Source organism: Elaeis guineensis, chromosome 1 (assembly GCF_000442705.2).
Source record: "Elaeis guineensis isolate ETL-2024a chromosome 1, EG11, whole genome shotgun sequence".
Classification (NCBI taxonomy): Eukaryota; Viridiplantae; Streptophyta; class Magnoliopsida; order Arecales; family Arecaceae; genus Elaeis; species Elaeis guineensis.
Genome location: NC_025993.2, coordinates 157,957,051 through 158,029,139, shown reverse-complemented (window position 1 = coordinate 158,029,139; position 72,089 = coordinate 157,957,051). Strand labels below are relative to the sequence as shown.

At 39.6% G+C, this 72,089-nt stretch overlaps 5 protein-coding genes and 1 pseudogene across 14 annotated transcripts; 3 read left to right on the top strand and 3 right to left on the bottom strand.

Annotated features, from left to right (window-relative positions):
* Positions 1 to 16,172: 16,172 nt before the first annotated feature.
* On the bottom strand, positions 16,173 to 20,541 carry LOC105039271 (AP2-like ethylene-responsive transcription factor AIL5). The gene is given in 9 exon segments (XM_073250873.1): positions 16,173 to 16,947; positions 16,949 to 17,483; positions 17,722 to 17,798; positions 17,909 to 17,959; positions 18,066 to 18,139; positions 18,476 to 18,564; positions 19,864 to 19,946; positions 20,022 to 20,325; positions 20,451 to 20,541. Coding segments are annotated over 9 exon segments (1,368 nt in total). The 5' UTR covers positions 20,536 to 20,541; the 3' UTR covers positions 16,173 to 16,877.
* A 1,808-nt stretch (positions 20,542 to 22,349) lies between these two features.
* LOC105039405 (uncharacterized) lies at positions 22,350 to 27,118 on the top strand (annotated as a pseudogene).
* Positions 27,119 to 27,659: 541 nt separating this feature from the next.
* LOC105039269 (uncharacterized) lies at positions 27,660 to 51,839 on the bottom strand. Its single transcript, XM_029262769.2, is given in 18 exon segments — positions 27,660 to 27,951; positions 29,569 to 29,626; positions 29,718 to 29,761; positions 32,919 to 33,038; positions 33,146 to 33,223; positions 33,376 to 33,486; positions 48,564 to 48,641; positions 48,718 to 48,783; positions 49,028 to 49,102; positions 49,234 to 49,262; positions 49,265 to 49,295; positions 49,420 to 49,509; positions 49,593 to 49,689; positions 50,845 to 50,942; positions 51,060 to 51,171; positions 51,267 to 51,295; positions 51,400 to 51,616; positions 51,696 to 51,839. Coding segments are annotated over 17 exon segments (1,158 nt in total). The 5' UTR covers positions 51,433 to 51,616; positions 51,696 to 51,839; the 3' UTR covers positions 27,660 to 27,942.
* On the bottom strand, positions 36,242 to 48,176 carry LOC140854814 (acid phosphatase 1-like). The gene is made up of 3 exons (XM_073250857.1): positions 44,345 to 48,176; positions 36,451 to 44,039; positions 36,242 to 36,375 (listed from the first exon to the last, which is right to left on the bottom strand). The coding sequence occupies exons 1-2, from the start codon at positions 44,560 to 44,562 to the stop codon at positions 43,862 to 43,864; spliced, it is 396 nt and encodes a 131-aa protein (XP_073106958.1). The 5' UTR covers positions 44,563 to 48,176; the 3' UTR covers positions 36,242 to 36,375; positions 36,451 to 43,861.
* Positions 51,840 to 51,948: 109 nt separating the features above from the next.
* LOC105039270 (uncharacterized) lies at positions 51,949 to 56,966 on the top strand. Of its 10 annotated transcripts, none has more exons than XM_073245343.1 (10): positions 51,952 to 52,207; positions 52,400 to 52,439; positions 52,590 to 52,679; positions 52,842 to 53,017; positions 55,226 to 55,290; positions 55,425 to 55,526; positions 55,627 to 55,782; positions 56,047 to 56,160; positions 56,347 to 56,476; positions 56,556 to 56,966. In XM_073245343.1, the coding sequence occupies exons 3-10, from the start codon at positions 52,594 to 52,596 to the stop codon at positions 56,660 to 56,662; spliced, it is 936 nt and encodes a 311-aa protein (XP_073101444.1). In that variant the 5' UTR covers positions 51,952 to 52,207; positions 52,400 to 52,439; positions 52,590 to 52,593; the 3' UTR covers positions 56,663 to 56,966. The 10 variants fall into 10 exon arrangements, with proteins under 10 accessions (XP_073101456.1, XP_073101453.1, XP_019704166.1 ...); XM_010915367.4 differs by having other exon boundaries at positions 52,400 to 52,507; XM_073245355.1 differs by lacking the exon at positions 52,842 to 53,017 and having other exon boundaries at positions 51,949 to 52,207; positions 55,221 to 55,290.
* Positions 56,967 to 57,100: 134 nt separating this feature from the next.
* On the top strand, positions 57,101 to 59,478 carry LOC105039268 (uncharacterized). The gene is given in 3 exon segments (XM_010915361.4): positions 57,101 to 58,120; positions 58,123 to 58,176; positions 58,178 to 59,478. Coding segments are annotated over 3 exon segments (1,248 nt in total). The 5' UTR covers positions 57,101 to 57,985; the 3' UTR covers positions 59,237 to 59,478.
* Positions 59,479 to 72,089: the final 12,611 nt, after the last annotated feature.

The window sequence follows — 72,089 nt, the reverse complement described above, 5'->3', positions numbered from 1 at the left end:
TTCCTAGGAGTGGTAGGCATGATTTACTTTCCGGCAGAGATGTTTGTATCATGTTTCATGTCATCACTCAGACCCCCCTGAACCTCCCTGCACTTATGATAGAGGCCATGAGAGAAACTTTGAACAGATCCAAGGCACACTTGCCTTATGGTATGGCCCTTACAAGAGTATTTAGGAGGTTTGGAGTTAACTGTGAGGGGGAGGCATCTACTAAGCTCTCTCATGTGGACACTTTCAACCAACACACCCTGCACCGAATGGGATTTACAAAGACTGATGGTGGTTGGATTAAGGGCTCTGAAGAAAGAGCTGAAGAGAGAGCTGAAGACAGAACTGAAGGCAGAGTAGAAGAAGAAGATCCATCATCTCCTGTTCATGACTTCAGGGCAGCATCACCAAATATCCAGTTCATTCCTGATACAGAGGCTGGCCCTTCAGAGTTTACTAGGATGCCCACACCAGTGTTTCAGTCAGAGAGTAGAGCACCTCATTCAGAGTTCAGACTGGCTGATGATCAGATCGAGCATATATCACAGCGTGTGGCTTCTCTGCTATCTAGTCAGTGGAGTAGTACTTCTTTTGCACCTGGAGCCACTTCTTCTGATCAGACTATGACTCCCCACATCTTCACTGTGTTTCAGATGATATCAGATCAGTCCATCCGGATTCAGCAGCTTGAGGACACAGTCTGGAGACTGACTGGCAGAGTTCTTGACTTGCAGGGGCAAGTCCTTGCTTTGGCCCATCCTAAGCCACAGGAGTCAACTATTGAGGTCACAGACCTCACTGCAGAGGCTGGCAGGCTCAGAGGAGCACTAGAGGGTGGATATGAGTTACTGAGGAAAGAGATCCGAGGATCGAGTGAGCATGCAACCACTCAGTTCACTGCTCTACTACAGTCTGTTTCCAGAGCACTGAACGTACTTGATTCCATTAGACTCACCCTATCTGTTCAGTCCTTAGCCTCTCAGCGTTCTCAACCACCCAGTTCATCTCGCTCTCCTGCTCGTGCCAGAGGCAGACGGGGTAGAGGACGCACTTCTGATCCATCAGCTTCTCATCCCATATCTGATGACTCCGATCCATGACTTCTCATGATCATTACTAGATCCTAGGTGTTAGTGTCTTATTCTAGGATCTGTATTTTGGGGCCATGTATTGAAAAATTAGCTGATTGACTTTTATATTATGAACTATGTATTGAAACAATTATGGTTTTATGGTATCATCTTTTACTTCTACCTTTTGTAATGATGACGATCATATTTTGGTTATATATATATATTCTCCTTGTTGAAATATTGTCTTCTCTTTGTTGTTGTTTGCTGTTAATAATTGCTGTATTAAGGGGGAGCAAACATCTGTGATAAACCCTAAAGGGGAAGAAATTAAAGAATGTTTCAGAAAAAAGAGGAGATAACCATGTTTGATGATGTCAAAAAGGGGGAGAAATTAAACAAATTTAAGAAAAATCAATCCATCAAAAGCAAAACCATAAATTATGAGCAATTAAAGAAAAAGCAACCCATCAAAAACAAAACTACAAATTATGAGAAATTAATGAATGAATTGGAAAATTTAAAGAACAATATCAAAAATACAATGCTAAGTACAATGCAAATAAGTAACTTTTAAATTACTTCTTTACATATGCTCTGATTTGCTTTAAAAAATTTAAATATGCTCTGATATACTTCAAAATTCCAACTTGCTCTGATACATCTTTTGAAATTTTATTTACCTTGATACATCTTAAGAAATTTAACTTACTCTGATACATCTTAAAATTTTTTTTTAACTTGCTCTGATACATTATAAAATTTGCTCTGATACATTGTAAAATTTTCTCTGATACATTGTAAAATTTTTTCTGATAACATTGTAAAATTATTTTTCTTGCTCTGATAAATTGCAAAATTTATTTTTCTCTTGCTCTGATACATCTTTAACTCAAAATGATCTAATACACTTTCCAAATCAACTCTTAAACATGCTTTGGCACACATAATTATTTTTTGCTCTGATGCTAAAACTAAAATCAAATGAGAATGAGCAAATTTTCAAAATACAGCTTGCTCTGATAACAAAAACAAGTTTTCTGCTCTAACACCAAAATCACATAATCCAATGAGCATATCTTCAAATCTTTAAGAAAATGGACAAACTATTTTTGTATATGACCATTTATATCACATGTCAAAAGAATCATACTCTTTTCAAGCATATAAATCTATAATGCATTCACATAAATGCTTTTGTTCAAGTGTTTTGTCATCATCAAAAAGGAGAAGATTGTTGCTCCTAAATTGATTTTGATGATTACAAAGCAGATTGAAGGGATACAAATATTTTTAAATTGAAAAAGTTTTTATGCTCTTCAGGGACAAAATCATAATTTTACTAAAATCCTGATTTGATAGTATCATTTGGTAGAACAAATGATTTGTAATCTATTGGTGAAAATTTCATTATTTTTGGGCTTATATTTTTGAAGTTATGAAGGTTTGAAGTGCATGAGTCGACTCATGAGTCAACTCATGGCACAATGAGCTGATTGGCACGCAAAAATTTCCCTTGGCACGCTGGATTTTTGGCTTGGCACAACCTGTGAGTCGACTCATGAGTCGACCCACAAGGCATGAGTCGACTCATGAGTCGACCCCTGCTGATTTGAGCCAAAAAAATTCCAGAAACCAAATCTCTGGTCTTTGCAACAGAGGTCGACTCATGAGTCGACCCCTGAAGCATGAGTCGACTCATGAGTCGACCCCTGCGACGGAAATCGTCCGCAACAGCTAGTTTTTTGCCCGTTTTAATTACTTTTTATGCTTCCTAAAAATGCTCTAACGGCTCTTTTTCTGCCTAATATGTTTACTCTTGTTTCTTAATGCTATAAAAGGTTTCAAAAGGTGAAAATACAGAAAAAAAGATAGAAGATCAAACATTTATACAAGAGGATCCAAAATCTACACGAGAAAGCCTGAGATCAACGAAATACCCAAAAGAAAAGGAGAGAGGATCCACAATATACACGAGAGATTGTGAAAAAGAAAAGCAAGATCATTCAAAGAGAAGGTTTTTCAAGCCATCTGTTCAACCTTGATCAAGAGATCTTTCAAAGCCTTCAAGAAGTCTTCAATCAAAGTTCACCTTCTCCTCAAGCGTTCTTTCAACTTTTCATCCACCTTGAGGAAATCCAAAAAGGAGATTCTTCATTTGAGTAAAGTATTTTTATTGTTATATTCGCTCATTTAAGGAGCTATTATTGTACTTATTTGTGCTCTAAACTGTATTACTCTTTGTGAGTAATTGTTCTTATTTTTGGAGGGTTTTCAAAACAAGGGAAGGTTGATCCGAACCTGAAATTGGAGTGTTTTGGGTTAGCTTGTACCCGGAAAACAAGTGGACTAGCTTGGGATAGCTAGTGTCGGAGTTTCCGACGATTTGTATTCGGGTTGAATACAAGTATAGTGGATTGAAATTCTCAAGTAGGAGCTTGGGGAGTGGATGTAGGTGCAAGGTTGACACCGAACCACTATAAATCCTTGTGTTTGTGGTGTGCTTTATTGTTTCTCTTTATTTCTTTATTATATCCTTGCATTCTTGCTTTAGGTAATTAATCTTGAATTAAAGTCTTTCTTCTCATTCATCAAGCTTTTAACAAATACTTTTCATAAGTAATTAGTTAAGCTTAAAATTTTTAGAAACCCAATTCACCCCCCTCTTGGGTTGCATAGCTGGGCAACACTAAAGGAGTTCGGCGCTACTGAGACTAGAGAAATATTCAGAAAATGAAAGAGAGCGACGACAAAAGGCGGAAGTGAAAGCCGAAGTCCGACGCGGAAGGCCTCCTGGTACAGACAGAAGCGGCCGAAAAGAGGGGTGCTAGTCCGGTCAGTTGGTCCGGGAAGCTCCAGCTCGTACTCCGAAGGAACACCATACTGAATCCTTATCAGTGAGAGTTCATCCGGAGTCAAAGAGCTGGGGATGGTGTCCGGTGCAAAGACCAGACGAGGTTCGGTCCCGACTACGGATCCATCTACGGTACGAGGACTTTGGGAAACTAGGACCGACGAACTCCTAGAACTGCTAGAAGAGGAGATATCGGAAGATATTTTGGATCAAATAGAAGCCACAAAAATTTCAAAAAAAAAATTGGGAAAAACAGCAAACAAGCTCTCGAGGAAGCTAAACGAACGAAATACGAAGAAGAAAGAACAGAAAAACGGCAAGAAGTTTCGAAACTAACCTAGGTTGGCCCGAGGAGTGCAGGAAGATGGCAAGGACGATGGAAGTCGACCCAGAGGATGCCTAAGGCCGAGAAAGATGCTAAAGGAGGCTGAAGCTCTCGGGGAAGAGGAGGAGACCGAGGGACTCTCTCAGGCAAAGTGAAACCCCTGAAGGAGGAGGACGTGTTTAAATAGGCAACAGGGCCCGGAGCAATTATGATTGCGGATCTCCTCTGGCTGACTCGCACTTGCCGCGTGTCCCACTCACAATGACGGGTTGCTGAAAATGGCTGACAGCTGACAAAGTCATTATTGCGCCGTACCTAGAGCCACGCCCTAGCAAAAATTTTGAAAAAATCTTTTCGGATCGCCTTGATTTGAAAAGATTCCGGTACCAGTGCGCCAAGCGTCAAAATATCTGGCAACCACCGAGTGCAGAAATCGAGGGGGGCAACTTCGATCGAGAGAATTTCTCTGTACTTCATTCGAAACCCAAACTCGAAAGTAGGAGGACTGGTGTTGGGTATAAAATATCCCCGGTCGAAGTTTGTAAAGGACCGACCCTTTCAGGAGTTTTCTGGCTTCCGACCTTGTGTGGCATCTCTCTGAACCCCCTCGACTGTCCGAGCTTCTATAATACCATCCAGACATCTCCAACAATGAGCTTCTCCATCCATTTATCGGGCCGCTCCAAAGGCTCTCTGGGCCTCACTATCAGCCAACCTTCTACAGTGATCAACTATTCTCCGAACTTCTTTCGGACTTCATCAATATCCGAGCTTCTCTGACAATGAGATTTCTACAGTAATCAGACTCCATCCAAGTTTCTATGACGGTCGACCGCCTTCAGGATTCCAACCGAGCTCCTGCGATAGCCGAACTTCTACTACGAGCGGTCTACTCCGAACTCCTATAGCAGATGGTCTACCTCGGATATCTACCATAAGCAAATTTTATTCGAGCCTCTACTGTAAATAAATTTCTTCCGAATTTCTATCACAGGTAGACTTCAGTCGAGCTTCTTCGTAGTCGGATCCCGGACAAGCTTCTACGATGGGACAGGATCCACCGATCAGGTCGCTACTCCGAGCTCCCACGATAACCGATCTTCGATCGAGCTTCTACAATAAGTGATCTCCTTTCAGCCTTCTACAAGAACCAGACTTCGTCCGAACTTTCATAGCGGATGGATATCAGACGAGCTTCTACGACGGACGGACTCCGACAGCTGGATTACTACAACGACCGATTGCCTCCGGTGTCTGCCGAACCTTCCTAACGCCATCCGAAGTCCACCGCCGGTCGACCCTCCACCAGATTCTTCATGAAATCAGACTTCTCCTACGGATAATCTTCAGACGAGCTTCTACATCAGGCAAATCCCAGCCGGACTTCTCTAGCAATCAGACTCCTATCGGGCTTCACCAATAGATAGTCTCCATCTGAGCTTCTACAGCAGATGACTCCCGCTTGTAGCATCAGCGCCTGAGGCATCCGACAACAGTAGACTCATTAGCAGCCTCGAAAATATCCGAGCTTCTCCTAGATCGACGGGATAGAGAGCCATTCTGCTCTATCAGATATCCCAGCCGAGCTCCAGCCGACAGATCCAAACTCTCTGGTAAGTCACGATAATAGCCACTACCCTACTCCACTCTCTGCAACGGATTCCGCGTGGCTCCACCACTCTCTGGCAAGTTGCGACAATGGACACCACTCCACTCTCCGGGCTCTACCACTCTCTGACAAGTCGCGACAATGGACACCACTCCACTCTCTGTAACAAACTCCACGTGGCCATGAATAACCCCTGACGCCACTACTCTCTGTAACAAACTCCGCGCGGCTCTGAACAGCCCACTACCAGGCGGTTACAGACATCGCTATCAATCAGTTACACTCTCCGTCTATAAAAAGGAACCCCCAGATACGTTCTTCTCTAAGCTCTAAACTCTATCTCGAAACTCTGCTAAAATTCTCACTCGAGCACTCTATTTCTGTTGAAGCAGAGTACTGACTTGAGCATCAGAGGGTCTTGCCGGAGCATCCCCAACTCCGGTTTAGACTTTCCTTGCAGGTCCCGACGGTGGCCGCGGTCATCTCAACTCCAGCAACTCCAACTTCGATGGAATTCTGCACCAACAATCTCTATAGATTACATCTCAGATTTCATGGCCTCAATTCACTTCTGAAAGTCGGACCTTTGCATAGCTTCCATATAGGTGATCGAATTTTCATCATTCTCATCTAGTTCGATAGGATCATCATTTCAAACCAAAAAATCATAGTATCTGTCCGATTGACACAGTACTCTACCGGATCTCCTTAATGGTATCTTTACAGGCTCCAGATTCTATTCTTCAATCAAATCTGATTCTATATGTATCGATTCTTCTACCTCATGAACTTCATCAAGTTTAATTTTGCTGGTATTAGTTCCTTCTCCAAGAAACTCTTTTTCCAAAAAGATTGTCTTGTTGCTGACGAACATCTTTTGTTCTTCAGCGAAGTAGCAGTACTCTTTAATTTTCTTTGGATATCCTACAAATAAATATTTATCGAACTTTGATCCAAGCTTATCTATTTTTAAATGCTTGACATAAGCTAGACACCCTCAAACTCGAAGATGTGAGAGCACCGATCTATGCCCTGTCCATATCTCATATAGAGTTTTATCGATAGACTTGCTAGGAACCTTGTTAAAAATATAGCAAGCAGTTTCAAGAGCGTATCAGCAAAAAGCATTGGCAGATTTGCAAACACTATCATGGACCAAACCATGTCTAACGGGGTTCAATTCCTCCTTTCAGACACCCCATTATATTGTGATGTTCCAAGAGAGGTCCACTATTAGAGAATCTCATTCTTCTCTAGATATGTCAGAAAATCACTGGTGAGGTATTCACCTCTTCAGTCTAACCGAAGAGTTTTAATACTCTTCCTAGTCTATTTTTCTACTTCACTATGAAATCGTTTGAACATTTCAAATGATTCAGATTTGTGCTTCATAAGGTAGACGTACCATACCTCGATAGGTCGTCTGTGAATGTAATGAAGTAATAGTATCTTCCTCTGGCAGCTATGATCATGAGTCCATATACATCACTATATATTAGACCTAGAACATCATTGACTCATTTACCTTTTTTCTTAAAAGACGACTTGGTCATCTTACCAAGTAGACAGGATTCACAGATCGATAATGATTCACAATCATTAATTTCAAGGGCACCCTCCTTAATTAATCTATCTATCCTGGTCTTGTTCACATGACCTAGCCTACATGCCAAAGGTAAAAATCACTAACATTATCTATCCTAGGGTGTTTGTTCGATGTATATATTATACCAGGCTATGATAATATATATATGTCATATTTTAATTATCCACGTATGATTGTAGTATCATTCACAATGATATCACAAAAATCATCCTTTATTAAAAATTTAAAATCAAGTTTGGCCAAAAGGCCTACAGAGATGACATTCATCAAAAAAGAAGGGCAATAATGACACTCATCTAATATGACACTATTAGACTCAAAAATAAACTGTATAGTTCTTAAAGCTAGAACTGAAACAAGACTTCCATCTCCAATGTTCAGGAATCGCTCACCTTCTCTAAATTTCCTACTGATCTGTAGCCCTTGCAATGAATTACAAATATTAATCAAACTTTCAGTATTCAATATCTAGATAGTAGTATCACAAATAGAAAAATTATAAGGAGTTATCATATAAGTATCTTGCGAATCAACTGATTGCTTATTTCTCTTATTCTTTGGTCTGTTTGGACTAACGAAAGTTATGTATGTCAGATAATTTCTTTTCCAATGATCCAGCTTCTTGCAAAAGAAGCATTCTGTCTGGCTCTTGTTGACTTTTGACTTTTTATTTTGCTTTGGCTGGAGATTTGCGGCATGATTTTTCTACATCTTCTTCTTCTTTCCTCTCTTAGAGAAACGATGACCTACAGACGAACCTCCCACTACATGCATCGGCTCCTTCTGGAGTGATGGTCCTTCTCGAATGTCTGCAACAATCCTAGCAAATCATGATCGTTCACTACAGGCTTGATCATTTTGTAATGACTCAAGAAAGGTAGGTAGGATTTCGATAACGAGTTTAGGATAGCATCTTTATCCAACTGTTCATGTAATAGAAAGCCAAGTTTGCTTAAGTGTTCAACTTGCTTCATCATATATAATACATGATCAGTGACTGATGTCTCCTCTCGTATTCGGGCATTGAACACAGCGTAGGAGGTTTTATGTCTCTCTGCATCTTTAGGGATGCTGAAGAACTCATTCAACATTTGAATCATATCTTCTAATTATGCATGTTCAAACTTACAGCTAAGTTCATCGTTCATGACTGCCCTTATAATGCAATGCATCGTCGTGTGGTCACTGAGCTACTTCAAACAAGTGTCTCTCGTAGCACGGGATGCATTGGCAGCAGATTCTTCAGGTGGTGGATCCATAAGCATGTACAAAATTCTCTCGTGCTTCAGGATGATCTTCAACTTTCAATACCAACTATCGAAGTTGGATCCGGTAAGCTGGTAATTATCCAATAGTGAACGGAGCGATAGTGTGTTGGCCATAGCTGAAAAAAATATATCAACCCATTAGTATATGAATTATTTTAATTCTAAAGGCATGGATTTTAGTCTAAAGATTCTTCCATTATTTTATACAAATTAGTAGCCTCTATCTCAAATTCGAAGAATTACATTAATTTTTTAGCAGGTACTAAAATCCATACAAACTGCATTCAGATTTGAGTGTGACTCGACCAATCCTAGTACATCGATGGATAGGTTCCTAATCAATTATTTCTCCAAATAATTTTTAGCAATTAGGTTTAACTCCAGGCATCTCTTCAGCAGGCATGTGGTGCCTCCATTGAAAATTATGGTTAGGTCCAACCATTAACATGGATATACGAAATGCATCCAACAAACGAATGTTCAGGTCCGAGTGTGGCTCGGCCAACCTGAGCATTGATCTGAAGGGCACAATAAGATGGTCATATGATGAATGATAATTTCAATACCCAATAGACATCAAGCGTGTGGCACATTCAATGCCTATTTAGAATATTGGACTCATTATGATGCATCTTAATGGGAGGCTATGAACTTGTTATCTCCATAATTATGTCATTTTAAGGACCTAATAATTTAGAGAATTTGAGAATAAGAGAAGAAATTAATCTGCAATTAGTAAATCCTCCCACTGACTTCACCAAGTCATGAAGAGGACTTTATACAAGCTGATCTAAAGATACCTAAATCAGTTATACTGATTTATCTTAATGGCATGGGTCAGCTCGAATCGATTAGTAACCTAATCAAAATACAATCTACCATGTTGGCCAGATAAGTGAGATCGATGGAAAGGATATACCATTAACTCGCCATAGAAGTCATTTAGGTAAGTAGCTCCGAATTAAGACCATCGATCAAAACTGCCAAACTTATCTTAGACACAAACTGATTGATTAGTTTCGATTTGGTCCATCAGAAGATTTGAGCTCAACCACTGAGCCATGAACATGATTCATTTAGTAAGATCAAAAATATAGACTTGATCAAGCTTCAACTATTGAGGTTGATCTGAAGAAATTCTAACCTAATCTAATTCAACTCTTGATTAGATGTAACCAATTTCTCTATTTAATCTATATATATTTCTAACCTTAGGTCTAACCCAGTAGAAGAACATGATTCATGCTAACCCATTGCTCATTGATTTATGTGGTGTCTTAAAATTCTTTAATTCTCAAATCTAGATCGTTTTGAAATTTAATTCCAAATTAAGTGTGTAAAACGTATGTTTCAATATATATAACTATTCTACTAGGATTTCAAGTGAAGCATACCATATATTTCATATTTTGAAAACTAATTTTTATATCAATGTTTAACAATTAAATATACATAAATATGATCTAAACTTCGTATATACATCATATGTATCATGATAATTTTAAAATCATTACTAATTACATCTAATATAACATGTTATTCAGATTTTAAAATATTTTTTATATCTAAATTTATTTTATTACAATGAATCATAAATTATTTTAGACCTAATCTAAACTTATTTATAATTAAAATAATTTATAAAAATATATTTATCATTTTTTTTTATGAAACAGAATCATAATGATACCCCTACACGTCATAAGAGAATTTATCGAATAGACAAAAGAGAGACTTGAATCCCTTCTTCCTTTTATGATCGGATGGTCTGATGATCTCATCAATCCAAGTACTAGGCTACTAAGATCTAAAATCTAATTTCAAATAAAATCACATCTATATGTAATTTATCAAAATAAAGTAAGCATGAATATGACTTTGATCATATCAATCATGTTCTTCATTTAATCTAATCAGATTTAATGCATCATATACGTCATATCAGATCTGAAATTTAATTTATACAGGATATAAAATATTAAATTTAGATCTAAAATTATATAAAAAAATATTTAAATACATATATGAACATATAAAGATTAAATTTTTTATTGGATCTATTTCGACGTTGTATAGATTTTTGATAGAAATTAGATCTGAAATTTGTCAAAACAGATTCAATTCAGATCTGAAATAAGTCTAACTTCCAACCTGAAATAATAACAAAAAAAATTTGTAAAAATTAATTTAAAATAGATTTTAAAAGAGATTGTTATTCTAATAAAAATCTGTAATAATAAAATTCTATTATAACAGATTTATAACAAATCTTAACCAACCATTGATTAGTTTCTTGAAATCTAATCAAAATCAGATCATAAATTTTATTTAAATAGATCTAAAATTGATTTAATGTCTAACATAAAATCTCAATCACATACCATATGTAAATCAATCAAAAAAAATAGTTATATATCCATATATCAAAGTCTGGCTTTGATACCAATTGAAGGATAAAGGAGACACATGCTAAAGGATTGTCAGGGAACATTAATCTAATAAAGACCTTATCTTTTACCTGGTTCATAGTGGAATAGGGATCAAATTCTCAAAAGATTCTGAATCCAAAATCTTGCAAAAATTTGAACGTACAAACCCTCTACTTTGTACGCATGTCAGGCTTCGCAGGAAAGCGGGATGAAATATCGGATTATTATACCTTCACAAGGCAGCAAAGAGGAGAAAGAGAGGATCCTTGGTGTGACATCTCACATCCAAATTTGGGATGCCTAGGCCTCTTCACACCATGGAGAAGATGGATGCCCAAACACCGTGCCCAGAAAAAGGACCGGTCCTCCTCTTGCATGCCTCTTTTCTCTCTCTCTTTCTTATTTTTGCACATAATCTAATTGTTATGCTTTGATAGTTAAAAGTCCTCCCTATTTATAGATGATTTTTCATGGCCCAATAGACTAGGAGTCCTAATTCAAATCAGCTTTGAATTAATCCTTTCTTATCTAATTAGGAATCCTATTTGAGATAGGATAGGTGCCTAACTAGGCACCCTCATGCACCCACATCTACACCCAAGTGTGGGGTGGCAACAACCAGCACCCCAGCCTCTTTGGTCGGCTATGAGGAGAGAGAGTTTCAGTAAAACTAGACTCTAAGGATATAATCCAAAAATGGGTCAATTCGAATCCAATTCGAATCGGATTCAAATCAATTTCGAATAGACTGTCAATCCCAAACTGTTTAGGATTTAGTACCAAGTCTAACTTGAATTTTTAACTCAATTAAGTCTAATTAAATCAGATCTAATCTAAAATTAATTAATACTTAAATTCAATCTCTCATAAACTCTTTAGATCATAGATCAAATCTTGTTCATCCTCGAAATTGAATATGAATATAATATCTAGTGCTAGCTAGACATAGTCAATTATTTGATCCCGTATGACTCATAACTTAATTCTCAATCAAGTTAATCTATTTGTTCAATCAAGTCATGTACTTTCAAATTGAATATATACATTTAGATCAATTCTTTCCTACATCGCTTGACTTTATGTGTGACTCCATAGGTTCGAACACTAAGTCGGTAGTACAGGAATCATTTTCTATACTAATCGAAGTTACCATCTGACCATGATTTTCGACATCCGGATAGATCAAATATTTATAAGACAATATTCAAGAATCTATGTATATGGTTACCGCATAATTCATTTCTTTGACCTTAAGTGCTCTAAGACGGTCTAGGATTAAACTGTCAACCTTGAAGGATTATCTTTATTGTATTCCAATCTTTCAAATCCATCACATAGATTATTCTGATCAAGATTTTACTAAATTGAAATACAGTGATACATCAATTTTTATAATTCGGAGAGATCAATTCCATCTTGATCCACACACAGACTTCGTAAGTACTTGATTGTACCCAATATTCTTCTGTCACTACATTAGAAATGCAGATAGTTCGGTACCAAAGCACAGTGAGTTACTTGCAAATCACTATAGTGATCTCAGATCTGAAAGACACTTATATCCATATACTTCGCGAGCTACTCTTGACAGTAGAGCACTCAGCAGGTGAATCACTTGTTCAATGATGATATGCTCCTAATCTCATCTGTGGGCCCCTCTCTGATAAAGAAGGAAAGTTCATTCAAATTTTAATGACAAATCCGATCTGATAGCCAAAACTGACCTACTAGGGGTTTAGTCAGGTCTACTTCAATGCAAACCCTAGCAAAACGGCCCCACGTAGCCCGAGACTCGAATCCGAAACTAGTCGGATGGAGAAGAATAATTTTTTTTATTGAAATAGAGGAAAAAAAAATTTTTCAAACTGTGCTATCATACCAGTGTCTCCACACTCTTTGGTTAAGAAGATAACCAACTTATATGGCACATAACGATCTTCACTCGATAAACATCATCATCTTTTAATAACGTATCATTTGGTCGCGAACATATTTAAGAACTATACGATAAATTCTTCTTTATCGATTACTTTGTAGTTCTAAAGATTTCATCACAATATAAGAGTTCTAGCAAGGAAGATGTAACTTTGTGATGAATGATGTCAAAATAAATTTTATTTATTAATAAATAATTTATATATATATTACAAAATGAGCACAATCATCCAAACTATTGACTTTAGGATATATGTCCCAACACAAGCTGCACTAAAGAGTGCTGTATGACTCTAGATAGCCGCTATCAAACGATTAACTAACAGCTATCAAATTACATGCATCATGTATGACACAGTATGTGTTTGTGCATTGTTTGTTTGATGATCGTCCATCTCTTGTCATCAAGGATTGTACGGTATTTGATGCGGTCGGTGCCATGCAGATGATTTATGCCCTTCTTTTTCTTATGCATGCATTGAAAAAAAATATAGGTTTCTCAATGGATTTGACTAGGTATCATACCCTACCACCTTTCAAGCCCTCCCATTCTCTTTTCGGCTGCTTCCTCATCGAATGCCATGAAGGGTGGCCACATCCAACCCTTCTCAGATGCTTCCTCTTATCCTCCACCTATCGTTCTCCCCTCCTTCAAATGCTTCTTTAGGGCCAAACCTACCCAAACATGGTCCTCCAACACCCCTCCTCTCCCATCTCCACCTCTCCAACCCATTCTGGCCTGCCTCAGTCGGCATTTGATGCCTTTAACCTCTAGATTGTCAAATCTATTGCCACTACCTTCCTCCTCTTCTCCCTCTACCATCGCCTCCTATCTTATCCCTTCTTACCATTTTCTCCCCTTTGTTGCCTTTCCCATGGTCTGCCGCCTTACCACTGCTGAGTCCATGCTTCACCTCATCAAAATTAGACAATCAGCCATTTATGTGACCAACTTTGCCTCACTTATCAATCTTTTATCAATCAAGCTAATTATCTTCCTCTCAAGTACTCACAACATTAGATTCTTGAGATTTTTGTCATGATGGATACAAATCTATCCACTAAACTAGCCATTTGGAAGCATCTCAACGTTCGGCTAGAAAGTAGTAGTGTTGTATCCCCGATGCAGAGAGGTAAAGAAGAATTAAAAATCAAGTCAGCACATAATAATCAGGTGCATCATCTTAGTCATAGAGGTGCAAATTGGCTTATCCAAGCGCAGCTCAACTCGATTATAATTAAAATCAAGTAACTCGAATAATTTTCAAGCTCAAGAAGCAAATATTAGGCTCAAAAGCTCACAAGCCAAATCCATCTATCTATATATATATATATATATATATATATATATATATATATATAAAATTTAATAGTTAAAATATAATAATATATTATATTTTTTAATTATGACCATGGCTCTATAAATATTTAAATCTAGTTGAGTCAAGTTCAAGTATCATTTTTTTTTTAATCGAGTCAAGTTCAAACTTAGATATTAAGGCTCAATCAATCTCAAGTCGAGTCTCAAATCTAAATATTTTGAATCGAGTCAAGCTCAAACCTCTAGTTTCTCCATTCGACTTGGTTATTATGGCCTTTATTTTTAGAATAGCCTCTTACTACCCTTGTTAGTAGCAACTATAGTTTTAGCCTTTTAGAGGTGTAGAGTTAGTTGATTAATGGGCTTTTTATTTTTACTTGGGGAGTGGAGGGCGTTGTAGTTTTGTGAATATATGGATGCGTGGAGCAGCCAATTGGGGTTGTATCTATCGCACAAAAGAAGGATTCAACTTCCTTTGCATAAATCCATCATTGGATCACGCAATGATCACTCTGTGATCTATGAAGGCATGATGAAAGAGTTTCGAGAGCTTGGAGATCTATATAGAATGCAATCCAATGGTCGACAAATACAACCCGAGCCTGGATGGAGCTAATTAGACCATTTGGTCTTCATCCTTGGTGTTTATTTTGGTTCAGTTTGGAGAAAGGGCCGGGGCCGTTTGCTGGTAGAATGAGTGGGGTGTAAGCACGTTCTAGTAGAGTGATACATTTGTGTATCCTAGGTGAACTTCTTGCTATATTTGTCTTGGGGTAGTTCTATCACATCTTTTTTTTTTGTTCTTTTTTCCCATCTAATCCTTTTGACTAAACGAGTAGTGGATTATCTGCCATTTTGCTAAAGTAAAAAACACAACCATCCAAACCTAAGCCTTACATGGTGACTATGGTGGTGATAGTGGTGATCATAGGAGTGATGATAATTTGGTGCCTGCACTAGAGGATTTTTGCTCCAAATATATAGTTGATCAACCACAATAACTAAAATAACAATCCCAGTTAACGCTAAACTAACATAAAAATCGAGACTTTGCCGGTTAAACCCAGCCACATAGGCCAGTACTGCTAACTTGATCTTTACTTCGTCACCCCTGGGTAAGGATATCTTAGGGCCAAAAATATCACCTACTTCAGTTCATTTAAAATAACCTATATATGTTGGGAAGGATCTCTCACGAATGCGGAATACGGATCCTCCGTCTAAGATCGCTAACTCAGATGACAATATCGATATCGCAATAAGAAGAAAAAAAAATGAAAATGATACAATCAAATATGTGGATCAACTTAAAGTTTACCTCCATGGAGTATACAAGCTTCACTATGAAAGAAAGAATAAATACAAGAGAAGATCATGCCTTCTCAACTCTCATACATCAATCTCTCTCTCTCAACCTGAAGCAATCAATCCTTACAAAGCTCTCGCAAAAACCCTAAAGAAGATTCTCTGCTGCTCCCTCTACTCCACGAACCGCTCTTAGTTGCTATACCCTTCTCTTAGGTCATCAGACTCCATTTAAAGCCTTAAAATTGAGTACAGATCGAAATCTAGGTTCTGTTAGGACTCAAATACCTTTCTAACCGTCTGATCTCTTCCATACGTGTCCATGACCATCCAATCGCACAAAACGCTCCCATAAACTGTACATAGACGGCTCTCATGTGAACCGGGGCCTCTCCGTGTGCTCATCCGTGATCGCATGAGCCATGAGAAAACCTCCCTAGGCAGCGACAGTCCACGCGTGATGCATGGACCGCGATTCCTCAGCGGCGCATGGTGGACCTGGGCCTGGGCATCCGCAGACCAGGCCTGCGGGCCGTGCCTCCAAGTCGTGCGTACTGTTTTTTACTGCAAGCTTCTTCTTCTTGGACTGCTGTGGAGCGCCAAAACTCAACAACACGTCCGGGTGCCCTTACAAATAAATTTTGGCAAATTCTAAATGAATTCTTTTGGCATGAAACCTTCGTGTGCACCACGTACGTGCCCACATATGTTGCGATAACTCCAACCAGCAGTACTGTGCCTACTTTTTTAATGCATTCACTGGAGAATTTTTTGAAAAGAAATGCATTCACTAGAGAATTGAAAGAGTTTCTAATATCAGACATTCAAAAACATACAAGACATCTTAAATGGGTTTTTCATAAGTCGCTGAATACAAGCGAAGAAGAACTTGGCCAAGAGAAAAAGATATAAAGGTCTCTTGTTGATACGAGGCTGATGATGATGATATGGTATAGAATCATGTCAGGAAAAGATTGGCACAAAGTAAAGGAACCTGACCATGAGCAAACTTTAGACGTCATGTTAGTCCACCATCATCTTCCCATTCCTTCCGTCCTTCGTCGGTTCAAATCATCTCTCTCTCTGCGTTTCTTTTTCTTTCTGCATTCTAATGCAGTGTTCCCTGATTCTCCCACCCATTGGCATCATTTCATCCCATGAAGGGCATCATTCCATCCCATAAAGGGCTGTATGCAAGGCTGCGACCGTAGGCTTTGCACCCCATTTGTAATTAGTAAGGTGGCGTGACCCAGCTCCGCCCCACATAACCGGAACCCCCGTAGCCGACCACCATGGTAGTAGGAGTAGCATAAGGAACTGAAGAACAACTCCTTCTCTGGCTTTGCTGTTGCTGTTGAACCATCCCACCGTTCCACACAACGCTCCCCACTGTTCCTTGACCTATACGACCAGCAGAAGCAGCAGCAGATAAATCCATATTAACACCTGAGCCAAATACTTCAAAACCCAACGCCAGATTTCTCTGTTGCTGTTGCTGCTGCTGGTGGAGAGCTAGTAAAGACCAGTTGTCCTGGTCTGAGGCCAGGGTAATGAAATCGTCCCCACCAATTTGATGCCTGGCATTGGATTCCGAGGACGCCGATGATGAATCCGAGGCTTTGAAGGTCTTGCTAGATACCCCACCTATGGGGAGGTCACTGTTCATGATGCTCTCAACATCGTAGCGATTCATGTCAAAGTTTGTCACCGCATGGAGCCCCCGGAACTTGATTGCCGCAATGTCGTAAGCCTCTGCAGCTTCCTCCTGTGTACCTAATTATTATAATCAAACAATCCATCACCAACGTTTTTCTTTTCTTTTCTTTTCTTTTCTTTTTTTTTCTGCGAAACAGGTTCCACAAAGCCTATTCACTTTCATTTATGAGAAAAAGAAAGAGAGATGCAGCAAAATTGAAAGAGAAAAAAGGAAGAATATCCAATACAAATGAGTTGAGAAACCAAAATGCTGGTGTAAACTCATCACGAGAGACCTAAAAGTTCAGATACTTACTAAAAGTTCCTAAATATAGATCTTTATTGCCAGCTACTCTCCCAATTCTGGCCTGCCATCGGCCATGCTGGTGGTGTCTGGAGTGTTCTCGAAGAAAGAAAAAATAACTTAATCAACTTAGCACTTAAATTTAACTGGATTTATAAAATCCAATCCACTAACGAAAAAGATAATTCGACTAATTAACCTGGTGACTCCTCTATATATGGAGGCTCCTCTAGAGAACCCACTACTCTTCCTGTAAATTAACGTATGACAATAAAATGAGATAGAAACCCAACGTCAAAACTATATGCGTGCATGCATGCATTAGCGAATGCGTGACTGTCACATGAAGTAGACACCTTCTCAGGGACGCCACGAACTCCTGACGTGACGTATTCTTCATCTCTTCCAGCTCCTTCGCATAGTTCGACACCTACGATACGAAAAGTACAATGAGGTATTGGGAGCTAAAAATTCCCATTTTGCCTTTGAGGCGGAGGTTCTGCCATCATCTGACCACAAATTTTTTAATAGACTTGATCTACCGTATATGCTATAGATAAAATTAATAAAAAAATATCATCATATCAATATTTTGAGCTGAAAAATTCTGTAACCACACCACTACTTAACCATCTTAATGTATAGCTATGGAAATGGTTGCAGAATTTTTCGATTCGAATTAATGGTTATGGGGCATCTTTCTATTATCTTTGTCTATAGCATATATGGTAAATTTAATCTATCCAAAAATTCCTCAATCACCTACCGGAAAGTTGGTAGCAATGTTGGGACCCCAGTACTTGAGCGCCGCTAAATCATACACCCTTGCTGCCTTCTCCTCTTGATCATAGCCGCCTATTTTTTCCCATTTCAAATAGATAATAAATAATTAGGTTATGATTTATACATATTTTTTTTCTATTAAAAAAATGAATCATCAAGATACAAGGCTCACCTAAGTAGACTGATAGACAGCAATTAGCAGATGCATAGCAGCAAATCAAAAGGTGCCACATGATAAGAAGAGAACAAGAAAAGTGTATGTTAGAAATATTTGACGGAGAAAATCTAGATTGCACATGGAGGGTAGAAATAAGTCAAGAAGAATGCAGGCCACATATCTTAGAGGGGTGGCTCTAGTTCAAATTCTCTCGATGCTTCATTCGTAACATAAATTCAAACACATATTTGGATTCGTATGATTGAGTGAAGTTGAGTAGCTAGAATTCAAGCCCGACTCAATTCAAGACATTTAGATTCTCAAAAGTCGATTTAAGACCGATCAAATTTTGATATCCAAATTTGACTTTGATTTAGTAAAAAAGTTATTATTTGAGATCAGTTCGGCTCAATCTGACTTCAACATCAACCGAACTTTGTTGAAGTTTAGGTGCAAATCTTGATCGTAATTAAAAAAAATTAAAATAAATATAATATTATATTATATTATAAAATATTATATTAATTATGTATATTATAAATAAAATATAATATTATATATATGATCAAATATTTTGCGATTGGAGTGGGAGTTGACTAGAGCAATAGTCAAATCAAATCGAGCTCAGCAGCTCACAAGCTCTTCAGCTCTTTTTCACCGTGTAATCCACACCACGTGTCAAGTTTTGGATCCAGAAGGCCTCTCTCTATATCATCCAGCCGTGGCGTTACAACTCACCAACGGCAATAACGAAGGTGGTGCACTTCACCGTTCCGTTATCCTCGTCGCTCCCTTGCTCTGTTTCCCGGCCGGCCTCTCTTCTTTGGCTTTGAATTCGTGTCATTCATCCCTTTGTTCTTTCCGTTCATCAGATGCAAACACGTATCGGGATATAAAAATAAATAATGGGAGCCTAATCGAGTCTGGGCACAAAGAGTGGATGACGAGTAGAAGATGTCGGGAAAATGGCGGAGGAGTAGATGGGTCGACAGGAGAATGAAGGCGAGGAGGTAATGGAATGACAGATCATTGCACGCTTCATCAGTTAGTGACTTTGCCACGATTAGGCGATTTCCGAGAGCCCTTTGATCCAAAGCTTGAGACGTGGCATGCATCAAAAACTATGTAGTGGACTCTGCGCGAGGTGCCAACGAAAACACCGCAGAGGATCCGAGGCCCGGTGCGGCCAGCTGAAGTCAGCATGAGCGGCGTACCTTGGCGGCCTTTGCGGCTCTGCCCCTCCCGGCGGCAGCTGTTGTCCCATAGATGCGCCTCGTATCTCCCTGTCCACCGATGCCTGCTCAAAATACCCACCCCTCAAATTCCGAGAGAGAGAGAATTGCGTTCTACTCTCGCTCCGTGTGACACTTACCTGGTGACTCCACGGTAGATGGAAGTCCTCTGCCCGAAGGTCTCTGCCACCCTCCTTGGCTCCGCCTTCGTCACCGCTGCCGTTGCGGAGGCCGATGAATCAGAACGCTCCGCCAGGAAATTCTGCTGGAATCCAGCGGCGAAGCCCCCACTGGCAGTAGCCGTCTCTGCCGCAGCAGCATGACCTCCGGAAAACCCTCCACAACCGCCAAGAAAGTCCTCTAGTTTCGGCCCCTCCACCGGATGCACCGCCAGCTCCCCTCCAGCGCCACCGCCGCAGCCCTCCTCCATCCCCTCCTCTTCACCTACAGCCAAACCAAAAGTAAAGGAAATAATAAAGAAAGAAAACCGCCACTAAAGAGGCTGTTCGGGATTTCCTTTAACTAAAGAAAAAAAAAAAGAAGGAACGGAGGCGGGAAGAGAGACCGACCGTGATGAGGTGCGGCGGAGAAGGCTTCGAAGCGAGCGAGGTGGTGGGAGAGGGAAAAGGCGAGCCAATTGGGAGAAGCGTCCATTTCCGTAGTTTGTCTGTGGGGCTATTTGGAAAATAAAGAAACACTAGACAAGAACGAACGAAAGAGACCAATGGGTGATGAGCAAGCGGGTCGGGAAGTGGAAGACACTGATACAGTTAGGCTGAGCACGGATCGGATTTAGTGTGATTAAGAAAAAATTTTTATCCGATCAGATATAATTAGAATGAAAAAAATTTAATTTGCTGTCGATAGTTTATTATATATAAATTATTTAAAATCAAAATAAATAATTTATAATGGTACAGATAGATTATATTATGATTCTAATAATATAGGAGACACCAATAGTCCAACATCGATTGTGAGTCAAAGAAGACTCGCACTTATAAAAAGAAAAAAAAAAATTTCATGTGAGACACTTTTTAAAGGACAAAATCATGAGGCCTATGGATCAGAATAGACAATATCTCACATGACTGGCCGAGTCCTTGTCTGCAACAATGATATGCTAAATAAGAGTCGATGTCCGCCTCAGCTAACTATAGAGCTCTTCGGACTTTATACATCGGAGCCCCTTAGCCCCCCAATCACTGGAGAGCTCTGTTGAGGTTCTAATAATATAGAGGGTACCAATAATCTCATATTGGTTGTGAGTCAAAAAAAATTTGTGCGTCTTTTAAAAGACAAAACCGTGAAGTCCATGAGCCAGAACACATGATGGGCCGAGCCCTTGTCCGCAACATGTTGTGTCAATTTGGACTTCAATATTGATCCATTATTGATTTTAAGTCCAATATTGACCTATTTAATCTTATTATTTTTTTATCAATTTAATGTAAAAAATATCTAAATTTTATAAATTACAAATTTTTAATTTATTTTTTAATTTATAAAAAATAAAATAAAATAAGATTTATTCATCTGAAGCCACTACATCTGAAAGCTTCCACTTTAAAATTATCTCAAATTGATGTGCTTCCATCAACACTTCAATATTATTATTTTTATAAATTTAAATAGATGATCGAATATTTTTTAGAATAAAGTATTGAAGTCTAAACGATATCGTCTCAAAATGATAGTGACTTTGTGAAATACTATATCGATTGGATTCTGTTTCATATGGATTAAAAGTATAGGAATCGAATTCAATCATCAATAATTAATTTTTTATAAATTTTAATCTGATTTTATTTGATTTATATCCTTCAATCGATTAAATCGGTGTTTATTGGATTGAATTGGATGGATTTTTTTAGGTTTCGATTATTTGCTTAGCCCTGCTGGAGAGGGCCATCGTGGGGAAGAAGACTGAAGGAACGACCGCCGGAGTGCAGAGAGAGAGCGAGATCGAGGGTGCGTGAGCGCACGTGACATGAGGATTTCTTATTAAATCTGATATTAAAATAAGAAGCATGTGATTAAATATAAAGCTAGAAGAATTAGGAGGGGGTTAAGTGGGAGCTTTTTGCGGGCCCTGTGCGGCCTTCTTGACCGGATGGTAAGCAGTGTCTCCCCAACTTATTAAACTAAAGCAGTTCTACAATGTATAAGACAAACACAACAGAGTTACCACGCGAGGAACTCTAATTTCTAATTGGATCCACGCTGGTGGAGAGGACCGCAGAGGCGTAGAGAGGCGAGGAAGGGATAAGAGAGAAGAACGGACACGAGGACGCGTAGTGCGCGACGGAAGCGGGTACGGACGAAGCGACACGTGGCGGACATCAGGTCCCGCCGCTGCTCGTCCGTCCTCCCGTGTCCCGTTCCCTTTCGACGGCCTGGTTCCACTCCTCTCCTAGGTGGCCTTTGACGTTTCTTTATGAACCCTTATGTCCGTACCGTTCCTCGTGATGCAGAATGGACGGCCGTCCTATGTTGATGCCACGCTAGCCTATAAATCTTCTACTTCTGAGTTGAAAGTCGGATCAAAACATCTGGATCCATGCTCTACTTTCTCTCTTCCATTCAATTTAAATCTTATCGATTAGCTTGATGTCAATGATATGCTCAAATACGTATCCGGATATTGTCCAACCAAATTTGGCGGGACGTCCTCTGATCTCAATCAATCGAACTTTTCGGAGATTTTAAGTTCTCTAATTTGTCCGGACACAAAAAAAGCACCAAGAGGCCCTAACCGTTAATAGACGGTCGCCTTAAAGAAATCAGAAGACGGGAATGGAGGTGGATCCCACCACCGACCGCGTCTGATTCAGGTCACATGGCGATGGAGAGGAGCTGCTCGACCTAGTCTGGAAGTGTATGGTTGGGAATCTGGTCACCTCTCGTTGGCGGTGAAGGTGGTTGAAAGATGGGGTATTATCTGATCGGTGGACGGTGGCCTGGTGGATGATGACCAAGTCGTCCTTTTTTTCATCTTTATTCAAAAAAGGAAAAGATAAAATAAAATAAAAGGTTATATCACATTTTATTCACTGCTGTTATTTTATAACTTATAGTACTTGGTGTGAAGTTAACAAGGTCGCATCGTACGTCTTACGCCACCGCACGTGTTAACTGGGTTACGTGGACCTCATCAGCAAGGGAGCTGAGCGACATATAGACAACGAGGTGGGACCGGAGTGCACGTGGGGGCGATTCCTTTCCGGTAAGTAGACTCCGCCAACGTTTTAGAGAGAGCAGTCGCATACCAGGGCAGGAGAGCGTCGGGTCCAGAGGGCAAAAAGTTTTGTACGGGAAAAAGGAATAAATATTATTATCGATGGGGTCATACCATGCAAGTCCCTGCACTCCGAAAGAGGTGCCATTGTCGCGGGAACTCAGGCCCCTAATGGTGGTGGGAGGCTACGAATGCTCGGGGCTCTCTTTTCTGCCGTATCCTACCTCCAACTGTTGAAGGCGCTAATCTGGATTGGGCCTTGCCCACGAAGTGGTGATCAGGAGGGCTTTCTACCGAGCTTTGAGGAATGTCGCATGCCTTTCGGTTGTTAAAGATATAAGAATATCCTCTTGTACAAAATTTTTAAAAATTATAATATATTTGATTCGTGATCAAAATCAAAATTACTATATACGTTTGATTCATAATTGAAATTAAAAATAAAATAAAATTTAAATATTATAATAAAAATTAAATTTAAAAGATCAAAATATTTTTATTTTTCTCTAAAATCAACATAAAAATGAGATTTTCTCTAAAGAAATGATTGAAGCGGGCATCATTCATTTTTATTTCCATTTCAAAGTCTAATTCTCTAGGATGAAATAATACAAATAAGACAAGTAAGAAAAAATTCTCAATGTATACATGAGTCCTGATTCATATAGATCAACTATAATATATATATATATATATATATATATTAAATATATAAATGAGACTGGCTGAGGGAATGATTATCTCGGAGAAGAGATAAGTTAAAAACCATGGAATGCAATAGCTACACATGTACATATGAACGTGAGCCACATGCAAACCTCGAAAATTACATCCTTAACCTTTTGTATTACGGTCTAACCAAAGCTTAGATGCTGGGCCCAGCATTGGCGGTTCACATGGCACCACACAGGCACACACGTCTAGCATTGCTTTCCAAGAATTATTGAACTGAATAATAAAGTGCCACCTATTCTCCCATCTATTATTTTATACGTGTGCACACATCCAAGTGCCGGTTGTTTTTTTTTTTTTGGTAAGAAATGTCTGGGTTGATTAGACGCATGCAAGAATACTTGGAGGGAATTTTACTTGAAAACCATCTCATATGTTTATACTTGCAATCGCATTAGAAACGATCGCAAGTTTAATAAAGTCTTGCATGAGCATCCGCCGCAGCAAAGAAAAATAAGCACGCGACGCAAGCTTTTACACCAGTGGAATACATGGATCTGCCTTTGTTCTTCTTCATATCGATTTTATTAGATAATTATTTTGTTAATTCTTGTAATGTTGTGCATCCAGTAAGTGCGCATTTATAGTTTCCAATTTCAATGGTGTTTGCGGTCATGATCACATACTAAAGCACACACTCTAGAAACTGATATCTAGGACTAAGTTTGGTTCACAAGAAGAGGATGCGAGAAGCATGGTCAACAAGAAAAAAATAAAATAGCTTATAACTAGTTGGAGGTTTCAAATAAGAGAGATGGGAGGGAAAGTGGTCTTTCCAGAGGAATAAGTATCCCACGTCTAATAGGAAATAAAAATCATATGTAACACGGAAAACTCACTTTTTTTTTTTCATGGATTGAAAATCAGGATAAATTTCTTTTTTCAGAAATACCCTTAATCCTAATAACTTAAGTTTTTTATTTTTTGTTATTATAGTCAATTTATTAAGAGCATAAAAAATCTTTTACATAATTTTTTCTGAAAAGCATATTCTCAACTAAAAATATATTATTTGAGCAAATATAATCCCTACGCTATTTTTTTCATTATCAACCAAACATATCAAAATTATTTTTTCAAACATTAAATTTTAAAAAATAAATCCATTAAAGTAAAATTCTACTTACAAAACAAATGAGTCTTTAAAGAACATATAGTGTAACCTTTTGCTTCTTGTAGCCAAGCAAGAAGCCAAATCAATGTGGATGGGCCGATCACTTCAAGCAAATTAAATATGCAACCAAGATTTATTTTTTATTTGTTATTTTTTATTCTTTATCCGGGGAGTGGCCTTCTGAACTTAACCAGCGATCCGGGCTAATAACATCAATCACACAACTAGAACGTTGCCAAATATACACGAGATTGTAGACCTCAGGACCTGACCCTTCTAATTCAGAGCCTAACAAACGTTTTCTTGGTAATTATTTGAACTTAAAAAATATAATGGAGACTATCTTAGAATTTGGAATATATCCGGTTCGAACAGAAACCGTACATTACCCAGAGACGGACAGACCCGTTAAATGATTACCTCTATAAAGATTTGAAATTTAAATTAAATAGCCTATCAAAGCGCAACAACCCACTAAACCAGGGTATAACAGTAAAATTGATCAGCATAGCATTCAGCAAAACAACTCAACAGGCCGAACAGAACCCCGAAACTTCAAGCAGAGGAGGAAGACTGCCATACTGCAGAGAGAGTCCAATGTCAGACGACAAGAAACCCATCCCTTCTGTAGTAGCGTCCACTGGCTGCTCAAAGATCAAGTCTTTCCTCTCCCTTTGCCGTTGTCTTTCCTATCCCCAACCATGCCCTCAACCCAAACCCTCTTTGCAAGTCATTTCTCAAAAAGAAACCACCTTTAACTCCTATCTCAGCCCCTCTAATTACAAATTTTTATGGAGATACATGAGGTAGCTGTTCAAGCCTACTGGAGAAGAGCTAGAGAACTTGAACAAGAACTTCATAAGATAGACAAGTGGCTGGACATGGAGAAAAGACAGAGAACGCTTCCTCAACTCTGACAGCAAAAGCACAAGAATATCTTGGCACAGAGCTGATGAAACTATCAGATGGGAGTTACCTTCATGAAATTAAGAGATTGGGCAGGCATGGGGAAGATTAGTCATGCAACTCTCCGTGCCTGCAATTGCTGAGAATGCCACAACTGCAACTGAGGTGCTCTGAGGAGGAAGATAAAATGGAAAAATGAAAATGCTACACATAAAAAAACTTTATTTGCTTTGTTGTTTGTCCTTCTTTACCTGCTTGATCAATTTAAAACAATCTCAAGTATTGCAGTTTTTGTAGGTACTATGTCAAATGACATCAATGAAAATGGAGGATTTTCTCAATAGCCTGTTTGAAGCAATGCCAATGGGCAATATAGCTGGCTACAGCACAGGTGAACGCAGAGGCAAGCCTGTTTTGGTGGGTTGTGAAGATGGATTCTTGGAGGCCATTCTCCTGGATGTAATGGAGAAGGTGGAAGGATTGGTTTTAGAAGCCTTAAGGATACAGATAGGATCGAGTATGAAAGCCATCAATGTTAAGGAGAGTAAAGGGAAGGAAAGAAGCAGGCAGTGTCTTGTTCTGCTGATGTTGATTCAGGTCAGAGATCCAAAGGAAGACAATGGGGCTGTTGGGAAGTTTATGATTGGACTCATCAAGGCGTCAGCTGCAGAGGTGTCTGGCAGAAAATTTCTAATTCATGGGGTACACAGCTGGAATGAAGCATATGAAAAGGACCAGTGGAAAATATTTCATCTAAAGTGCTTCAGCAGAAAGATGCAAGGGGAATTGTAACAGCTGCTCCTGGAAGCATGTAAGGAATCCAGATATAGTTTTTGTGCAAGAGAGTTAATAAGAGAGGTAACAGTTATTATTTATTTTTTTAACGATATATCAGAAAAAGTTTGCTCTGTTCAAAGAAACAGGAAACCAGCTGATATATTGTAGTAAGTTTTTGTCTCAACACATTAATTTCAGTTCATGTTGTCAATGGACATTTTTAGGTTTTTAATATGCAATTACTAATGTTAGTACAACCAGAATTTGATGGTGAAATTATTTGATATCTGATTCTTAATTCAATTGGATCGAGGAGAAAGGGCTAACATGATACAGGGTATGACTGTAAGAAGTGTTATATTAGAAGAGTACATGTAAAAGTAAAACGTCAACATGCAGAGACACTCAGTCCTGTACAGAAACTTTCAAGCAGTTATGAAGTAAAACAATCTGTCATCATGCATCCTAGTGCAAAAGAAGCTAAGATAAATAGTCATGTACATTAAGTTGAAAATACAAGCGAAGTGCTGATAAAATCCCTATAGTTGTTAGAAGGGCTAGATGTTTATTGGAAATGCTGTCAATGGACAAAAGAAAATGAAAGCCTAATACATCTGGCAAAATTCTTCAAGATTGAGTGGAATAAAGAAAAACTTCACTATGTATATGAGAATTTTGCAGATCAATTAGCAATAGAATCAAACTTGATATACTACTAGAGTTCCAAGAGTATGAAGATTACTATGATGTTTAGAACATCAGGACATATAAGTTAAGCACAATAAAGGATTAATAAATTTGGTTAGCTTTCCACATATTATTGTATGCCTCCAGACCAAGTCCCAACTCCAAAGTAGATAATATTGTAACCAATAGGCTAGTAGAGACATCGATATCATGCATTGAACTATTTCAGAGATATTATAAGATGATCCGAATATGACTGGTTTAAAATGCTGAAGAACCACTTTCACTTCATATTCATAATCATCTTTAAGAAAAGAAAAAATATGGGGGAGAAAGTAAGTCAAAATGAATTATTATGACAATATGAGAACTATTGTAAATTTATCAAAAAGCTACATATGGAGGTTCATTAATGGATTCACTCGGTTCTTCTGAACCATCCACATGAATCCTCCAGCTAAGCTATTCCAAAATACTTACAAAAGGTTAAACAAGATCCTGCTGTAATGCTTGTCACCTCTGGAACTTTGATCTCAGCAGCAGCCGAGTCTAGATCCAGTCAAAAGCATGCACCACTTCTGTCAAAATACCAGAGCACCCTGGAATTTTACACTGCCTAGAACCACAAGAACGACATGATCAGTACTTAATAGTTCAATGGAAAAGCAACATATATGCATGTATGTATGCATGCATGTATGTGTGTATGTTACTTAACTGCTGTAATAAACATTGTAATGCTAGAGGGATACATATCGCAGGTATAGAAGTATCTATACACTTCCAGATTCAACTTCAGAACGTCAAAAGAAAATGTATAACATATAATCAGTTCTCTGTGCATGCTTTAAATGTTGCTGAGGCATAAGCATTCTGATGCCAAAATGCATGATGGGCATTAATTTGATAATTTATACTGTTCGTTCCTATTTGCATGCCCTACAGCACAAATGGATGAATGTTCAAGAATATGGAAAAGCAAACCATAGAACAAAGCAGTTCATTTGTTCTGACAATTGAAAAATATTTTATTTTATTAACCAGTTTAAGCCCCTAAGACATTTAAACTCAAAACATTTTTGAAATTTGGAAAATGGGCGTCATCATGGATGGCGTATATTAAAAGATTTGGAGGTTCCATCATGCCTTCTAACATTGAGTCTTTACTGTTTATTAAGTTAATTGTGCCCAGATATTATCAAAGTTGTTGTTATATTTAAATCAACAAATTTTAAGGCAATATATGATGCCTATCAAGCCACCGAGAGCATTCTAGGTACCAAGTTGGGACAGCTTCCTCAAGTTGTAAGAAACAGAGTTTTTCTTTTTTTTCCTTTTTTTTTCTTTTCTTTTTGTGTGTGTGTGTGTTGTGTTGGGGGGGGGGGGCTGTTGTCATGGTTTGAGCAATAGAGTGAAAATAAGGAAAAAAAAAACAAATAAAATGAAATAAAATCATGCACAACATTGCACCATTTATTCATTGAATATTTAAATAAACGGTAGTTGACTTCTCAATATGATTGAAAAGGTTTCTTAGCTCCTGTATTTTTTTTGGCTTTAAAATGAATTCAGGATTATAAATCCAGTCAACATCCACTCAAGTTAAAAAAAAAAAAAGAAAAAGAAAAAAGAAAAACAGCTTCATATTAGAAATTTTCATGCTTGAGTTGGCATTAAAGATGCTGTGTTCAGTGCACCATGGGGTGGCTGCACGCTGGAATTTTAGGTGAACTTCTGACAGCAAAATGAGCATGTTGGCATCAAATGAGAAGCAAGCACAAAGAACCTGGTTTGTGGGCATTCTGAGTGCATCCATTAACAATACAGAATGATTTGCATGGCAAATAAAAGTAGCTGAAATAACTTTGACAAATTAGGGCTTTCAGAATAGCCCATATGATGTATGACCACTCACATCCATTGGTCAATTTCTGCAAAACTGCTTAAACATTAGAAGAGAAGGTTGGCCAGATGCTTATGCAGCAGAGCACTACCTAGGGTTAGTGTTAAAACCCCAAAATACTAGGCACGGTCAATGTTGCTTACTTCATTTAAGGGATATGAGGCTTATGCACATGGTTACGTGCTGCTCAAAGACATGTCACTTGAACAATTCATTTTTGAATTATATCCCCTAACCTTATATACATAAACAGGAACTGCTCAAGCTCGGTGTAGGCAAGGATTATTACAAAACTGTCAACGATTTTCAGGAGGATAAAGCTTTGCACACCTCGGCAGATGCTGAATGGATCCCTTCTCTTTCAGCATCTAAATGGCCACTCAATATCCTACAGAGAGAAAGAGATGCATAAATGTGTAAGCCACTAAAATAACAAAACCAATGAAAAAAGAAATGAAAGAATTTTCCAAGGAATCAACCTTGGCTTCTCAGACTTAGCAAAATGTTTGGACATTATTGAAGCCTGCATTAAGATTCCAGATGAAGGTCAGTCATGTGAGTTCCTAGTAATAAAAAAAATTGTGCGCTTGAAATTCAAAGAAATGCAGGTTTAATGGATATGTCCATACAAGATTCATCACAGAAGAAAGACATATTCTTGTGTTTCAAATATACAAGATCTTAAAATATGCAAGATGTGCTTAATCTTATATACAAACCAATACTTTAAGACCCAACCTAGTTGACCTGCCCGACCAGTGATCTGTACACAAACATGGGTCAGGTCAAACCCAGATCCAGATTTCCTAAAAACCAGGAACCCACTATTTACTTGTCCGGTTCAATCTGCTCTTTATTATTATTATTATTTGATTTTTTTTTTGGTGGATTCTATTTAAATTCCAGTTGTTAGGTTGTAACAAAATGCTTTCCATCCTCAAAAATGTAAATTAAAAAAAAGATATACTTAATAGCTGCTTGTACATTGTTAACATACTAATATAAAATAATACTCAATAATAATTTCAATATGCTAACAATAATATCAATATAATATATAGCACTATCATTAAAATAGAATATCAACGTATATTAATAATAAATGTGAATATTCAAATTTTGTTTACAATATCATAAAATCATCTTATTATATCAGTATTAACATATATTATTAGTATTATACTAATGTCATATGATACTATGATAATGATTATGATCATATAAGAATGTTAATATTATTATAATTAATTTTCATATTAATATGATAATATTGACTATAGTAATATCGATATTAGTACAAATATTAATATTTGTTAATAAATGTTAGCTTTTAAAATATTACAATAATATGATAATACTAATGTTAATGTCAACAAAATTATTTAGCAATATCATTTTTAGTACTATTGAATTCATTCAATATATATATAATATGAACTTTTCATAATATATTAATATTATCTTCATATTACTATATTAATAATATCAATATCACCAATACTAATAATATTGTTAGCATAGTATTATTATTTTATACACTAGTGCTATTATATTAATATAATACTATATTAAAATATACTAACTCTGATATTTATATTAATTGTAATCATATTACAATAGTATCATAAGTACAATAATATTATCACAACAACATAATTGAATAACATTACAAAAATCCAATATATAGTATGATATATTATAATAAAGTAGTATGATTAATAATATAATATTAAGAAAATAAATAATTTAATACAATTATGTAATATATAATATATTGTATTTTTCATATATGATATATCATTTTAAATATTTCAAATATATAATCAATATTAACAAATATAATAGATAAACATTATCATTACTCGAACACAAAAACAATATCCAAGACCACCCGCCAGCCCCCTTTCCCTGGTTATGTGGTTTTGCTGCTTCTTATGGTAATTCAATACCCTTGGGAATTAGCATTCCGTTTTTAGATTTACCAGACAGAAGAATGGGCCGGATAGGAAACCGATACCAATTCCAACAAGAGAAATTCTTTGTGCATCGCCTGCAGTGTAGAAAATCCGACGTGGAGCGCACCATCTCATCCGATTGGACCACGTGACCACTATTTTTCAACGCGCATTTAATGTCTACAGTTCTACTTTTTCGTTTAAAATTTTAAACAATAAAAATGCTCCTTCCCTTCCGAAAAACTTATGACATCCTATGCCGATATTATGGCATCCTGCGTTGAAATTATGACTTTCTGCACAGGATGTCATAATTTTTCCACAGGACATCATAAAAAAGGAAAGACATTTTCGTCATTGAAAAATTTTCCTCTTCTTGACATCTTATGAAAAAATTATGACATTCTGTGCAGAAAGTCATAACTTCAATGCAGGATGCCATAATATCGGCACAGGATGTCATAATTTTTCAGAAGGGAAGGAGCATTTTCATCATAAAAAATTTTAAACGAAAAAGTAGAACTGCGGGCATTAAATGAGCATTGGAAAGTGATAGCTACGTGGCCCAATAGGACGAAGCGGTGCGCTCCATGTCGGATTTTCTACACCATAGACGGTGTACAAAGAATTTTGCTTCCAACAAAATCCAACAAATTCTAAAAGGCCACATGTTAACGCTAATTGTACATTAATTACCGGAGATGCTTGCATCTAGTATTCCTAGCAAAATAAAGAAATCTATAACCGATACAGTATGAGTTAGGCGAAACCAGACACATGTATACACAAATGTCACATATAAATAACTGAATCCTGCTCAAAGAAACCTACTATCCATTTTAGATTGCTCCCTCTATGAATGTTCCAACAGAGAAATTTCAACCCTGCAGCATGTTGAGCCTGCTAGAGTTCAGTATGTCCCTGCAGTGCACCTGTATACTCTCATAAAAGCTAGACTTGCGCATTTTCCAAAAATAAATAACGCATATTCCTCCATTCATTGCTTGACTTAAAAAGTTTTTCATACAGTGGGCTCTTTGACGTAACTGTCTTAAGCCCCTGCCAGATGAACAGAAACAGGAAAAGATGACAGAAGGTGGATGCACCTGCATTTTTGCCATTACCGTGTGCAGCTGAAGTGAGAGAACAGTGATACGTTTATTCAAACTTGAAAAATCAAACAGAAAAGGCAACTGGAAAAAGGTCTAAATATATTTAAGAGTATTATGCTGATTTATGTGCAGCCTCACTTTAAAAAAATCAGCAGTCATGCAGACTGGTGCTGGGCAAATGCGCATACATGATTCTTCACAAGAGGCATCCAGTCAGTGGCTATAATTCCAGTAGTCATGATTGCTTGCAGCAGATTTCACAAGTACACGCTCCATCCTACTTATTATGATAAGGCAATCATTTGATGATTGAGACAAGAATATTTATTGGAGTCAATATGGAGAAATGAATTTGAAGTTATTAGGAAGTGAGACCCGAAGCCTTACAAGCTTCTAAATGAGGGACAAGTTCTCATGCATAAAAACATAATCATGCTAGGCTTTAGCATCACATACAGAATCAATCAATTTCAACCAAAATGAGTATCAATTTATTATGATGTTAAGATGTAGAGAAACAAAGTTCACTAAAATAAATGATAGGAAATCAACAAACTAGTAGCTCTATCAAAATAAGAAAAAATAGTCAATTTTCAAAAACAGAAACTTAAACCTGCTCTTGAATGATGCTCCTAGCTTCAACAAGTTGAGCTTCGAGTTCAAGCTCTCTCTCAGTTGCTTCAGAGGTCAACTCTGCTCCTTTTTGTGCATCTTGAAGTTGTAGCATCCTTGCCTGCTCCAGGAAAGATGATGATGAAAGTTGAAGCAGTGCAGAAAGAAAGTGTAAGAAAATAACAAAAGAAAACATTATGCTCTCATCTCCAAGCCAATGGAAACTACCTTAATTGAAGACATCTTAGTTCGTAAGCTCTCTTCTATTTGAACTCTAGCCATGTGGAAAGGTAGATCAAAGACATCCTGCAAGTAACAATTGCATGACAAGTGTTGTTTAATTTGAAATATCTAACTAACAAAAACAACAATCAGTTAAAGCAAACCATACCACCCACCCCCCACCCCCACAAACAAAAAACATTTTTGCCTTTAATGTTTAGCAATCATCACCATACCGTCCTGCCACCTAATGGAGACTGAGGAGATCCTGCCTCTTGTTTTTCATTGACAGTGACAGTTTGTTGGGACAGCCCATTTGGAGCATTTAAAAAGTCCCGCATATCCATCTAAAGAAGCAAAAAGGATTGGCACAGTGATTCATTTAAACTTTGTTGGAAGTAAGATAAACACAGCTTGCAATTAAGGTGAAGAAAATTAGCATATTAAGAATCAAAATGACAGTATCTGATCTTCAAGTGACTTCAACAATAGCATGTTAGAAAAGAAATTTTGTGTGGAAATAGAAGATATGTAGAAAAAGCCGCATCTAACTGCTTTGTGAAATAAGAACTTTGCATAATGAATACATATTGTTATTGCTTCAAAAGGAATCAGGAAAAGGGAAGCTAACAAACAGAAGAAGAAATCCGTGAAGCATGGAAAAGGATGTGGACTACAGATATGACATGAAACAATAGCACCAATACCACAAATCATGGAGAAATAAAATAAATATTTTAACATATACGTAAAAAAGCCATCCATAAAGCATAACAGGTACTGCATACAGCAACTTCGACTCTAGAGTTACCCCTCCGTTGCCCATTGTTAGAAGACCTCAATGTTCAAGAAGGAAAATCTCCTATCATTGCACTCATACAACAAATCTAGGAGAAACAGACTACACAACAGCTGGGACAAAACAATAAAGAAACATGTATTCTTACATATATGAAAAAGAAAAGGGCTGTTTTGGGCTTGGAGAAAGATGCTTACTCAAGCCAAGTTTCTTTGTTTCAAGAAAGAGTTCCCCGCCATAACATAAGAAGAACGAGCCTGTGACTGTCAGCCCCTTCTTCACTCAAGTTTTTTTCTCTCAACCCAATGCCAGACTGAAAGAAAACAACCACCCCAATCATCACTGCTAAAGCCATAGCTCTATTTGATGGCTTGAGAGAGAAAGGATCAAAGACCTCGGGTTCCGTAAATGCTACCACGATTCTATCGTGAATGCCCGTTGGTGAATGCATGGAAAAATATACCTTTGTTACCATGAGATGTACTGGCTACTGTGGATCATTTGATCGGAATAAAATTTGGAATGGGTACACTTGACAATATGATTCACTTGAAAAATAAACGTATTCATTCTATAGCAGACCAACTACAGGATCAATTTGAATTGGCTCTTGTTGGTTTAGACAATGCGGTTCGAGGAACCATATGTGAAGCAATCAGGCATAAATGGATACCGACTCCTCAAAATTTGATAACTAAAACTTCATTAAGAACTATTTATGCATCATTTTTTGGCCTAAACTCTTTTTCTCAAGTTTTGGATCAAAGTAATCCATTGACACAAATCGTTCATGGGCAAAAATTGAGTTATTTGGTCTTGGAGGATTGACAGAGCGAACTGTAGTTTTCGAACTAGCCACTATGGATGTGTATGTCCAATTGACAAATCCGAAGAAATCAATATTTGATAGAGTTATTTGTTCAACTCTAGGGTTCCATCATGCCCATCACTAGAAAGCCAACATTCATTAAAATGAAAAAAAAAAAAAAAAAAGGGAGAGGAAATGTCCTCATCCCCAGTGGTATTCAAGAAGTATCCCAAGCCTATTCAGGAATATCTGGATTCTTTTTAATCTAAACAAGTACACCATGTGTACCTAATTTTATGCAACAAGTGTCAAATTCTGATACGTAGGAAATACAAACAAAAATTGCTACTTAAATCATCTATTTGTCAACTTGTAGATTAGAAGCAATTCTCATGTGAACCATGAGGACAACTAAAAATCAAAAGGAAAAAAGATGACATATCCAAATTTCTTTAATTATCTGTTACCTAATTAAACCATAAAGCTGCTTCATTTACTAATGAACAACACAAGGAGAACACCTAAAGAGCGAGTAACCTCTGAGATTAGCATTACGATCATTTCATGCAATGAACTAATGCCACATTTTCATGGGGGGTGGTTGTAGAAGTGAGGAGGAAATCATTTTCAAAAGCACTTCAAAACATCTTTGAACAATGAGATAGGAAGATACCTTATTCTAGCTTTCAATTAAAATGGCCATTGACATGCGAAAAAATTCCTATCGGACTACTATTAAAACTAAAAGAAACCATGAATTTGTCTTGGCCAAATAAAATTCAGATTAAAGTTGAGAGCAATAAAATGGTTTGCAAATATCACAGTCACTTAATGTGCCCTCACATATATCTGATTGTTGCATATAATGCTAGACAAACCATCACATGGGCCAGCTAAGTCAACTTCTTGCTTCATATAAGCAGTCATGAATTTCTTGAAAAAGGTCAAATGAGGAAGCCATAATTTAATCAGACTGGAAAAATCCGAGGTTGAGGTATCGGATGATTATACAAGATAAATGTACATCGGTCATTGTGCAAAATAAATATCACAATAATTGATTATCTCTCAGATCATGGTCAGCTAAGTCAACTTCTTGCTTCATATAAGCAGTCATGAATTTCTTGGACAAGGTCAAATGGGAAAGCCATAATTTCATCAGACTGGAAAAATCCAAAGTTGAGGTACCGGCTGATTATACAAGATAAAGGTACATCAGTCATTGTGCAAAATAAATATCACAATAATTATCTCTCAGATCATGGTCATGAAAGTCAACTTACTGCTTTATTCCATAATTGATTAATTCACTGATATCTGTTCAAAGGAGTGCAGTTCTTTTTTACCAAACAGCATACCTTTTCACTTTAAGAATTGTCTTCAGCGGTAAAACTATTTCTTGGAGTGTTGTTTCAAGGCATGATGCAACATCAATAAGACATAGCAGCCAGACCAACTAATAAACCATGATTGAGATTGTAAAAGTGGCTGCACCCACCTCATAATATTCCAAAAGCAGCTACAGGCTTGCACAGCTCATCGACCAAGACTCAATTAGACATTTAATATATGAGAGTAGTCTAGAGAATTTCTAAACCTCTGGTCCGGCTGTTCAACTTATTAGGAGTCCTGTGAAAAAATGACTACATGAGAAAAACATAAAAATGGATATCAGTCCGAGAATGAGATGTCGTCATATCTGACCTCTGTAATGACAAAATCTCTACCATTACAATCCAAAAGTTGCTTGAGGATCTCTGACCTTAGTTACTAGAACCAAAAAGATAACCTACATCTGGTGGTTTAATTCTTTTGTCCCTACCTTCCACAGGGAACTGCAAAACCAAGAAAATTACTGTTAAACCAATAAATAATATTTCAATTCTGTTGCTGCTCATTCTTGAGGAGGTTGGAAGGCGGGTGACCGAGCCTTGCGCAAGGATGTTAGAGCGACCTGCAAAACAAGTCCAAGCCAAAAGATTTTGCTCCGACGAGGATCCTCCGATGCTCAAGTCAGAAATCAGAGAACAAAGGAGTAACAACAGGTTCTCTAAAAGGGATTGCTTACCTTGGTCCTTGGGGCTTTGGTAGTTTATATAAAATGTCATCGAACAGCTGGTCAAATGGCTGTAAAATCCTGCAATCCCGAGATTGCAGGACCGTTAAACATGCCATTGCGAACGAGATATTTTAGCCCTTAATCGCTCCCATAAAATTAGGGGAGGCAGTTACCTTTGAGCCTATCTACTTAGGGTGGACAGCTGCTGCACATATTAGGAGACTCGTTGGTCGAGGTAACGGAGGCAGCTCACGTGCTAAACAGACCACGCAGTAGACAGGATGTAAATAGCTCGGCTCTGCATACCTCGACTCTGTGCTTAGGTTGGCAGCCACAGCGATAGCTCGACGGTCTGAGGTATGCCTTGATAACACAGATTCGAGATACCCATGATACCACCGTAACACTACTTCCATACTCCTGAGTCTGAGAATCAGGCGAAAGGAGTACCTCAAAAGTTATACCTCGGATCTGGGGATGCACGCTCTTGTACTTTCATACGTGCCCCCAGCATTTAAAATTGATGACGTTAGCCTGACAGACGGAAGTATGCTGTCAATGATCGTGACTGATGGGACCACATAGCTGGCGGTTTGCTCGAGAATTTAATTTTTCCAGCGGCGACTTTTTGTCTTCACCTTTGCCCTTTCTTTTAAATTTGCCCTTTAGATGTACAGAGAAGACGACTGCAAGACTTTTTTGCTTCAAATTTTCGTTGCAACTCTTAGAGACAAGATGAATCCAGAGCGCTTGAGAAAGCTTGAAGTGGTATTAGCCAAAAAGAAGCAAGCCAAAGTTTCGTTCATTGGCCCTCCAGTCCCAGCGGGTGGCGATGTCAGGGTTTCGACCGCTGGATCAACTGTCACAGTCGTGAGGGATGAAGATCCTCTTTTGATCGCCGAGCCCATAGTTTCTCCATTAGAACCTGTGGGGAAAACTCCACTAGAGGATGTTCCGACAAAGGAGAGATCGGTGGAGAAGACGCCAGTGGCGGACACAGTCGGCCATCTTGAGGAAGTTCCGACGATGACGACATAGGCAGAGGACGTGGCTGGTCATAGTGAGGAGGCTCCGACGATAACAATGGAGGTCGGGAAGTCTTCGGCGCAGACGCTTCCAATCCAGTGCCCTCCCCTAACAGTCACTCGAATGGGGCCTTCGCAACCGGTGACTTCTGCTCCGTCTGTGACAGAGAATCTCAAGTCCGCGGCGGAGTTTCTAAGAGACTTCCTCTCTCCTATTGAGAGGCAGTACCCGGATGAACAGGGGACTTAACAGCAGATGAAGGGTGCCCTGAGTCTCTCGCCCAAGTAGGGGGTCTTCGAAATTCTTCTTTAAATCTTCTATAACTTGTATCTTCTAACGGCTTCATGTAAATATATACAGGTTGGCACTATCTAGCCAGTTTCGTTGACTCCACCTCTGATGCGTCAAGGCTAGAGCTTACAACAGCGAGGGAGGAAAGAGACTTGCTAAGGTATCTCTTGAAACAAGAGAGATCGGCTAACGTCGAGTTGGTTAAGGAAGCCAACTCCTCTAAAGAGGCTCTCCGAGAAGCTCGGAAGATGATTGACCGTCGAGACGACGAGCTAAGGAGAGCCGAGAAGAGAATTGAAGATCTCGAGCAGCAGAGATCTAAGACTGAAAAGAAGATCAAAGACCTCGAGAGGCAGAGGTCTAAGGCTGAAAGATATTGCCGTCGAACCCGTGATGACGTAGAGCGCCTGAGGAAAACACTCAAAGGGAAAAGAGGCCGAGATTATACTTCCTCCGAGGTTCATCCTCGAAGGAGTCCCAACGGAAGCTCAACTAAGAGGGCCAGGATCTCAGAAAGAGCAAGCTGCAAGGACAAAACACCTCAAAGGGGTGAGGGCTTTGCTTCCAAAGGGATCCAGGTGTCTCCGAGGCCGTCTGCTGAACTTCAGGAGGCTTCGCCAGAAGCGAAGCACTTGAAGAAGAAGCTAAAGGAGAAAAGAGAGAGCCAGGATCTCCTCTGACGCCGACTCATAGACCAGGAGCTTCTGACTATGAATGCTAAAAGAAGGGAAGGTCGATTAGCAAAAAGAAGAGCTGAAATCATAAATCAAGCTTGCAAGACGGCATTCTCCGCGGGCTTCGAAAGATACAAAATAATGGCTCAAGTACATTTCTCTGCTGACAGTGTCAAGCTTCTACTAGTCAACTTTTTAGATGAAAGCTTGAAGACCGTGACTGCGGATAGAGCAGAGAAATTTGCAAGAACGTCTTGTTATTCTGCTGAAGCAAATAAGGTCAATGCAGCCGTTCAGACTGAAAAAGTTACTGACGTTGAAAAAAGCTGCTCTGAAGCAAGTCACTCTAACGATACTCTGGGGCAGTGATGTATTTTTCTTTCTTTTTTGTAATCTAGACGATGTAGCCAATTTTAGATGCGAATGAATGAAATTTATTTTTATTGATAATATTCACTGTGCTTGAATGGATTAGTACAAATCACACTCTGAGCTATATTGGCCAAGTTCTGATCTATATTAGCTAAGAACTTAGCCACAATTGCAATTATGAAATATGATCTGAGCTATAATTTAGCAAATACATGACCTGAGCAACATTCTGAGCAAAGCACGGCTCGAACCACAATCTGGACTGTAATCCGAGCTATATAATTCGTACCTGTTGTACAGACGTTAAAAGAATTAGAGTTCAAATTGCCCCCACGTGATAGGTACCATCGTACGTCTTCGCACATCTCTTCGAAAGTAGTTCAAAGTATGATTTGCCTACCGCTAACATTAACTGCCATATCGGCGACAAGGATAATATCCCATTAGTGGTTGCCACACGTCGAGCGTCCGTTCACACTCTGTCGATTCACACCACCAATAATTAATGCTTTGAAAAGAAGCATCGCTTGGAGATGATTTAAACCCTGGGCCTATTTAAGATCTCAGACAAGACCAAGCATAGGCTTTTAGGGTTCCCAATCGTCCCTATTTTCTTTCCCTGTAGGTTTTCTTCCTCCTTCGTCCTTTGCTTCCAGAACCCTTCTTTGTTTCCAAAACTCCTGCAAAGAGAATGGCCTTTGGAGACTCTGATTTCGCTCCACTGAGATTCCAATCCGAGCTAACGAAGCAGGATGTGATATTGCTCCATGAGCAGTTTCAAATCCTTCCGACATTCCAATTAGAAATTCCGAAGCCGAATGATCGAGTTTGCCGACCTCTCCCAGGACGAATAAGCCTCTATAAGGAATGTTTTTGGGCTAGGGTGAGGCTTCCTCTCTATCCCTTCTTTATAGCTCTCCTCCAATATCTTGAGATGTCGCCATGTTCAATAGTCCCAAACTCATGGCGACATATCTGCAGTTTTACCGTAGCGTGCGTGTTAGCTAGGATTGATCCCAACATCGCACTCTTCTTTTCTTTCTTCAACCTCAAGAGGTATCCTGATTCACGCGGATGGTGGTATGTATCAACACGAAGGAAGAAGAATGTCCGCCCGTTGATACAGGATGCTCCTACCACTGTCCACGGCTGGAAGGAGCGATTTCTCTTCGTCTCTCAGACATCCAACGAGGACTGAGGATTCGTCGCCTAGGGCGAACCTCAAGAGGCCATGCTAAAAGAGTCTTTGTTGGATCAACCCCAGAGGCAGAAGATGAAGGCCCTACGTAACTTCAAGATCCCAATGCTGAAAAAGCTTCTGTCGGTGCAAACACTGTTCAACACCGGCATCAGCCAAGCCGCTCCTCAAAGTGCGCATAGGTCACCTATCTCAGGGCCATGTGTTCTTCAATTCTCACTTTACCCTTATGCTAACCATTTGGTGACCTTGGTTGCAAAGATGGGCTTGGATTTGCCGAAAGAGGTGGAGAAGGTCCATAGAAAAAGGGCAGCTAAACTTGTGGGTGGACAAAACACCCTTATCAAGATCAGGCATCCCTCGGCACTGTCAATTCCTGGGCCAGAGGGTCCTAACCCTCGTGCCGGCAACTTTAGAGTCGTGAGAATTCAATCTGGCTCAACTTCATCGACTTTTGATGGAGATCAGAGAAGCCAAACCAGTTAAGCCTTTAAGGAGGCAGTTTTGAGCCTGCCGACCCCCGAGGAGACAATTTCGAGCTTGCCGACTCCTATCATCGCATTCTCCTCGAAAGATGAGCGAGCCAATGAGGCTAGGACTTCTGGGGCCTCGCCAGCTACACTGAAGCTCGAGGCTTCAACCTTAGAAGACTACCAGCTGACGCACGAGCTATACATCAGGATGCTCCTCCCAGCCGATGCAATCAAGCTGCTGGCCGAGCCGCATAGGGAGGTGAGAAGAAAAGCTATGGAGAGCTTCATCCGGATAAGTTAAAACTTATGCACTTTTGTTTACTTTAAACATACACTTATCATGTGCACTAATAAGAGATTTTTCTTGACAGCTCGCCTATTATCTGAATAGGTATATGGAGAGATGCCGCAATCTTTCGGCTGAAGCAAGGAAGCACCGAGCCGATATCGAGATGCTTAAAGGCACCAAAGACAAAGCTGTAAGGGAGGCTGGAGAGGCCTCCATAAGGGCCAACGCCACTGAAAGGAGGGCTGAAGATGCCGAAGCGGCTCTAAGAGGAGCTATCGAAGAGAACTCTCGACTGCAAAGGAGAATAAGAAAGCTTGAAGCCCAATTAGAGAGTAAAGCTGCAGCCAAAGCAGTAGAGAAGAAGATAGCAAAGGCCGCCTCAAGGACTGTTGCAGACTTTCGGACGTCAATGGAGTATGAAGATGAGAAGATCGAGTTCTCTACTGATGCCTACATCGGTAGGAAGCAACTGGTCTGGGACAAGATCGCTGCCAACTATTCAAAATTAAATCTAGATTTTTTGGATAAACTCTGGGAACCCTCTACAGCCGACGTACCCACGATGGATGCCTTAGCTCCTGACCCTGCCTTTATCTTTTTTTATCTTGCTAAGATATTGCTTCAACTCCTCAAATACCTTCTGGCACTCGACAATCCACTGGAAGCCTTTTGGCTGCTTGAGGGTTTGGAAGAAAGAAAGACACCTCTCGACCGACTTGAAAACAAAGTGATTGAGCGAAGCGACCTTACCGATGAGATGCTGTACCTCTTCAACAGTTCTTGACGGTGTCATCTCAAGAATTGCCTTAATCTTCTCGGGGTTTGCCTTGATGCCTCTTCGTGAGATCATAAACCCGAGGAATTTACCGACGATAACTCCGAAAGTATATTTTGCTGGGTTCAACTTCATCCGAAATCGATAGAAGATGTTGAAAGTCTCTTGAAGGTCAGCAACATGATCTGAAGTGGCTCGGCTCTTGACTAGCATGTCATCCACATGCCTTCATGTTGTGGCCAAATTGATCTTTGAGGATTTTATTCACTAATCACTGATAGGTGGCTTCTGTATTCTTTAGGCCAAAAGGCATCATCCTGTAACAGAAAAACCCACTATCAGTGATAAAAGCTGTTTTCTCTTCGTCTTCGGACGCCATCCGGATCTAGTTATAACCGACGAAGGCATCCATGAAGCTGAAGAACTCATATCTAGAAATAGCATCTATCAGCTGGTCGATCCGAGGCAACGGATAACTGTCCTTGGGACAAGCTTTGTTCAGATCGATAAAGTCGATGCACATACGCCACTTTCTATTTGTCTTCTTGATCAAGACTACATTCGCCAATCAGTCTGGATACATCACTTCTCTGATGAAACCAGCCTTGAGTAGCTTATCTACTTCCTCAAATACGGCCTTCTGGCGCTTCGAGACGAAGCTTCGCTTCTTCTGCTTCATCGGACGATAAGTCGAATCCACCTTCAGATGATAAGACATCACCTTTGGATATATGCCAGATATGTCAGTAGCCGACCAGGCAAAGAGGTCTGTATTTTTCTGTAAAAGAGTGGTTAGTCGAGCCTTGATTACCTCATCCAGATGTAAGCCGATCTTCAATGTCTAGTTGGAGTTCTCTTTCCTCAGCAGGACCTCGAGATCCTCAGATGGCTGGGCACGCTCCTCGGACAGATCATCTCGGGCGTCCAGCCCTATCAGAAGTTCAGGTTGTTCCTCCGCTTGGGATGGCTGGCCTTCTGTTTGAAGCTTGGTAGCAAAACATTGACAAGCCATGATCTGGTTGCCTCGGATCTGCCTTACTCCATTCTTGTTGGAAACTCCACCATCAAGTAATAGCTCGACACTACAGCCTTTAAAATCCACAAGCTTGGACGACCAAGGATTGCATTATAGGCCAAAGAAAGTTTAACCACCAGAAAGTTGATTTGGATCATTGTTCACTGCGATGGGGTGCCCACAGTAACAGACAGCTTAATCATTTCCTCCGAAATCACTGAACCTTCAGAGAAACCCTGAATCGGGGTATCGAACCTACTTAGCTGGTCTGGAGTGAATCTCATTTGGGAGAAGATAGAGTAATACAAAACATCAATCAAGCTTTCATTATCAATAAATACACAATGTACATTATAATCAACGATATTCACAGTTATAACCACCGTATCATTGTGCGAAGCTAGCACACCCTCCGCATCCTGCTCGGTGAAGATGATGGCATCTTTGTGCCTATCCTCGAGCCTTGGCCTCTTCGCTTCCGGAAGCTACGCTAACGACCCTCCGATTATTATATAGATTTCTCCCCATAGGGGTCAGTCTTCTGCTACCACCGATCCCCCTGCTTCTTACCTTTTTTGCTGCACCGATACTAATTGTAGGCCTGCAAATGGGTCGGGTCAGACCGGGTCCCAAGTGATCCCGATCCGATCCGATTTCTTGATCGAGTCTTGATATAGACCCATACCCATCTCGATAAAAAATCGGATCGAGTCGGATCGGGTTCATATATAACCCAACCCCAATCCATGAAATGCGGGTCCAGTTCGCATCCGGTTCGGATCGGATCACGGGTTTAATTTATTTGAAACCTACTATCAGTGAATACTGATGCTAAATGACAACTAAGAAAGGCCTCCTTGCTTATATTGCTGAAGTGGCGGATTATATATTGATGGAACGGGAAGAGGGAATCCACCAAAAAAAAAAAAGCAAGGAAAAAATTTCAAGCATCATAGTACATGGGATTTGGGAGTTTGAATGTTCTGTTGGCACTGGGGTGGCCTACAAAACTGCACCATTGGTCTCCCATAATCCCCCACAAGCAGTAGCCTTGCTCTATCAACTTTCTCCTTTTCTCGACCTTATAATTCGCGACCGCATCGTAGCAGTCTTCTGCGCACCTGAATCATATAAATGACAGTCATTAGTTGCAAACTGAAGGAGCTTAAATGTTTGTATTTATATCCAGAAATCATATGGAAAAAAATTTGATGGAAATAGGAGGTCACATATTGTTGCCCCCTGATTATTATTGATCATGAAAGTATCCATGATCTACAAATGGATGGGCTTGATGGGAGCCTTTTCCAATATGATATTTTTTCTGATTTCAGTTCTTTAGCACTAAACTTACCAGATCACTCGAAAATTAGAACTTTTTATTATTATTATTGTTGCCTTCTAGCACTTTAGCGCTAAAAAAAATCATGACTCAACCAAATAAAGAAGAATTAGAACATACGGCATCAAAATATAGAGATTGTAGGAGATAGGAACGACAAATCTTAAGATCAAATCGATCCAACCGAGGTACCCAACCTTGACATGCTTGTCGATAGTGGCGTCCCTCAGATGCTCCCGTCTGGAAGAAATGAGAAAGACCTTCAAACCTCGTACTCTGATCTCGTGGTATAGGTTGAGCATATGCTCCCGAAAGACCGAAGAATTTGAAAATTTTTGGCCCAAGCCCAAACCCTTATTTGGGTACGTCACTCTAACTGGGTTCGAGTCCTATATTTAGGTCCGAATCGGATCGGATCGGGTCAGATCATGTATCTTAAGATCCAAATTAATCCAAAAATCTCTACGGATATGGTCGAATCCAAATTCAAAAAATCCAAACCCGATCCGAAAAAAGAAATGAATCCAATTTTTAAACCCGACCCGACTCCATGGATCTTTTAAATGGATTCGGGTCGGGTCTAATCGGATCGGGTTGGGGCGGATCACGGATCAACCCGATCCATTTGTAGCCTTAACTGACTACGACTGAGGCAGAGGGAATGGTTAATGAGGCAAAGAAGGTGGCTGCTGAGCCCTCGGAGGTCGACGTTGAGGTGCTCCCCTCGGATAAAGTGATTCAATCTCCCCTACCTGCCGAGCCTCTCGATCTTGACCCGAAGCTAAATGCAATCTTCAACGTCATGACCGTGGTCATGATGGTAGTAGTATTTACTTGAATCACGACGGTGCTCTAGCCTCGTCCATAACCTTGAAGGCTGAGGCAACTCGGCTCGTATCTCTACTAGTACCTCTCCCCTGTAAACAGTCAAAGGTGTGTAATTAGTATAACGCCTTGGAGGTAAGGACTGTCAATCCCTTCTCTGAAGACTCCGAGATCGACGATTCCAGCCCCCATTTTTCCACCTCCGAGATGGAGATCGGGAGCGCTGGCAGGTTCTCCCCTCCCATCTTGGAGAGCGCTCCTTATTCCGTCCTATTGTAACAAAACTGTCTGGAGTCTCCTCTGCAAAAACTTTCTCCATACGAGCGTACTTCTCTGCACAGACAAGCATATCGAAACAATTTCGAGGATAAATCTTGGTCAATGACTTTTTTAAGTCATTCTTCGGTAGATCGCTCATAATGGCGACCATCGCGACCGACTGGTTTAGATCACGAATCTCCAAAGTGGCCGCATTGAAACGGCTGACAAAGGTGCGGATTGACTTCCCCTCCTGTTTCATGGTGTGGAGGTAGTCGGATCGTTTCTGCTATCATCGGCTACTGACAAAATGACCGACGAAAGACCGGTACAACTCTTCGAAAGAGTTAATGAAAACCAGCTTCAGACTCAAATACCACTATCGAGCCGCCCCCTTAAGAGTAGTAGGGAACGCTCGACAAAAGATAGCATCTGTAGCTCCTTGAAGGAGCATCGCTGCCTTGAATGTCTCTAGATGGTCGACAGGGTCGGCAGTCCCATCGTAGGTATCAAATTGCAGCACCTTGAAGTGCCGAGGGAGTGGCACCTGCACTATCCTCTGAACAAAGGGTGGCTCACCGTTGAATCCATCGTAGGGCTGCGCTAAGTATTGTTGAGGGCGGCATTAATCTGCTGATCGATTGCCTGGAACCGTCTCTCCATAGCAAGATCGCAGACGGTGCAGGCCTCCGAATGCTAAGGAGAATGGCGATCAGGGATTGAATCATGCCCTGATCGTGAGCTATGAGATCGCTGTCTGGTTGATTGCTGGGTCCTAGGACGACTCTGGTGGGTCTGCCTCCTTTCCAGACTGTGGAAGCACACGCGGCTCCGATTGTGGTGGTAGCTGAGGAGCCGAGTGCGGAGCCAAATTTGATGGGGGCACCACCGCGGGAGGCACTGATGGCGCCGTTGAGAAAACCACTAGCTGCACCGTTGAAGGTGCAAAGGCAACCTAAGCAGGCTATGGCACCATTGCAGGAGGCGCAAGAACAGTCTAGACTGCTTGAACAGCAACCATCAAATTTTGGACCAGCTAGAAGAGCAGGTTGAACTGGTCCGCCGTGACCAGTGCTGGCTAGGTTGGTGGAGTCTCCATCGTTGGTTGCTGCGCCTAGCTATTGGCCAAGCTCTCCGCCTGGCGGGAGGCGGTGGCGTTGGAGAGTCGGAATGATATTCGCTTTGGTGGCATAATGAAGATTGGCCCTTCCTCTATCTGTTGCTGCTCGTTCTTGTGGAGGTCAGAAGACGGGTGACCAAGCCTTGCACAGGAATGCTGGAGCGACCTGCAAAGCAAGTCTGAACCAAAGATTTTTGCTCCGACGAGGATCCTCCGACACTCAAATCAGAAATCAAAAAATAAAAGAGCAACAACGGATTCTCTGAGAGAGATTGCTTACCTTGATCCTCGGGATTTTGATTGTTTATATAGAATGTCATCGAACAGTTGTGAAATCGTGCAATCCCAAGATTGCAGGGTCCTTAAATATGCCATTGCGGATGAGATATTTTAGCCCTTAATCGCTCTCATGAAATTACGGGAGGCGATTACCTCTGAGCCTATCCACTTAAGGTGGACAGCTGCTGCACGTGTCAAAAGACTCGTTGATCGAGGTAACGGAGACAGCTCACGTGCTGAATAAGCCACGCAGCAGACAGGATGTAGATAGCTCGGCTCCGCATACCTCAACTCTGTGCTTAAGTCAATAGCCACAGCGATAGCACGACGGCCTGAGGTATGTCTTGATAACACACAGATCCAAGATATCCACGGTACCACCGTAACAAATTCTTTTAGAGTCTTCACTATTTATGGTTTATGCCACCCAAAAGGACATTATCTTCCGACCTTTATTTGATATGATTCGCCACCGTGTCTCAAATTGATTTTTGTTTTAAAAGATACACCTTGATTGCACAAGAAATAAATTAATAAAAAAAGAATTATGCGCACAACCAAAAAAAATAATATAGGGACTGGATCAACATGTATGGTTCTTAACTCTATCATTGCCAACAGGAAATCTGTACCAGAAGAGAAAGCAACAGATAAATATACTAAATAGAAACAATAAACTAAATGAACTAGAAAAGAAAATGAAATATAGAAGCCCATATTGTAAGTGACACACTATAATGTCAAGTTAGTTTTCCGAATAAAACGTATCCCCCCCCCATGCAGTTTATTCGATGTAAGATAGAGCAAAGGATTTTTTTAAAGATTTCAAGAAGTAAATAAGTAAAGTTAAATCGACAACAAACATTCAAACAAAGGCCAAGAGCCAATTCAGACTCTTGGACTTCATTTGGCCATTCCCGAATATTCTGCTGTAGCAGTCTTTCATTCACTCGGAAGTAGCGATACATTAAAATGCCTTCTTTTCCAATGCCTAAACCATTTACAGCGGTTAAAATGTAGTGGCAATAACATAAACAGAATTTTATAGGTTTCTGTAAGAACTAAAGCTGAACTTCTAGTAAATTAAGGTTAAGGACTACGAAGAGCCATTGGACTTCATAGACAATTGCAGAATAATATGCTATAACCATCTTTCCTTATCTTGCGAGTAGCAATACCATAGAAAAGCCTTCTTTCCTAATGATTCAACCCAAATGTACCATTCAAAGTGTAGCAGTAATGACATCCAGTGACAATTGGCAGTAACCAACAACAAGAAGCAAGGCATCATCAGTTGTTATTAACCCACCAAGACTCATAGAACTTGTAAGATTCAAACATTATCAGCAGTATATACTTGTTATTATATGAAGTGAGACAAACTCAGCAAAGTTTAATAATTGTGGTAAATTTTAGAACAATGCCTTTACCAGATTGGGAAGAAATAAGAAAGGAAGGAAGAAAGAAAGAAAGCAGGTAAAACAAATTCAATTCTTCACTAGAGATATTGAAAGAATAACTTGTTTACAAACTCCTAAGTCTTGACAACATCAACCGAAAAAAATGGCATAAAGAATAGCTAATTTGCCATAACCTTTAAATTTAAAAAAAAAAAAAAAAAAAAAAACCCTAAAACTACTAAATGTAGCCTATCACTCAACAAAATCCCAGTACCACAAATTAATTGTCTAGAGAAGCCCAAGATTACAAGCAATTATTTTTGACAACTAGAAAGTTCCATATGATTATGTAGCAGTAAACAAGTAAAGACAAAAGGTGATTAGAAAAAATTCTTAACAGCTTATTATTACATGTTTCTACCTGCATAGAACGTAGTAAAGCCCGCAAATCAGAGTTCTCTGCCATCAACTCTTGCTTCTTTACTTCATATGCATCAACCTACCGGTATCATGGAAGACATTAAGGAAATAACTGACCACAAGAACCAATTGATCGAGTTGAACATTTTTCTTACAATCATTTTATAGAAATCACTGTCAGCCTTCTTTCCATTCCATGTTCCACGCTGACGCCCTTCTTTCTGTTGCCATTAACAACAAGCAACATCAGGTGGAAATATTCTTAATTACTTGAAGCATCAAAAAGCTGTGCCAGGTATGCAAAAGTAGAATTGAAAGCCCAAAAAGGTTTTAAAAAATGTGATGCTAAGCACATGAGGATTGATGTAAACAAATTTAATATGGAGAATTTTCCAAGACTGCATTTATGGATGTAGTCTGCTTGTTAGAACTATAAATTGATAATAAAAATAACTTTAACAAAACCTGCAGTAAGTTCATTATCTCCATCCCTGACCGAGATTCCTTCTTTTTCTCCATTAACACTTGGTTTAGCCTCTCCTGCAAAACAACAGATTAAGACCCCGGTGATTTAATAAATAAATTTTGGCATGTTCCATGATATGATTAATGAAAACTTTTGCCAAATGAATTCCTGATTATGTAACTGTACACTGTAGCAATAACATTACCTGTAGTTTGATGTATTCCTTCTCTTTTTCTTCATTTCATGTATTTGTTGTGTGCGCACTTGCTTTTCAAAGAAAATTAATGAATCAGGAGTGATGGACTTCGGACAGAAGCAGAGGAAGAAGAAGAAGAAAGTATATTTCCTAGAAAGGAGAAGGGGCAAAGGCGCAATGATAAGTATTTCTCACCTGATTACCCATGACCATTCGCTGAAATTCATCACGTTCCTGCTGCAACTTTTCAATTTGAGCCTTCAAAGCTGCAGTATTTTTAGCCTCCTGATGATCATAAAAGAGTTAAAAGATTAACTATTCCATCATCATTTAAGAACTGATCTATCAAGGAAATACAATGAACCAACCGTTCGAGTTAAAGTGGCTAGCTCTCGATCTTTTGCAGCTAATTGTGCCTCAAGCCTTTCAACCTTGGCCTCCAACCTTGATATATCCGACTGCAATCTATAATTATACAACAGCAATGCCATAAGAAAAGGTGCCTTTCGCTATTAGCTTAAAATGGCATGAAGAAGCACCTAATGCAAATGTAAAAACTGTCCATTTTCGGTTATAATTAAAAAAACTAATCCAATTTAAGCAGCCCCTGATATGGATGTTCTCACAGACAACTTCTGCTTGGGCACTAAATTTGATGACTTGGGCCAGTGGAAAGATCTTGAAGCCCAATTGGGCACAGAATGATAATCCAGATGACTAATATTAACATATAAAGCTTAAATCCTCCTGTGTACCACCCAAAAAAATTTCATATTTTCACCAGCCATACAAAGCTATATGTTCATGTAGGACATGAAAATCCCCTAAACAAAAAAGGTTAATTGATTAGGGATGTGTATTTATTTAGGTAGACATTACAGTAATATCTTTCATTGCTTGAAACAATTTTCTGGAGTGGTGAGTAAAAAGCTGCATGTTAAAAGTATTGGGAGAACATATGGTGAAATCATTTAGTTATGCAAGTAGTTGAGGTGAAAATATAAATCATATCAGCAAAATATGCAATTTATAAATCCATATAAGTTATTTCAAACAAGAAAGAGGGGAATCTGGTACACAATTGTTTATGGTTCAGAAGTTGACGGATGACCAGCAAAACAAGCACCATGATCCTCTTGGCAGATCAGTAACAGACTAATACTCAACTCATAGAAACATTATCAGCATTTAAATTGGGATGATGACATGCTAGGAAACCTGACCTTGATAATCACTAGTAAATGACCAAATATTAAGAAACCCAGACATAATGCAATGTCCCCAATACCGCAAAAAACCTAAAATCACTCTGATTCAGTAACATTGTATATACATGAACTGAACTTGTCAAACTCTGGCCTAGATTAATAGAGCACCATCGACATTATCAATATTCTTTATTTTGGGAAAGACAATATGCTAGTTTCTCTTTGCAATGACCGAAAATTCCATTCAGAGCCAAATATCACCCCAAATTCTTCTAATTATGATAAGGAAACGGTTGGATTTTTAGACTTCGCTTACACGTATTAGTTAATTGGAATAAGATTAGCGGATCCCTACAAATTAGGAAACCAAGAAAGATCAATCTGATAAAAAATAAATAAATTACAAATTCACCTCTGCCTCTGCTCATTAGATAACTCCCTAAACTCAATGTCGCGCTGCCTTTGTTGAAGTAGAGAATAGATGCAATTACATGTCCTTGCAATCGAGACCTACCACCAAAAAAATAAAAAATAAAGGAAAGAAACTTTAGCAAAAAAACCAAGAAAAGTAAAAAAATCTATAATCATAGAAAGATAAACATAGCCCGCCAGATCAAGAGGACGCACGGGATCAGCAGCAAAGAGATCGAGTGAGGCGGGGAATCCGAAGGTCACTAGCGTCTGGTTCAGGTACTTAGCGCAATGCTCCACTTTCCCGGCGTCGGCGAAAGCGTACTCCCTGCAAGATCGGATCAAAACCCTAGAAAAAGGAAAGTGGGTTCTGGAACATAGATCGAACGGCCGAAGGCCGCTCGAGGGGGAAGATCTCCTCACCCAATCCCGAAACGAGGCCCGCCAGATGCCTGCATTGGAATAGAAGTGAGCCAAGATTCCGATTCCGATCGAAGAGAAAAAGAGAGAAGAGGGGGTTCGAGAGCGGATCGAGAGAGGGAATGGAGAGAGTTACCACGAGGTCGTACTCGGACTGAGTCGCGGACATCTCGGGGCTCGGAAGTTTTTTCGGACAGCGAACAATGGTGATGTCTTCACGGTTCCACGGTGATCCGTGAGAGAGCTACCTGGAAGTTTGAATATGGGGACGATGGCCTGGGACCGCCGGACCGGGGAGTGAATTACATATCAGCTGTTGCCATCATGCGCCGCTTGTGATAGACGCCACCGCCCTTGGTTAACGGCAAAAAGTTAACGGCAGATGTCAAATAACCATAGATTATTCTATGCGGACTTCGCCGGAAAGCTTACAGATGGTGAGGACCGTAATCCGACGGTCCAGATGGCGTGCGTTTACTTGGATCTTGACGCCGCGGGAACGGTTCCGCCACTTCAAAATAAAGCGGCTAAAGCTAACGGGTCGTCGAAATCGTCATCTGTATACAAACAGTCCAGAGCTCTCCCAGCACGCCACGTGTCGAGCTCTGGACTCTCCACGATGGATTTTTTTTTTTTTTTTTAAAGCAGCAGCAGCGTGTTTTTTTTTAGTAATCATTCTTCGAACCCTTGTGCAGGCCCACCTCCTCCCCGCTCTACTCGCCGCCACCTCCCGCCGGTCTCCGCCGTCGTCTTGCTCCCCATCATCTCTGGCGTTGGCCTTCCCCCCTCCAATCTCCCTCAGGTGCTTTTCTTCCCATAGATCTCCGAAAAAGAGAGACGCCCGCCTCCTCCCTGCTTTCCTCGCCGCCACCTCCCAGCTGTCTCCGCCGTCGCCTTCCTCCCCATCGTCACTAGCGTCGGCCTTCTCCTCCGATCTCCCTCAGGTACTTTGCTTCCCACAGATCTCCGAAAAAGGGAAAGAAATGAAAAGAAAAAGAAGGGAAAAGGTAAAAAAAAAAAAATGTTCAATCCATCCGGGAAAAGGTTTTGCCTTTTAATTTTTCCACCTTTCCTTTGTTTTCGATGATTTTTCCGAGATTTTCCCATGGTTTTTCCTTCACCTTTTCCATTATCAGGAGTCGAATTAAAAAGACAAAAGCAACCGGATCGGGTACGGTTAGCGGGTTGGATCTAATATAACGGGCTTCCACCCTTTACGAACTCCTTGCTTCTACTTTTGACTGGTAAGAAGGGGTTGGAATTAGGGAAGAAGAGGAAGGAAGATAGGGAGATCTGAAGTGAGTGCATGTCTTGGTTGCTCCGCAGGAATATGTTACCGCTGCACTCGAATAGTCTTGCTCGGCGTCCATTCGCATCTCCGCTGCCTCTGCCGCCTGCGTCGCTCCCATCTCCGAGGTATTCTTCTTCCTCTACCAACTTCTACTTTTACGCAATTCATCGAGGATACGTACCAACTAGCTTTGATTGAATCAGATTAGACTTGATCTTTTTCTGCTTCATTTGTATGCGAAATAATATGCTTAAGACCTTAATTCTTTGAAAATAATATGCTTGCAGGGAAACACATATCTGGTATGTGGTTCCCGATGAGTTGAAGGATGCTTCCCTTCTATACCAGTATATGGAGCTCCTTTCGCCGTGTGAAAGACAAAGCGTTTTACGTATGAACGGAGAGAGGCTTCAGAAAGGTGCTCTATTAGCGCGAGCCTTGGTGCGCACCACTCTTGCAAGATGTATGGTCCAATTTCTTTTTCACGGTTATCTAGTTAGTTTCACCTGCGAATGTGAGCATAAGTGTGCGTCGCATACATCTCATCCATCTTGTACTCCATAAGATATGATCATTTAATATACAGATCCATGGTCATTCTTTAACTATTGTTTAGTAAAATAGCTCTTAAAATTTTTAAATTCTCTGTACCTCGTTCTGACTAATGTTTTGTGGAATTCATTTTCTCCTTCATTGGCCAAGAATGGTGTAAATCAGAAAAATAAGGAAAAATTGAAATAATTCAAGGAGGTGAATTGCATACCATTTGAGGTATATCATATTGTTGGAAACCTTTCGTGTATTATGTGTTGTGTCAATGTTCTGAAAGCCCATTAAAAATGTAAATGACTTAAAATAATTAAAATTATAGAAATTTAGAGAAAATTTAGATGAACAATGGTAATGATAATGATATATAAGATGTCATTTTGACACTAGTCATTTCTTTGTGAGAATATTGTACACTAAATTTATGCATTCATGTTCATATATGGCCATAAACTTTTTTGTTTGTAAAGTTAAATGTCATAGTTGTCAATTTCAGATGGTTTGCACTACTCCATGAAATGTAAGCATGATATTTGTGATCTTGCTTAGTCCATGAAAATATAAAACTCTAATACAGCAAAATGTTTAAAAAGACCATTTTCCCCTAAATGTCTTGCAAGTGGTAATATGACACCTTTATGCTTTTGAAACTAGTCAAACATGATATAATATTTGACACTTTTCTTGGCAAAATGCTTCCTTCAGACTGAAATTATCACCGACTATCAAGTTCAGTCCAGAAACATTGATGAGACTTTGAGCCTTACGTAGGTTGATTTTAACTGAAACTGGTCGATTTCTGATGAACCACAAAACTGGCTGAGACTGGATTTAAATGTATTGCTTTGGCCACAGCTACCAAGAGAACAAAAACCCTAGAAGTTCCATATTTCTTTTGACTGTTATGCAAACCTTTCTTTTGTGATTTAAAGGCTGAAAAAAATACTTCTAATGTTTTTAGATGTGCCTATGATGACAGACAGAATGCTGCAAAATTTAACCTAGTTCAAAATTATACTAGGTCAACTAGGTCATGTAAATTTTATCCCAAAATAAATAAATAAATGGATAGCTTAAATATAAAAGGGAACCAGCAATTTGCTAGTGTAACCAAGGTTGATCATAATATTGCATGCTTGCTGCAGATGAACCTGCTAGTTTAGGCATGGGTGTGTGTGCTGCATCACATAATGAAGAATTTTGCCACAAAGATGTACCTGCTAGTTTTGGCATGTGTGTGCACGCAACATCATCATTTGATTGGTGTGCAACATTTTAAGACATTGCTCCATATTGCCACTTAGTGTGTCATGTCTCATCATATCCAGCTAAAATCCCCCAAATCTGTGTTTCTCTTGGGCCAAAAGCCCATCAGTGCTTGAGCTTGAGGCTATTGTTAATCCAAAATCTACTAAAAAGCCAAGTGATCGGTCAGTTATTGCAAAACATCAGTGAACCCATTATGTCCCTTATGAAGTATAAAGATCTTAATCACTCTAGCCTTTGTACAATCACTCTTCTGGGGAACCAGTCACTCATTGGTTTATCAAGCCTATTTCAACCTTTCTTGCTGGATGTTAGCTTATTATAGGCCAAAATATTTTTCCTGGGGCTGAGTGCTTGGCTTCACATAACTAAGCAGCTGACTTGGTGAGGTTCGGTGACTATTTTTTCCCTGCTTGCTGTTAGTTGAGTAAGTTGTATTTGTATTGTTTTTTGAATAATATTTAAGTTTTTGCTGACCAGTGGTGCATGATCCTTTCCCACTGCATTGCCATATGGCAGGCTAGTGATCCATAAATAATGTGGTTAGTTTATGTATATATTTTCTAAGTTTTCACTTAACAGATTTTGCTCTTGTTTGTTCAACTTCAGTTCATCAGTGACCACCTAATTAGTAAAGTTGGTCACCAGCTTAAAATTTTGGAAATTTATTTATTCTTAAAATGACAAAATGGCCATGTAGCATGTGCACACTACGTCTGGTGTCTGCAGCAGTTGGCATGCTTTTGAGCACTATTGCATTAATTGATTTCATTGCATAGGTTGAAATAGCACTATAGGAATAATGGTTTGCAGACATATGATCACTGATAGTTAATTTTGTTCATTGCTAGATTAGATACAGATGGTAGATTGAGTCCAAAATCATTCAAATTCCAGAAGAATAGATTTGGGAAGCCTGAGGTAATTGTCAACTGGTGACTGATTTCAGCCATGTATTATCTTTTCACTAAATTCTTGTATGGATTTAGGCTACTTTCATTTAGCTTGACTCTTATTGGGAGTAAAATTCATACTCAAATTAGCCATATTCTCAGGTAGAGTGGGATAAGTATGATCTTTGGGCCCCACCACCCTTGCAATTCAATATTTCACATACATCTACCATGATTGCCTGCGGTGTGACTTTGGATCTGCCCGTAGTATTCTGATCCCATTCATTAACCACAAAATGTTGTTTTATTCACTTTAATAAAATGTTGTAGCTAACATGTTTGATTGGGATTATGGCTTTAACAGATTGGCATTGATATTGAAGAAAAACAACGGAAGACAAGTAATAATATCTTGTCTCTTGCTCACCGTTATTTTTCCCCTGTTGAAGTTGCATACCTGAAAACTTTAGCAGATCCTGAGTGCCGGCAAAGTGAGTTCATTAGATTGTGGACCCTTAAAGTGAGTGAGGTTTCTAAAGGTTCATAATTTTTCATATTATTGATTATTTTGCTCATGTTTGTTTGACTTATTTCTCAACCTCTACTGTCAGCTTTGTTTGTGAAATCAATCCCATTGTATCCCTGGTTTCATCTTTACACATTTTTCTTTTTTGGGCATTCAGCAGATAACTGGTATTTTGTTAGTCATGCTTGCAATTGTGGTATGATATTTGACCTCCAGCATCTGTAAGCATAAAACTTAACTAGCTTTTCCAACTTTTAGGAGGCATATGTCAAGGCTCTTGGAAGGGGGTTTTCAGGAACACCTTTCAAGGATTTCACAATTCGGTTGGAAGCAAGCAACAGCAAGCAAGTTACTGGGGAATTGAAATCTGATGTATGTCTAACTGTTTAACTGTATCTTGGTACCTCTATGTCTTTTATTTTTACTCTCTCTCAAGTACTTTTCTGTAGTTCTTTGTAGTTTCTCAACATATATGTTTATACATTAAAAACCACAGTTGTGTACTGAAGTAAATTGCCAATTTTGATGCACCTGACTCCTCTCCCATGATGGCATCAGGCACCCAGCATAGTTGTGGAAGCTGTTGATGATCCTGGAATCCTCATGAATAGGTGGCAATTTGCACTATTTGAACTTAATAATTCTCATTATACGGCAGTTTGCATGGAGAGGGATGTAAAAAATCCAGGTAGCTTTTAGCACTTCTGGCAGTTTCCCACTAGCTTAGGAACTCAACTTTTTTTAAAAAAAAATATGTTTGTCTACAGCAGATGGAGAGAACAACTCCCTGAAATTGGAAGTATGGAGAACGCTTCCCTTTGTAGAAGATGAATGTGTTACAGAAACGGATGCAGTCAAAAATATTATTAGATGAATGAATGCGTTACGGGAATGGATGCAGTCAAAAATATTATGAGATGACCTTGGGCTCTGGATGATGTTGCTGCCAGAACTGGAAAAGAAAATGATTGCTCCATAGATTTTGCATTCACTCGAGAGGATGACAATTATCTAGCAGCATTTTCCCTCGGCAACTATCTCACAGCATCTGGTATGTAGACTCTACGAAGAGAGAAGAGGTGCCTAAGTTGTGAACATCATTGTCTCATTAACTAATTGAAGTGTACATTTTCAAATTGGTTTAATTTATTAATAATGAGATATCTTTTCAAGCATTATACGACTGCTTTTTCCTCTCTTTTTTTCTTTTTTTTCTTTTTTTTTGAGTACCTTGCTTAGTTCTTTACTTTGAAGATTCTCCTATCTTGGATAAATTATACAATGTGATATCAGTAGAAGCTGGTGAGCTTTCTTTTTGGTTCAAGGGCATAGTATTATTTTTGTTTTGGTTGCATAAACAAAGGTTTTAGTTGGAATTAGTCTTCCCATTTGGAGGTTTTAATAATGTAATTTCTGTGCATTTTGGTAATGGTGATACATGGAATCATAAAGGGGTTTCTTCTCTGATCTAATGCTTCTTAAAACTAATTTCACATTATCTCTTCACCCACAACTTATTCCTAAGGACTTGAAGTACCTGTACCTATTGATTTTTCAAGAATGAAACCTTTAGCCACTCAGTCCGTCAAAACACTTTTTTTGGATTACGTTAGCATGTGGATGCTTATCAATATCACTATATGTGCCTAATTGAAAGCATCAAAAAAAAAAAACATACCAAACAAGAAAAGAACCATTCTCATTTCATTTGATATTCTCCTTAATCCCGCCAACCACAACCCCCCCCACCCCCCTCCCTTTTTTTTCTCATTTTGTGAAATCCTTGTCTTTGACAAAACAAACAAATGAAGGAGGTTGTAGAAAAAAAGAAAGTGGACATCACAGAAAAGTTTGTCTCCGTCTCCCTAAAATTTGTTCTTAATTTACCAAAATGGTTAACTGTTGATAAGGGAAAAGGAACATCATTATCATAATATTACAGGTAAACAACATGGAGGGAAAAAGAAGGGAGAACAAAATAAAATCTGTGTTTGGCTTGGTATCGCAGGACTGATAATTAACAAGTTTCTGAAATCTACCTAGCATCAACGAGGAAAATCTACATCTTATCTTGGTGTCTGCTGTTTTTTTTTAGCTTCCCCAGATACCCGGACCTAGGACCAAATCATTTTGCCCGACAGGAACGACTCGTAAACTTTGAAGGGGATCTAAGAAGGTGGATCGACGTGGCCCTGAAATGCCAAAATGGTGCCAAAGAAAAAGTCAAGCTCCTTCTGTTGACCCACAACTCTGCAACCCAAGAAAATTAGGAGCCAGCTCCCAACGGTCATGTAGCTCTTTTAACTGCCCGAACTTAAGACACACACCCCTCCTTCCCCTCCAATCCTTCGATCCGCACCAATCCTCCCTCCCTGTTTGGCGGGACAAAAATCCCCAAATATAGAGCATTCAGCTAACCGCTAATCCCCTACCTTTCTCATCTCTCTTTATATTTCTTCTCCCTCTCTTCCCCCTTTTCCCTACTTTACGACTCCGCAGCACCGTAACCATGGCTTCCAAATTCCGCACCGTCTTCTTCCTCCTCCCCTTCCTCCTCTTTCCCGCTGCCACGGCCTTTAACATAACCTCTATCCTCGGCCAGTTCTCCGACTTCTCCAACTTAAACAACCTCCTCACCCAGACCCAGCTCGCCTCAGAGATCAACAGCCGCCAAATCATCACCGTCCTCTCTGTCAACAATGCCGCCCTCTCCTCCGTCTCCAACCTACCTACGGACGTCCTTGAGAAGGTCCTTTCATTCCATGTCGTTCTCGACTACTTCGATCGCGACAACATCACAAAGCTCTCCAACAGGAGCGCCATCCTCACCACCCTCCTCCAGGCCAGCGGGCTCGCCACCGGCCAGAATGGGTTCCTTAACGTGACCGACATGGGCAATGGCCAGATCGCACTAGGCTCCGCCGCACCCGGCTCCAACCTCACCTCTCAGTTTGTCAAAGTTTTAGTCACGCATCCGTACAACATCTCGGTGCTCCACATCAGCAGCGTCATCGTCCCTCCTGGCCTCGGGATTTCCAACGGCAATGGGTCCTCGTCGCCATCCCCCGCACCATCCTCGCCATTCCCTGCACCTAGAATGACTCCTGGGCCGTCTATGGGCGCGCCAAGGATGGCACCCATGCCGGCGTTTGCACCACCAAGGTCGACTCCCCCCGCGCCGTCGCCATCATACAGGTCGCCGTCCCCATCGGACGCTGCGTCGCCGCTGCCAGTGGTCGTGCGTCCTCCGGCGCCTCGGGTGGCTCCTCCTATGACCGGCGGTGGATCACCATTGGGATCGCCGACGGGCTCTCCTTCTGGTGGTGTCGCGGATGTCCCTAGCCCAACGGCTCCCGGTGACGACGCTTCGGGTGCTCGGCATGTTGTTGGAGCTGGCCTTGTAGTTGCCCTGGGGGTTGCCTTCTTGGTGCTCTCTGAGTGCAATTAGAGAAGCTTTCGGGAAGGGGTGATGCATGTAGTTGGATCATTTGTTTGGGGAGTAGTTCTTTGGCGCTTGCCAGTCTCCAAGCGCCAGTTTAGTTTCAGCAGCCAGTTTTTGTTTCATGTTTATCTAAAGTAGGAGGAGAGGTGCATTCTTCATTTTTCTTTTTCTTTTTCTTTTGTCCCTTTTTCTATGGCTGCCTCTCATTTAAATTGATCTGATCAGATATTGTTTACAATTTTGTTTGACTCCTGCTAGTCACCAATACGGCAGATGTGAAGAGAGTTAATTTGTTTCTTGTGAGTTGCAAACATTCTGAACTTGGATCGTGTCCGCTTGATATTCCCTCTAAACTTCATGGCTAAAGGAATCATCCATTTTCATGGACAAGATCAATTGGCAGGAAGACTACAAGATTTGCCTAGGCGGCTGTAAAAGATTTGTATCATTTGTTGCATCCTTTACACATATAAGGTATGACTCCATCTTTGACGTTGTGAGGGCCGGAAAGGGCCGGAATGCAACAAGATGGGAGGAGGGGGACCAACATCTCAGGAGAAGCCTTGTTATAAAACTTTTGGTGGCTGGGATGGAGAAAAATACGACATAACATTTGAAACCCTATCCTTCAGGATGTTGGGGTTCAATTTTAGCCTCTAGAAAACCATCAATGCTTGGCATATGTTTACAGATGCAACACCATCGGTTGTTTAGGTAGTATGAACATCCCTGTAGCAATTCATATGTTGATCTATCTGATTTGGATGAGTCCATTATTTTTACATCATGGTTTAATGATTTTTAGTTCAATAAGGTTGCTTCTTCACTTATCTGACTCTCCCTATATAAATGGTCAAGGAGTATAACTAGTTCTACTAGTCGGTCAAATCCTTTTATTTCATTCAATCAACAAGGTTATTCCATTTCATGGACTAGTTAGTTTGCTAGGCCTAGATAAAAAATTTCACATTCGAATGCACACCCTGCCAACGGTAGGCATTGGACCAGCTTCACCGATAATTGGAAAGAATGCAACCCTGCCAAAAGTAGGCATTGGACATGCTTCACCGATAACTGGAAAGAAGAAGTGGTGTTTGAACTGTTTTCATGCTATCGGGAAGTTGCTGGTTCCTATGGTAGTTTGCTTTTTTTGCTGGAAGTTTCTACGATATAAACCCCCAACTAGGCAGTACATTCACCAGCAGGGTTTACTTTCTCAACTGGCTTTGTCTTGTGATCTCTTTTCAGGCTTTTTTTGTTCACTGTCTTGTGGCCCAACACTATTGGCAAATTATGACTTAAATGTTTAATATTGTCCTTCAAACTACTGCATTGCTAGTATCGGTTGATATGTTAACTGATACCTTGGTATAGCAATGGATTAAGACTGCAGTTGCTTAATTGTTATGGATTATATAGAGGGTAAGGAATGAAAGGATATTTCGGGCTCCCTTTACTAACCCGCTGCATATGGTCGGACAGGTCAGCTGCTATCTTCAAGATCTTACATCTGATATTAATGGAGTTGGTTTTTCAGGACAGTCCGGATCCTAAGATGGTGCATCTTGTTTTTCCTTACCAGTGTATTATTCAATTTCAGTTGCATGCCCGCCTCCTCCTTTCGGCGTTCTAAACGTTAATTTTGATGGCTTTGTGTCTAATGATAAAGCAGCTAATGGGATTTGTCATCAGAAATCACAATGGAACCTTGCTGCATGGACAGGGAAAGAAATTGACTACTTTCTCTGTTTTATATGCAGAAATGGTAGTAGCTTAGACTGAGGTTTCAGCTAAACAATGTGGAGAATGCAAGTCTGGTTAGAAGGTTGTTCATGAACTAAATTTTCCATCTACATGTAGGTACATACAGCATCCTAAATGAAAGGTCTTCTCAACTGAAAGCAATTCTTTTTTTATGTTTAAGGTGACTCATATTTATCACCAAGGAAATCAAGCGGCGGACTGAGTTGCCAAACAAACTTTGTAGGGAGATTGCTGCTGTTCATTGTCCACATTAGTTCTCTCTTAGTTTGAGTTCATTTTGAGTGCTTATCAGCTGGGTTCTATAGGATTTCTTAGTATGTGATTTTCCTATTTAGGACTTATTTGGATGTTTGGGTAAGAATCCCATTGAATTTGTGGATTAGACCGGTACAACCAGCTAGATAATGAAAATATAGGCTGGACTAGGCTTTTATTCATTAGTACCTAGAAACAGATCTTTTTGTTCTTTCCATGGGATTCGGACGGGCCGCTCCCAAACGACTCCAAGGTGCTAACCTCTATTCCTATTATCCCAACACGCCCCCCCCACCCACCCCCCCGGCACACACAAAAAGACAAAAACATGAATGATCCATTTGAGATTCGTAAATTATTCCTCGCTGGCATAAGATTTAGAGGAGCAAGTTCGATCTATAGTCTCAAAAGGACCAAAGGTTAATATGAACAACAATCAAACAGCAACACTCCAACATCCCTGTGGAATTGTAAAGACTCTGACCGAACAAAGAGATCGAATAGCAAAATTTGATGCAACAAGCTACATTATGTTGAACATTCATGCCACTCGAAGCCATCTCATCTTACTATTAGAAAATACGCCTCAAGATTCGGTCCACATTGAGCCTACAGCGAGGTCCAAAACAAAAAATAGAGTCCAATGAGTCCAAGAACAGTCCAAACGGAATCCAAACGAAGAAGTCATGCACGAGAGAACAACACGGTGCATTAGGCGGCGGCGGCCGATGGAGACCGACGGAGCGCTGCTTGGCCCGACAAAGACAGACCCATCATGCAGCCACATGCGGCCCAGCACTTGGGCGGGCCCAACGTGGGTGCACGCCCAGCACGCGCGGGTGCCCAGGGCCAGCGCGTGCAGTCCACCGGTGTGATCGAGTTGCAGTCCATACGCGGTCTATAGTGATTTTTGCACAATCTAATGCCTTTGGAGTGAGCCATTCGCGATCAAACGGCTGAGGACGATTTTGAGTTTTATCAGGCATAATCGAAGACTATTTTGCGTGATCGGATGGCTCTGGTGCAAGTCGGTCATGATCGAACAGTCACGAATGATTTTAGGCTTGATTTGGATTCTGTTTCCTACTGAAATAGTATTTTTGTGATTCTTGAATCTATATAACTCCGATTAACGAACAGTTTGTTGTATTGGAGAGCTGGTGACATCCTGGAGGTGCAAAAAGGCTTCAATAAAGGTTTCATAGAGCTTTTGTAGGGATTTTGGGATTGTTTCTTTAAAAACTCTTGTACAATGATTGAGTAGTGAGTTCCTCTTGTATTGATCTTATTTTATTCTCTCATAGTGAAGCTTGCACACCCCATGAAGGTAGGCTTGAGGCCGATTCACGTATTTGTATTGTGTTTCTTATTTTATTTCTTTTTTCTTCCTGCTACACCTTGTGGTACCAAATCCTGGTGGCGCAATAATTAATATCAGAGCAAGGTGGTGCCAGAGCGTAGGTTGCAGTAGTGGTGATCGAGATAGAAGATGAAAAGGACAAGCACAATTAAAGTAGAGATCAACAGGTTTGATAGAAAAAGTAATTTTTTCTTATGGCAGACAAGGGTGAAAGACGTGCTCATCCAGCAAAAATTGATCAATGCTCTCTTGTGCGATGACAAGCCGACCACCATGGAGGTGCAGGATTGGAAACGGCTCCAGATGCAGGCGGTAAGTATGATTTGCTTGTATCTAGCGGATGAGATGGTGATCCATGTGCTTGACGAGATTTTTCCGACAGTGCTATGGTCGAAGCTCGAGGAGTTGTACATAGCGAAGTCTCTCACCAACACCCTCTTCCTCTGGAGGCAGTTCCACCAACTGCAGATGATTGAGGGATAGAGTGTGCAGGAGCATCTTAACCACTTTCAAAAGATCCTCCCCGATCTCCTCAGCGTTAGCAAGAAAGTTGAGGAGAAGATCAAGACGCTGATCTTGCTAGCGTCACTCCCCCCTTTGTATGAGTCCTTGGTAACTGCTCTTCTAATGGGAAAGAGTACCATCAAGATGGACGAGGTTACCACAGTGATTCTCCAGAATGAGGTTCTCAGGAGGGAGAACCCAGCTTCGAGCTCAGGTGGCAACATCTTAGCTTTAGTGATTTTTGAAAGAGCAGGAGGTGACACACAAAGTGATAGGAGATCACGGTGAGGGCGGTCCAAGTCCAGAATGAGAGACCTGAGCAAGATCAGATGTTACCGGTGTGATGAGTTGAGATATCTAGCCAAAGATTGCCCTCAACTCAGAGATTGGACGAGGGCTACTGTAGTAACGACCAGTAGTGACTCAGAGGGTGATGTCCTAGAGATATCTGACGAGGTATGTACTTCTTTCCAGTAGTGAATTTTAGATTCTGCATGCACCTATCATGTATGTTGTAGAAAGGAGCAGTTTGACTCCCTGAAAAGTAGTGAGGGCATTGTTTATCTGCCGGATGGATCGAACTGTGTAATCAGAAGCATCGGAACGGTCAGTTGGAGGACACATGATGGTGTAGTGAGGAGATTGGAGGAGGTCCGATACATATCCGATTTCAGACAGAATTTTATCTCACTGAGCAGACTAAATTCGAGAGGCTACAGAATGGTAGTTGGTAGAGGAATCCTGAAGGTGCTACATGGCAATAGGATTGTTCTGAAGGAGAAGAAGATGATGAGAGGACATTACCATCTGGCGGGAAGTCCAGTGTGAGGTGGAGCTTCAGGAGTCAGAAGGAGTTCAAAACGAGGTGAAGCTCCAGATAGAGGTGGATCAGGCACGAGATGCGAGACTCAGGAGGACAAGAGGTGACATCACAAGGAAAATTCCTATTGCCGCAGAATGATATCCTAAGCAGGTCTTTGGTCGGAGTGAACACAGCTCATGATGGAGGTGGGATTGAGCGGCCTGGCTGGACTCCTATGTTTGTCCATCTATGAGACAGCAGGCATGCCCCAAGGTGTGGGGCTGAGACGGATCACAGGCTCTCAGAAATAGGTAGAGGCCGAATATCGAGTCGAGGTGGAGATTGTTAGAAGATATATCTTAAAATTCGATCTATATTGAGCTCACAGCAAGGTCTTGGATGAAAAATAGAGTCCAACGAGCCTAAGAACAGTCCAAACGGAGTCCAAACAGAGAAGTTACGTACGAGAGAAGACGGCACAGTACACGAGGCGGCGGTGGCCAGCGGCGGGCCAGTGGGGACCGACGGAGCGCCGCCTGGCCCGGTGGAGACGCACCCGGCATGCAGCCACCGGCGGCCTAGCGCACACGGTCCACCATGGACCATGGGGTTGCTGGCGGTCCATGGGAGTGCGTGGACCGAGCAGTCTATGATGATTTTTGCACGATCTAATGGCTCTGAAGAGAGCCATTTGCGATCGGACGACTAAGGATAATTTTGAGTTTGATCAGACATGATCAGAGACTGTTTTGCATGATCGAATGACTTTGGTGCAAGCCGATCACGATCGGACGGTCACGAGTAATTCTAGGTTTGATTGGCACTCTGTTTCCTATTGAAACAGTATTTTTGTAATTCTGAAGTCTATATAACTTCGATTGACGAGCCGTCTATTGTGTTGGAGAGTTGGTGATGTCCTGGAGGTATAGAAAAGCTTCAACAGAGGTTTCAAAGAGTTTTTATGAGAATTTTAAAGTTTTTTCTTAAGAAACTCTTATACAAGAATTGAGTGGTGAGTTTCTCTTATATTGATGTTATTTTATTCTTTCATAGTGAAGTTTGCATATCTTATGAAAGTAGATTTGAGATTGATGTATATATTTATATTTTATTTTTTTATTTTTTTTAATTATATTTTTTTTTCTGTATTTTGTGATATTGGATCCCGATGATGCAACACTTACTGCCGTGAAATTTTGCACCTTGGCCTCGTCTTCCAAACTTTTGGCCTTGCTGGGAACCTTAAAGCTTATCTTCGCTAAATACTCTGCATGCCGCGACAATCAGAAAGCAGATCCTGACACACCAGACCGATACTAACACAAATTTTAGCTGGGCGACCTCAGGTTACGGACTTTAGTTTTCCTTTATCTTTCTTGTGGTGAAGAGAAACTGTCAGAAAGCCACATGGCAGTAGGTGCATTGAATAGGCCTAGCAGCTGGTCCGGAGACGCAACTATTATTAAATCCAAACTATAACGAAATCCAACCGACAACCGGCACGTACAACTTAATAAACAAATACATTATTGCTAGGTCAACGGGGGCAACTTTTTGCGGTCAAAAGAATGGTGCAAATTCCCGATGACCCAATGGCACGAGGTTGCGCCTCTCCCGCGTCGGGGCTGCTCTAATCCCACAGGGGCGACCTTTTTGCGGTCAAAAGAGTGATGCAATTCCCTGGTGACCCAATCCCACGACGTTGTGCGTTTTCCACGTTCGGGCTGCTCCATTTTCTAATCCTACGGAGTACACCGCGAATTTGGACAACTTATTACCTTTTGCACGGAAACGGCATAGCATCCGCATGACCAATCAAACGCATAGAGTGGTACGTACTCGAGATTTAGGTGTGCAAATTTCGTTTGGGATACTTGGGTCCAGCGAGGATGTCTGGTTGCCTAACAAATGGCTTGATATGCGTAATTGGACCAGCCCCTTATAACTAACAACAACCGAGGTATCCAAAGCAGCTCATCTTCATCTCCAATGGCTCAACAAGGGCTTGTTCTATTAGTAAACAAGCCAAGCTTAATCCCAAAAATAGAGCTTGAAAAATAAGTGATTTGCAATTGGGATTTATCCAATTCTCTCATGTCCAATTTAATTAAGCTCAAAACAGGGCACAGATTCTCTACTGTATATACATGCAGTGCATCACATGCAATATCCATTGCATGATGGACGGCTACAAGCACGATCATGCATGCTGCACCATACGACGCACAATAAAAGATTCGCGGCGGTCAAAACAAGCATATATGGCCGTGTTTTATTTAAAAAACATCATTATAAAATCATTACTCATAAATTCAAATCAAAATTTGTGTTTGTGTTGGAAAATTTCCTCTAAGATTTTGGAAATCTCTTAATTTAATATTACTATTATTCTTGATTATTTAATAAGTAGATCCCTGCCCATATGGAACAAAATAATTAAGTTATATTATTGCAAATTTCTAGCTCTAGTCAAAGTAGCTGGAGTTGGCTGAAAATTACGGACGTGGCGAGATCTGCAAAACAAATCCCGACCAGAGGTAGCTTCGATGGGAACCCTCTGATGGCCAAGTCAAGAAGCTGAAATAAATGTAGATATAGACAACGGGCCGGGCCGCCTATTACATGGCCTGACGCGGCACGAAACAGGTCGTGCCAGGCACGATTTATTAGCTACAGTAATGGGCCGTGCCAGGCATCGCCCATTAGAAGGAGTCAGGCTCAGCTGAGGATTTGCGGCCCATAGCCCATAAGGATCTGGGCTGGCACGGCATAATTCGGCATGGGTCCAACATGGGCCCAGCCCTTTTTTTAATTTTAAATATATATTTTTTTATAAATTATAAAAAAGTTAAGAAGTAAAATTAAAAATAGATGTGAGATTTTTTTTTATAAAAATAAAAAATCATCTTGTAATGGTGGAGGATTTGGCGTGGATCCCTATCGGTTTATTAATAACAATCAAAATGATACAAGAGAGGGAGGGAGGCTAGACCTGGCCTCCAAATACAATGAGGAAGAGAGAAGAAATTAAGGTGACTCATCTCAATAATTAAAAGATAAATCTAAAAAGTTACAAATATGAAAATTAATAATTGAAAATCTTACTGATCATCAGTAGTGTTTACGTCATCGTCATCATCGGATACTGTATTATGTCCATCTTTATCTTGAAGTCTCGTCTCGACATCCAACCAATCTTTGAAGCAAAGTAGTATCTCAATTATTTCGTCGATTATCTTACTCTTCTTTTCATCTAGAACTCATCGATCTACACTAAAAGCTGATTTCGATATTACTTTGGATATCGGCACAACTAAGATATCACGTGTAATGATGGATATTACGGAATATTGATTTTTAACACTTTTTCACTATACTAACACATCAAGATTTTTTATTTAATTTTTATCATATGCAGATTGAAGATTATTTCGTAAATAAAATTCAAATTCACTACTTAAAGATGAAAATGAAGATGAACTTGAAGAAGCATGTGTATGTCTCCTATGTATAATGAATGAGAAAATAGATAATGAACGAAAAATACTAGAAGAAGAGGTGGAGGTTTGTGAATGAAAAGCATTAGATCCATGAATCTTATCATATAAAGCATAAATATCATGAAGAAATTGGTTTACTTCAGCTTTAGCGGGTTCAAAATCTTTTTTTTTTTTTTTTTTTTGAGAAGTTGGAGGAAGTAAGATGCTTCCCATATATATATATATATATATATATATATATATATATATATACAAAATATTATGCTCATTGGTGGCATCTTAGCACATACAATATGTATCTAGGAAATACAATGCATCAAACTCTTAGCACATGCATTCGTCCACCAAAGCCCATCTGAAGAAGTAAGCTGTGAAGGCCTTCAAAGATGGTGGCAACTTCAACTTCTCTACAGTAGTTAATCTAAGCAACAAGCCTTAAACTAAGGGTAGAGTACAGAGAGTATAAAGACTATGGCTCTTTCTTGCTCTCACAATTTAATCTCCTGAAGTTTAGAACCCAATCGAAGTAAATCCTCCTGTCTAGAGCTCGAAGTCCAATCTGTTATTAGGAAGATTATTTGTTTTAATACCTCTCGACTTACCTGCCCTTTAAATCTGAAAATTCGATTATTTCTCTCCTTCCAGATGCACCAGAGAGTAGTTGCAAGGAGAATATCCATTGATATTTTTGATTTGCTTCGATGGATGTTCGTTCTCCATTGATGCCACTATTCATAAATGCTTCTCGAAAATTGCTGGATTATTATATGTTGGAAGATGGTCATCCAAATAGATGTAGAGTATTCACATTCCAACATTAGATGATTTAAGTCTTCAGGTTGAACAGAGTATAATGGACATGAGATAGGACCTAGTATCCCTCTTTTGATAAGATTATCTGTAGTGAGGATCCTATTATGATAGCACAAGCAATTAAAGACCTTAATCTTTTTTGGGATTGGAAAATGCCAAATAATTTTACCAAAATGTGATAAAATCCCTCCATGCATCATAAATAAGTAGCATCGCTTGCTTGTGAATTGATGAGATGAGTGCCATTTCCAGTTTCTACTGTCGTTGTTCTCTATACTTAGCTGCATGTGATTGATCATGGACGTCAAGATGTCAAGCTCATTGGCTCCTGTAGAACATAGAGGTTGTCTAAAGTGATTGGACCCATCTCGTGCTCTGATGAAATCAGCTATCGATCCTTTCTTCTTGGTGGTGAAAAGATATAAATTAGGTAGCTGCAAGAAAAGAGGTGATTCTCCCTACCAAGTATCATGCCAGAAGGATGTCTGTCTTCCATCATGTCCGATGAAAATTGAGAAGTGCTGGAATATGTTGTAGAGCTTCACAATGCTTCTCCACAATGGTGAAGCTGATTTCGTTAGATAGGACGAGGGATCAGCTGGTGTTCTCTTTGAATAGTAGATACTTCGAATTAACTTGCACCAAGGCTTATCACTATCAATATAAAACTTGAACCACCATTTTAGCGGTAGCACTTGGTTGACATATGAGAGGTTAGGTATGTCTAAACCACCAAAAATCTTTGGTCTACGGACTTGTGTCCAGTTAACTAGATACTTTATCTTACTTCCTGTATTCATGACATCCCACAAGAAGGCTTGGCATAACCTATCCATTTTTTGTATGATGTTCACTGGAATATGTAAGACTGCCATCCAGTATATTGGTAAGGATCTGACGATAGAATTAATGAGTACCAGGTGCCGAGCAATTGATAGAGTTCTCCTCTTCCATCCTGCAAGCTTCTTGTCGACTTTTTCTATTCTTGAGATTTGAGAGTGCTGTGATGTAATGGTATACCCAAGTATTTTATTCGAAAATTTCCTGTTTGGCACCGGAGTAATGCAGCAGAGTCTGGGGTCTCCTTTGTAGTTAGGCCTAAACCCAAGACTTCGATTTTGAAGAAGCTAATCTTTAGACGTGTAAGTAATTCAAAGGAGTATAAGATCAGCTTGAGCACCTGAATGTGGGATTTAGAATGTTTGCAAAATAATAAGGTATCATCGACGAATTGAATGCATCTTGTTTGTCCTGCCAGCAATTAGATTTTCTGAAGCTGCTCTTTCGAGGATGCAATCTAAGGAATCCACCACAAGTAAAAAGAGCATATGGAAGATGGGATTTCCTGGTTTCAAGCCCCTCTTGCTGGAGAACCATTTTCCTGGGTGGCCATTGACAATAATAGAGGAGCTTGAGCTGCTGAGGAGATTGGATATCCAGGAAATCCACTTCGATCCAAATCCACGATGTTATAGAAGCTCCAGGAGAAGTTTCCAAGAGACAACCGAAAACTTTCTCAAAGTCAATTTTACAGAGTATGCCTTTGTGTCTGAATCCTCTTGCAGGTTCAGGATCTTGATTCATGTTTTTACAATATGCATTAAGTAAAATCAAAATATTACTTAATTTAATACATAGATTAAATATAACAGCTAAGTTGTACATAGGACATATCCTGTTTCAATACTCATTCCATTTAAATTCTATTTCATAAATAATAGACTCTAAAATATCATCATATCTATGTTGTACAAATTTTTGACTAATAAGATATGCTTGTTGTAAAAATAAACAAGAGGTTGGATAATAAACACAAGAAAGAATTTCAGTGACATTATAAAAATTAACTATTTTTTTTTTAAAATTTATTTTGATTTTAATCAATTTCAATCAATGTAAAATCTAATCCACGATCATTAATATATGTATTTAATAAATTTTTATATGGATATGCATCATGTATTATTGTATATATCAAATTTCAACAAGTAACTACATCAAGTTTAAATTTTTTAAAATATTTACTATGATCTATACACATTTGCTTAAATTTTTGAAGTCTTGCTTTTGAAGTTTGAATAAAAAAATTATATTTCTAATTTTTAGAATAATATCTTAAACCATACCCATGTCAGATTAAACAAAAAGATTTAAAATATAACATGCACATCTAATGTGCAATAAATTTTTATTTAAAATAGGATGTAATGAGTCTTTAAATAATCTAACAGCAGAATTATTATTAGATATATTATCAAAAGTAATAGATATAATTTATCATTAATACTATATGTACATGTAGTTTAATAAATAGTGTTAGAAATTTGTTGTCCAGAATATGAAAAATCAAAAGTATGAAAAATATGAATATATTTATTTAATAGCCAATCATTATCAATATAATGAGTAGTAGCAGCAATAAAATAATAACTACCCACAAATGCTATCCCGATATCAGAAGTTAATGATATTTTTGAATTTAGGACTGAGAGAGTTCCAATTAAACTTTATTTTATTGCTAAAAAATTAGTCATAGCTATTCTTTTAAATATACGTCTACTAGTTCTTCTATCAGTGGGTTGTAAAACTAACTGAATATATTCTTTAAAATTAAAAGACTCACATAAGCTAAAAGGTAATTCATCCTTAACTATCCATTTGACCAATACTTTTTTTTAATTTTCATGATTATATGCAAAACTACCTACAAAACTATCCTCTTGTATATTAAGGATGCTTTGAAGATAAGCATCACTCATAATATGACTCTCTTGATGTCTTTTCAAATGGTCAGTTCCCCCACTACTAGTATAATTATATAATTTGATATATTTTTTATATTTTACTTTTAAAACTCTATCTACCATAACTCTTTCAAAGTCATTCCATACGGCACTAGTCCTCTTATAAGAAGAAGAGGAGGTAGAGCCTTGACCTTTAGTATTAGTTTCAGAGAGAGCAGGAATAGTAGTTTCTTCTTCCTCTGAAACCGAAAAAATACCAAAATTACTCTCATCAAAAGATGTCATATCTAAATATGAGTTATACAAAAAAAAAATATCAAACAAAGAAATTGAATAGAAGTAGGCCGTAGACGGAAACTTGTGAACTTTTTCTTGTGCTCCTCACTCCTCAAAACCCCAACAAAGACCTCCAAGGCTCCAATAGATAGATTGATCCTCCTCTTATATAGCATTTGACACTTGCTAATTGCTAATAACTAAATATTGAATACTTGCTAAATATTACTAGAAAAAAAAGGAGGAGTAGAGAAGAAGAGGAGAGTTGATTTGGTATGGTAAAAATGGAAGAGGAGGGGATATTTATAGGAATCTAATATTTTTATTTTTTCAAAATACCCCTCAAATTAGCTATTTTATAGATGTTGAGGGGGTTAAAATGATAAAAAATCCAAAAATAACCGTTATCAACCTAAAAAAATTAAAAAAAAAAGATTTAGCTATTACAGACCAGGCCTGGCCCGTTACGGCATTAAAAGAGCTGTGCCTAACGGGCTTAAAAAGGCCGTGCCTGGCACTGCCTATTTGGGCTATTTTTTTGAAAAAAAAAAAGCCGCCCATCAAGCCTGCGTACCGCTTATCAGATCCGCAGGCCTTACGGGCTACGGGCTGTGCCAAGCATAGCCCACCAGACCCCGAGCCTAGGGTCGTGCCAAGTCGGGGTTCGGGGTGAACAGGCCGTGCCTGGCACGGCCCATTTGGACTGTGGCCCGATGGGCCTGGGCTGGGCCATGCCCGGCACGACCCAATGCCATGTCTAAATAGATTAGAAGGAGAGTGATAGGATGCCAAAAATTACATATCTAGAGAGTCCCTTTTTTGCCTCTATTTATAGGGAGAT

What these genes read in the sequence shown, in the direction of transcription:
- LOC140854814 (XM_073250857.1), bottom strand. Translation starts at nt 44,562, where the DNA reads ATGCTCAACCTATACCACGAGATCAGAGTACGAGGTTTGAAGGTCTTT. An exon ending in CTTTATTTGGTTGAGTCATG is followed by an intron (nt 44,040 to 44,344) that starts ATTTTTTTTAGC and finishes TATATGATTCAG; the next exon opens with GTGCGCAGAAGACTGCTACG.
- LOC105039270 (XM_010915364.4), top strand. Translation starts at nt 52,570, where the DNA reads ATGTCTTGGTTGCTCCGCAGGAATATGTTACCGCTGCACTCGAATAGT. An exon ending in ATAGATTTGGGAAGCCTGAG is followed by an intron (nt 55,291 to 55,424) that starts GTAATTGTCAAC and finishes CCATATTCTCAG; the next exon opens with GTAGAGTGGGATAAGTATGA. An exon ending in GTGTGACTTTGGATCTGCCC is followed by an intron (nt 55,527 to 55,626) that starts GTAGTATTCTGA and finishes TGGCTTTAACAG; the next exon opens with ATTGGCATTGATATTGAAGA.